A 58823-nucleotide genomic window follows, 5' to 3' on the forward strand; every position below is an offset into this window, starting at 1 on the left:
AAACCAAGAACGTTAATCATTCTCCGTTTTTCTGCACAGAGACAGCAACTCTGTTTCTCTTTGTTTTAATCTGCAATTCCTCTTCAACCTTCTCTAGCTACACTCAAGACTCAAGGCAGATAATGTACCATCCAAGATCAATGAAGAAACGTCAAATAAAGGACAAAAATGCTTTTAATGCTAAACCATTAAAAGTCAAAAAGCTATTTCAAAGAAGGATTATTTTTATTCTAAAATAATGTTTTAGTCAAAAAAGCATGGCCTCTCCAACAGCTATTTCGTACTTATCCAGTACATCTCCAGCCTATAAATAGAAGGCCATTATCTCAGTTCTAAGCAAGAAATTCAAGCGCTAAGTAATCAACAATATACAATCACACTTAAGCTTGAAATTCTGCAAAACAGAGGCAACATCATTTTCTGCAATTCGCGAAACAGCCACTGCTGCACATTCACATATCAGCTGCGAAATTGTCATTAGATACTCTGTAAAGAATCTATTCTCAAACAAGAGTTGAGTAATATCAGATTCTGTCAAATTCAATCATTTGTAAAAACTCAAACTATAAGAGTTTCTTTATAGTTTGTTTAAGATTGCTTCCTATCAAGGTTAGATAGGTGTTGTAATTGCTTTCTGGGTGGAAAGTAATTAAGGTGGAAATAGATCAAGGTTGATCTATTCTAGGTGTTGTAAGATTAAGAAGGCTCTTCGTTTTAAACACTTAGTGGAAAATCTCACAGTGTGAGGACTGGACGTAACCCACGTTGGGTGAACCAGGATAAATCTTTGTGTGGTATTCTCTTTCCTATCTCTTTCTTTATTATACTGCATTGATCAATTAAGATAAAATAGAAACTGATTTTCTGCTAATCTAAGAACGTTCTCTGTTTTATAACATAAACCAAGAACGTTCTCCGTTTTCATAACCAAGATCGGTCTTGAGTTATTTTCTTAAGTTTTAACAGGAATTTTTAAAAGACACATTTACAATTCAAAACCTCATTTCTTGTAAATCGACATTGTTACTTCATATATATATATATATATATATATAATTGGCAAGGATATATATATATATATATATATATATATATATATATATATATATATATATGTCAAATTCACTAAACTGAGATATTTTAAAATAATTGATAAATTAATAAGCAGGGTGAAATAGTGATTTTTTGTTTTTTTTTTTTTAAATTAATGAATCAACGGTCTGCGGACAGACACAGAGCATCTTTAGTAAAAACATTTCAACCACATATGCTATAGGAGGGTGAGAATATACTAATAATTAGGCCTGACGGATACTTTATTATATAATTAATTTCCCTGATTTTTTTATAAGTGATATATAAGTTAAAATTTAATTGATAAAAATTAATATATTTAATTTATACCATAAATCAAATTTATCAATTTTTATTAACTAAATTTTAACTAAATTATATTGAAAAAAAGGGTAGAGGGAATATTACAGTAGTATCCGTTTAAACTACAAAATAAAGCTAAAGCTTTGTCTAGCTCCATGTCCAAGTTGCAAAATGATCGACCCAATTCTCACGTATTAGTGCAGAAATGATTAGACCACAAAAAAAAAATTTGTTCAAGAAAATTTAAAATATTCTCAGTTATCATTGCTACTCTTTAATTAATTAAAAATGAGTGACTCTAAAATATCTAATTTTTATAATCCGGAAAATGATTGTGTCGACATTTTGAATTCAAGAATCCGAGAACTTACACACAACTAGACAAAGACACCACTAAGTGGACAACTATAAATTTTTTTAATGAAAATATAAGCTATTAAGTTTATTAATTAATAGATATGAAATCTTGACATGATTAGTTAAGTTTAATAACAAATCGGATTCTCTTTTCAGGGTTGTTTTGTTCATTTCATTTTCAATATTTCCCTCCATGATGAAGACCGGTCATGCTTTATAAATTTCAAGGGTAACTTGAAAAAAAATTGTTTTTTATTTTTATTTTTTAAAAAGTTATTTTCATGGATAAATTAAAAAATAATAATTAGTTGTATTTGAAAATATAAAATTCCAACTAAAATTTTAAAATTACTTTAATATTAACAGGGAGAGAGTGTTATTTTCATTTTTATATTATTTAATAGCAAAATACTTATATGTTCGTACAAAATCATGCGTCATTTGATAATCTTATTAAGATAAATATTACAGTATTTTATTTATTTATTAATGATAGATATTATAGTACTAAAATGTTAAAAATTTATCAAAGTTTATATATATTTTTTTAACAAATTATCAAAGTTTAAATGCGATCATTGAAAATAATATTTTTATTTACACTACCAAATAAAATATTAATACATATATGCTCTCCTTAATCAATTTATTTTGTATAAAACAATATCCAATTTTTTTTAGAATATTTTTTATTTGATTATTATTGTAATACCATAAGTTAATTATCTATAATATAACTTGAGCATTAACATAATTCGACAAAAGAGATGGTTAATACAAACCCCGAACAAAGTCATGCAAATGTATTAATACACATATTAATCCTTCATAGAAAGAGCAAAAATATGGAGTACATAACACTTCCATGGCTCAAAATAATTTTCTAGAAATTTTAAGCAAACTATAACATAAACTGCTATGCTTCATTTATCCAGCTCTTGATCTAATCTTTTTTACCTGTAAAACATTTAAATAACGTGGAATGAGATTACATCTCAGTGGGCCCCAAGAGATGAAACTAAATCAATTAACATTCTAATCTAAAGATATATTTATCTTCCGAGTTTCTCTTATATGTATAGTTTTGACGCTTTCTAAGCATTTAAGCCATTAGACGTAAGTAATCTAATGACTTAAACTCTACCAAACAATCATGTCATAAAGACTACATTAGTTTTACTAATGCACTCTTCTTGTTAGTAACTTTATTTTAGTAAGATTGGATATAATTACGTCCGTAAGTGGTGCACCACTTACACTCGCTTACCCCTCGCTTCATTCGTATATAGATGGAGAATTCATCTAGCTAGGATGAATCCTATACTTCTCATCTTAATCAAATATCTAGTAGTTATATATAACAATCCACACACACACACATATAATGCTACAAATTATGAATAAATAAACAATGAATACATCAAAACAACATCACAATGTCAATTTACTCAAAATAATTTATCACAATAGTGAAACTCAAGGTCTTTAATTTCAAACACATCAAAAGAGTATAATTTTATGTCATCAAGAAAACTCAATTCTACAATAATGTATTCTCAATTTCAGTCATAGAACTTTACATGATTAAATTATTTTAACCACCTATTTCAAAACCCCTAAATCTAACCAAAAATAAAATTAAAAATCCCTTTCTTCTTTTCAAACCCTTAAACCCCAAATCCCTAACCTATAGAAAACATTATCTCATACACGCATGAAAGGGAAATAGAAAAAGAGAAACTCACCTCTTGATTTCTAAAAGAATTGAGAAGATGATGATACTCTCAACTCTTTCTACATTGACTTTCAGAAAACTTGCACTTTTCCTTTCTCTTTTCTTGTTTTGTCAATGTTTTTTTTTCTCCTTCTCTTCTTCTCTTCTTCTTCTTCTTCTTCTCTCTCTCTCTCTCTCTCTCTCTCTCTTCTCTCTCTCTTCTCTCTCTTACCCTTCTTCCTCTGCCTCTCTTTGTTTCTTTATGTTTCTAGTTTATGTGTTCCTCCCTTCTTCTTTATTTTTTTGTTTTGTTTTTCTTTTTTTCTTTTTCTCCCCTAGTTTAGTAATTTCTTCCCTTTCTTTTCTTTTCTTTTCTTTCATTTGTTTTACCTATCTATTTATTATTATTATTATTATTATTATTATTATTATTATTATTATTATTATTATTATTATTATTTTTAGTATTTTTATTATTATTATTATTATTACTACTACTACTACTACTAATTATAATTATATACTAATAAGTAAAATAAAAAAAAAATTAATATCAATTATTTATGCTAAAGAGTGATGTGAGTACTGATTGAGGAAGAATCACAAGTCAATGAGTTCTCGTTGTTCGTCTTTCCACTTTGTGTCTCAAAGTTGTTGTTGGAATAACTTTCGCTATGGATCCAAATATTCCTAAATTTATATCTTTAATAAATTAAACATATTGTAAATCCTAATATATACATGCTCACAAGTTTATCCATTTTCGCACTAAAATATAATTGTAGTTATATTATATGAGAGCATGTCTTATGGTTAGATTCATTCCAAAAGATTTCATTGAATATATTTATTATAATAGTACAATTATATAATTTAATGCTTCAAATACAAACATTTTTCTTGAGTATATAGTTTATACAGTAGGTTATAATTAGTTTACTATAAATTTTCTCTTACTTTTATAGAATATATTCAAGACACTCACTAATAACCAAATTTACTTATTTTTTTTAACTATTTAATATGTGATGGATATAATTTTAACTAATTAATCAATAATAAACATGTATCTCATGCTTGATTGATAGAGTAAATTAAAATTTGCACGTTATAATTTTTTTTATAAATAATCAGAAGACATATTCAAAATACACATTACTAAGAAAATATATTAATTCGTGAAAAATTATCTTCGAACTATTTAACCATTGACAAACATATATCTTGTACATTGTTCATACAGTAAAATATAACCAGGTATATCTAAAAGATATTTTTAAGAGACCACTATTAATGAAATACACGTGTCTCTTTTATTTAATACATTAAAAAATGACAATCTTTTACTTAATACAAATTTATCTTTTAACTAATTAATTCGTAAAAAACCATCTTAAACTAATGTTTATCATGTCTATCGTTTATATAATATATTTTAATTAGTGTATTATATTTTCTTTAATTTTTTTTTTATCTAAAAGATATTTAAGAGATACACTATTAATGAAATGCATATATTTTTCTTTTAACTAATTGATTCTTACAATATCATTTTTTAACTAGTTGACTAGTGATAAATATTTATCCTATCTATGGTTTATACAATAAATTCTATTTAGTGAATTGCAATTTTGTTCAAATTTTTATCTAAAAAATATTTAAAAGACACAACTAATTAAATACATAATACTCTTTTGACTAGATAACAGACCAATCTTTCTATCTCTCTTGAATACTATTTATAAAGAAGTTTACGAGAAATTGCACCAACTTGGGCCTTGACTAAAGATACTAAATGTATGGGCCTTGAGTCTTGAAAAGATACGAGTGGTCCTTGAGCCAAGGACTGAAAAGAATTTTGAAGGGAAAATTGGATTGTGTATCTCTTTAATTAGACTTAGACTTGTACCCTTTAATATGTAAAAAAAATTCAATTTTACCCATTTTATTTGCATTCATTCCAAGGTAAAAAAAATTCTACAAAATCGTACCCCTCAAAAAACATTCCTCTACATTAATTTTACCTAAAAAAATCTGGTGTAAAAATTAATGTTACCAGAAATTTTATTTTCAAAAAATTCGATATACAAATTTGTTTTTAGATTGTCAAAAGATTCTGGAATTTTGAAAAATCCAAATTTTCGGTGGTGAAACTTGTGTGTCAGAAGTTTCATTGACGAAATTTTTGGAAGTGTAAATTGTATAGTGAAAATTTCGCCAATCAAATTTTCAATAGTTATTTACTTCTCGAAAAATTAAGTTTTGAAATTTTTGGTAGTTAATTTTATTCTACCAGAAATTTCAAACTTTTAAATTTTCAGTACATAATTTTTTTTTATTATGGATTTTTTTAAAACTTTTTATTTTTTTAAGTAGGGATAAAAAAACACCATTATGTATAGATTTGACTGAAACATTCACAACTGATCAAATTTTTGAGTTACAAAGCTGTTTTATCATGGGCAAGAGAGGTTGGTCGACAATATCGAATAGATGTTATCATTACTCGTTATGACATAAAGACCATAAAGAGATGATACAAGTCAAAGTTAATTATTGGTTGTGATAGAGGTGAAAAATATAAGTCAAATAAAAGTAACTCATGGACTTCAACTAAAAGTTATAGTTGTCTGTTTAAACTTAGATCGAGACTATTGAAAAATGGTAAGGGATGAATTATTAGTTTAATGTGTGGACTTCAACACCTTGAGTTAGTGGATACATTTTGAGAATAATGCATTTGTGGGAAGCTTGAAAGAGGAAGATATGAAACATGTTGACGAGCTGACAAAGTATCACGTTGCACCGAAGCACGTCTACTCATCTTTGAGAGACCGAGATAAGGATAACATGACTAATATCTCTCTAATTTATAAGCGACAAACCACATACCAAAATAATTTGAAAGGGTCCATAACTGATATGCAACATCTGTTGAAGTTACTTGAAGCTGAGAAGTATGCTTGTTGGAGTAGGACCCATGAAGACTCCAACGTTGTGAGGTACATGTTTTGGACACACCAAGACTCCATAACTTTGTTGAACATGATCTCTCTTGTATTCATAATGGATAACATCTATAAAACCAACAAGTATAAGTTATCATTATTTGAAATTGTTGGTGTAACTTCAACTAGGTTGACATTTAATGTTGTATTTGCTTACAAGGATGTGAGCGTCAAGAAAACTTTTGTTGGACATTGAAGAAGTTAAAAAAAGTTGTTTATTTCAAATAACTCATTTTCTCATGTGATTGTGACTGACATATAACTTGCTTTGATGAATGCAATTGAAGTTGTAATTTAATCTTCAACAAATTTACTTTGTCAACTTCATATCAATAAAATGATGGAGTCAGATGCAAACAATATATATTGAACAAGGACATGGAAGAATCTATTATAGATTTGTGGAGGAAAATTGTTTATTGTTATATAGAGAAGGAGTACGAAGAACTTTTGCAAAGGTTTGAGCAAGCATGTCTTTTTCTTTGAATACGAGAAACTTTTACATGGTTGACTCATCCCAAGGAAATATTTGTTAAGCATAAACCAATCGAGTGTTGCATCTAGGAAATACTATGACCAATAGGTATGTCATTAAAACTTTGCATTTGGTTTTATATTTATACATGTTTAGGATTAAACATGCATGTTTGATATATGTTTTATTGAAATAATACCATTTTTTTTTTATGTTTGAATATTAAGGTTGTGTTTGCTCATTGGTCATTAAAAAGATATTTGGAACACAACAAATGATATTTCTGTAAGATTTTGGATGGTATGAATGAGATGTTGAAGTTGAAAATTATTAATTTAAAAGGGTCATTTGAGACAAGTAATGGTCGTAAAGAGCATATACACAACAATGGATTCTATGAGAATTTGACTTGGGTTGTACTAGTAAAGTTTTAGCTCATATTGTTGATGAATACAAGAGAGTCAACTATGTCGATAACGACAAAGTTGTGCGCTGTTGTATACTTAGAAACTCTCATGGATTACCTTGTGCATGTGAGTTGGCATGATATAAGATAGAGGAAAAAAATTAGAAAATGATTTAGAGTTGAACACCACATTTGTGAAAACCTATCACATGATCGTATTATTGGTATTGGTTTTGTTAATAAAAGTCACTAGGTTTAGGTTAAATTGAAATCATGATGTCTATTGTCTCAACTTGCATGACATTGGAAGGACCACCGAGGTGATGAGTCTACATCATGAGCTATAGCTTATGTAGGACATCTACAACATTGTAGCTCATTAGATTTAAAACATACATTAGATTGTATGCCTTTGACAAATGCTTGACGCTTTTGATTTAGAACATGCATTTATAGTTTTATTTCATATCTTAGATTGTATGTCTTTTTCTCTGTGAGATATATATGAAATTTTCAATTAGTTAATTTGTTTCCTCTTCAGTTTATTTCCTCTGTTGTTTGTATCCTCTGTTGTTTATTTCCTTTGCACTGAACTTCTCTTTTTGTTAACATAGTTCATTCACATAATATGCAAAAGATGAAATCACACTTCTCTAGTTTTTTGCATTTTTGAAATGCTCGAACGAAAATGCAAAATAAGTCCAATGCAATAAAGTAGTAAAAATAAATAAAGTCTGAACAATAAGTCAAAATAAACAAGTATGAACAATAACATAATACAATAAAAAAATATAACTATAGTACTAGTGATAATCCCCTCATGTGGATATATGTAAGTCTCTATCTAAATAGGCATACATCTCATCTTCAGGATCTAGCCTTTGTAAATCTAAGTTGTGTTGTATAGGTTACCCATTATCTGACATCGTGTATAGTATTCATCATGACTAGGACCAAGACTAGGACTATGACCAACATCCTGACTAGGAACAAGAATAACACCATGAGGAACATCAAAAAGAGAGGTACTGCAACAACGTAAGGGATCATCTGAGGATGAGATATCCTATAGTACCATTGTAAACATCGACACAAACTGAAATCCTATTATGGTGTCTTCATTGTAATTTGGCGTCTAGATAACATCAATAGATCTCAAAAGCATCCAACTTCGATTTGTTGTATGCAACATCCCATTGAAACTTTTGTGCTTACTCATACTACGCTTACAAATGTCAGAGAAATGTTCATAAATCTATGGCTGTAAAATAATTAAAAAGTATAAATAATTAAATAAACATTTTATCAAATAACAATATAATACGTATAAAAAATAATATAAAAATACCTCGAATAGAGATAAATATCCTCTAAGACATGGTACCATATCAAAGATAGTCATATAAAAAAATAAGCGCAAGTGATCCCCATGTCCATTTACCACAAGTATTAAGGTCTTAAAATAGAAACAAACATTTTGCAATATAAGGGTTAAACTTTTGTTATCTAGAATGGTACACCCTACCAAATGAAGTAGGTATGTCCTTACTGCACAGTCGAATCATCCTTCACGATGTTTCTTTTAAAAATACAACTTTCAACTATTCCAAACTATATGCAACACCTCTATTGACCTTAGTTTCATTCACAAACTTTATCATCATCGCCTCCCAATAACTAAACGAAAGTAACAATGATCAAATCTTCATGCACGTTAGCGAGAGGTGTAAAAAACATTCTAAAATATGGTATGCCCAAAAGATCCCTAACATCGTCAAGAGTAACAGTCAGTTCACGAATGACAAGTGAAATGAGCTAGTCTATGTGTGTCATCTCTTAGCAAAAATAGATATGAGATTATCATCAATCATATGCAAATTACATCATTGCAGAGGACATAACTCATATGCAATAATCCATTGATCTATTTGAGTTGGTAATACATATATGATATCAACAAATTTATCGTGTTTTTTGCCATTTAGAATAGCTTTCTAGGCACACCTATCCCATTTAATTAAAATAACACACAATAAATGATACAATTAGATAGTTTACTATATATATATATATATATATATATATATATATATATATATATATATATATATATATATACTCAGATGTACTAATTCAGTGATCTATCTAAGTGGATAATACATATCTAATATCAATGAAATTATCTTGTTTTTTGACATTTGAAATAAATTTCAAGGCACATCTATCTTGTTTAATTAAAATAGCACATAATAAACTATACAATTAGTTAGTTTATTATATATATACTAAACAATATTATATTATACATATATTAAATTATACTATAAATATATTAAACTATACATACAATATATAATATACTATGCAATAAAATAAATTATTTACTAATATGTCAATTCTACACTCTAGCTACAGTGTGGTGCTCATAGTCCTTAAGGACGAAAAGATCGATAAGACTTCTAGGAAACAAAATGTTGGGCTGCTCAAACTCAGGCTGAACATAATAATCCTCCTCTTATTACATTTCTTCGTTCTTCTTTATCTTTGTTCCAATAACAGCTCTTCTATTAGATTGTGTAGGAGGTCGAACTCGAAAATGTTCCACAATATTTTTAGCTCCTCACTAAAAAAAATTAAATGAAAAATATATAAATTTGTTTTTTTGAAAAATGCAACAAAAAAAATTGAACTGCAAATTTCATTTTCCTGAAATTTCTAGAAGTTATATTTCAATACCGAAAATAAAATTCTCGGTAGTTATTTTCAACTAGAAATTTCGATTTTTGAAATTTTTGTTACACAATTTATCTACCTGAAATTTGGAAACACTGAAATTTTCGATTAAAAATAACTATAGAAAATTCATTTTTTAAATTTCTATTATTGAAATATAATTATCAGGAATTTAGTGTTTGAAATTTATGGTTAGAGAAGTTCAAGAGAAAAAATTACTTTTTCGAAAGTTTGGGAATGCGGAGGTATGCTCAAGATAACTGGATTTATTTTAATTTTTTACTATATACTTAGGAGTATTTTAGTTAGTTAAAGAGTAAAAATTATAAATAGGAGTAAAAGTCTAATTGGGAGATACAACATCTAATTTTCTTTTCATGGTTGCTCATCCGCTTCTCATATTTGCTAACTCGTTTCAAAATACACTCTTGAAATTTAAAATTTAATAGTTTATTTTACTCAAATTTTATGTTATTTTAAATTAAAATTTGATAAAAAGTAAAAAAAATAAATAAACACATGGGACCGAATGAATCACCTATAATTCTTTTTATCCATATAAAATGTCACACATGTATTTGAAAGTATGTTTTGAGCAGATAAAAAAATTATATTTTTGTCTAAAAATATACTTCTAAATAATATAAAAATTATTATTTTTTCTTCTTCTTTTTCTTAATAATATACTTCCGAAGTATATGTGAATAATGGTAAAAAAAATCAAATGCTGGGGAGACGTTTCTCAGCCAAATTGAATACATGGCATCAAAATAATATATTGAGAATTTTAAAGTGTACACCTACACCCATTCAATACCACCAACAATGCTTACAAAAAAGATCAAAGTTCGTTTTTTTGTTTAAAAATATTTATCTTTTTGAAAATTTTCCATTTTACGGGTCATATTATTGTGTAAAAGTCATCTTTGCAATTGCAATTGTAAAATTAATATTATAGTATAGAATTTTACAAAATAATGTACACCTTGAGAATCTTCTTTGTGGTTTATATGTTTTCTTGACGTTGCAAATCTTTTTTGGGGTTTCTTGTGAAAATAATATTATTTGATGCTTTCTTTTTTCTTAATTTACTAGAAACCAATACAACTCTTTATTCAAGTAGCTACTACCGTTTTATTGTCATCTTCCTTTTGAGGTTTTGTTCTTTCTTTTTTTAAATCATGTTAATTAATTCTCATATTTCTCAGTATATTTCTTCATTTTTTTGTTGTTGAAATTTTTAGAAATTCTTTTATATTTTTCTTTATAGTTGGTATAATTTCTTTAGAGCATGTATCCTTACATCTTACATATTGTGCAGTTGAAATCAGCCCATCAAATTTAACTTTGGCCTGGGAATAATACAATCTGTTACTCAAACAATGTCTGATAGAACTCACAAAATCCGATTGGGCTTGCCAAACATTCTCACAAAATCCGATTGGGCTTGCCAAACATTCTACTAATGTGATGATATTTTAGCAAAATTAGAAACAAATAATGTAGAATTCTTTGGTTGTTTTTCATGAACCTCTCTCTTATCTTTTTCTATGTTATGTAGTTGCAGATGTTTTGCCTTTTGGAGGGACTAGTTTGGTTTTTCATTTAGCATTTTTTATATATTTTTTCATACTCTCTCATGTAACAAAAAGAAATCTTGAAGACTCAAATTCTTCTCTATGCAAGCTTGTCAACTCGAGAACTAGAAAAATAATTTCGAAGTAGTACCTCAATTTTGTCATACCATTTAAAAATGATTTTTTTTAAATAATAATATGGAATAATATATATTATAATTATTATTATTAAATCTAAAAACCATCATATTACAAATCTGACCAAATTTTGAATCTATATTTCCATAAATGTTCTCATTACATTACCCAAAAAAAATAAAATTAAAGTAAAATATAAAAAAAAACAAAAAATAAAGAAAAGAGGTTTTTATGTTTTTCTTAACTATTTTTCTTAGTTGATTTCTTGTTTCTAGCAAGCAATGCCACAAATACTTCCTTCCACTTCAAATCCTTCCTTCCTCACGCAAGAGTCCCACTCCTTTATTTTATTTATTTATTTACTTTTTTTAACTTAGTAAAATTATAATTTTTACTATTTGAATACTCAATAAAAAAGATCAACCACATTATTCCATAGTTGTATGAGATTGCTTAATTTTTTGTGCAAATCAATGAAAAATTCAGAACTCAATTTTATCTCATAGACACTCAGATTCATCACATAAGGCTATAAATTGATGACGAAAATCACTAAAAAGGGGAAAGCTGAAAAAGAAAACAAAAAAGAAGATGAGAAAGAGATTGTCCTAAACAAAATTTAGAAACCCAATACGTTTTATTTTTTTCAATACATCTACAAATATCATCCACTATGAAAGCAAAAATCCAGAAAAGTAAAACATAAAAATCAAACTGATTCTTGTATCTCATCAGAAAAACTATTTCAATTAAAATATTCAACAAAAATCAAAGAAACCATAGAAAAAGAAAAGGGAGGAATTTTACTGCCGACGGTATAAGACCACTGCTTCTGTTTCTGGACCACATACCGCCGCCGCCACCGCCATCTCCGATTGACTGCATGCGCCTTCTTCAATCGATCACCACACCCCTCTGCAAGCCACTCCGGCAAGGTCATCCCTGTACAGGAAGTCTTCCGTCATCACTCTCCCTCTCACACATTTGTACTCTTTTTATCTAGCTTTCTCTTCTTTTTTTTTTTCCTTTTTTTTTTATCTGAACTTTTTGTTTTTCTCCTGTTGGAAATCGCCGCCATCACCACACTACTACATCTCCATTCTTGTGTTAGGTTTATCTCATAGACACTCAGATTCATCACATAAGGCGATAAATTGAAGACGAAAATCACTAAAAAGGGGGAAGCTGAAAAAGAAAACAAAAAAGAAGATCAGAAAGAGATTGTTCTGAACAAAATTTAGAAACTCAATACGTTTTATTTTTTTCAATATATCTACAAATATCATCCACCATGAAAGCAAAAATCCAGAAAAGTAAAACATAAAAATCAAACTCATTCTTGTATCTCATCAGAAAAACTATTTCAATCAGAATATTCAAGAAAAATCAAAGAAACCATAGAAAAAGAAAAGGGAGGAATTTTACTACCGACGGTATAAGACCACTGCTTCTGTTTCCGGACCACATACAGCCGCTGCCACCGCCATCTCTGATTGACTGCATGCGCCTTCGTCAATCGATCACCACACCCCTCTGCAAGCCACTCTGGCAAGGCCATCCATGTACAGGAAGTCTTCCGTCATCACTCTCCCTCTCACACATTTGTACTCTTTCTATCTAGCTTTCGCTTTTTATTTTTTCCCTTTTTTTTTACCTGAACTTTTTGTTTTTCTTGTGTTGGAAATCGCCGCCGTCACCACACTCCTACATCTCCATTCTTGTTTTAGGTTTAATATTTTAATGTTATATATATGCTTGTGATTTAGGTTTAATTTAGTTTTAATATTATATATACATATATATATATATATATATATATATATATATATATATATATATATATATATATATATATATGTGTATTTTTTTTTTCAGACAAAGTTTATTCGATTAATGTTCAAAATATATTTTTTAAAATAGTCCAATTGTATCTTCTTAGGTTTATTTAATTTTAATTCTATATATTTATTTGTATAGCAAAAATATATTTTTGGTGTGCTTTTTCAACTGAGGAGAACCCTTTATTTATAGAGTAAATCTACAACCAGATTAGAGAAAAAAATTAGGAGTCCAAAAATTAGGAGTTGACTGGGCATACCGATGTGCGAATTCAGGAAGGAAGACTGAACCAAATGTTGAATGTTGACTCGGTTGCGGGAAATTATGTAATCAAAGTATCAGTGAGGTAAAAACGCATGCATTTATTATTAAAATAAATAATATATATATATATATATATATATATGTTTATTTTTTTACTCAAGTATATGTAAACCATGAGTTGGACAACATTTGCTTACTATTTTATTTATTCTTTTACTAAAGATAATATTTTACTTTTTTTTAAATTTATTTTTTTAGGTTTATCTCTTTAATTTCTTCTAAAAATATAAAGTGAAATATTAACAACAAATATTGAAATTGAGTGAGATAAGACATCTTATTTATCTTAAATATTTATAACATTTGAGTTGTGACAACTTGATGATCTTAAGCTTTAAATTAATAATCTTTTAATAATATTGTATTGATCAAGATATGACATCTTGTAGGTCCTAGTTTAAAACGCATGAGTTTGTGACAACTCTGTGATCTTAAATATTTTCAGTCAATTTCAAACAAATAATCAAACATACTCATTATAATAAATTTCTCAAATTTGAGGTTTTTTTCCTTTATCAAATTAACAACCTCTTCTAACTAAATCTAAATTTCCGTAACAAAATGTCTTTCTTTAAAAGCAATCAACACATCCACATTTTTTATCCAAGAACTACATAGCTTTGATTTTTCCATCGCACTGGGAGATCCGTAGGAGCAAGATTACATTCTTGTCAAGTACATTTACAAAAAGTTTCTTTGTTTTTTTTCCTCTCTTTCTTAAACACGCATTTACTTCAAAATCATATTAAAAAAAAAACAATTGATACTCATTTTTAATAATAAGGAGAAATAAATATATTTAAGTTAATATTAATTTTGCACAATTAATTATAGGTAACCATATTTTAAGGATTTCGTAGGGTGTTTACACCTTCCCTACGCATAATGGACTTCTGAACTCAAAATTGGGTTCAAATACTTTTTTTTTTTTTGTTATTTTTAAGGATTTCTCAATATTTTCTCAATTTTAAAATAAGTTTTGGTGGTGACTCCATTGAATTCAGGGAAAACTCGAAATTTAGGTCGCGACACGATACACGAACAATTTGTGTTATGATAGTGATGGCTTTGCTAATGACAAAAATTTGTCCATATTTAAGGATGAAAATAGGTTGTATCTTTTTTCTTTCTCTTTCATCGAAGAAAAATTTATTTAAAATGTGCCGAAAAAGAAATGTGAATAAATTTATAAATCGTATCATTTAATAGAAATATATGACCTAAAAAATTTGATTGAAGTTATTTTGAAAAAGATTTTTGATACTTCAATCAAATATGACAAGGATCTTTAAACAAAGACACTATGAATCCCAATTAATAGGAACGCTAAAATATTATATTATGCAACTTGAATCAAGTCTTAGATGTTGAACTTAATCTTAACAATAGAGATTCATTAAACATATAAAATCAAGACAAAATTCTATACAAGTTCCTCTACTTCATTCTCGCTCGTAGAGTACATCATGTCCTCATTCAATCGAATGAGAGTTTTCTTCCTTTGATTATCGATTACAAGTGTTTACAAGATCCTTCAACAGATGTTACAAAGTCTTCCACATAAACCCTTCTTCCTAAACACTCTTCTACACATAATCTTGGAAAACCCTTCAAATTCTGAACGTATCTTCAAAATGAAGATCACACCTCACTCTTGCAAGATAGCCATATAAAAATACATATCTAGGAATTTTATAAAGAATACCTTCTTTAGCCCTTGATATACAACACATCTATGTCTCCTCGATGATTCATATTTAGAATTATAGACACTCCAACAATCGATATCCCCTCGTTGTTGTTTCTCGCTTCAAAACTAGATTGTGCAACCGATTTTATTAAGAAATAGTTTTCAATCTGTGATATGATCTTGAATCTTGAGTATGAGGAATATATGAAATTATTCTTGTGTTTAAAAATGAATGAAAAACCTTTTACATGATTCATGAATAGACTTGACAAATGAAAAGTAGTTTCTAAGAGAAATAATAACTTTGTAACTACAATAAAACATTTAAACTGTGAAACTGGTGAGTCGAGTCACATATCAAGTGATTTTACTCACACATTGAAAAAAAAAAGGATGTTACCTTTCATTTGGGTTACAATTTTAACTCATTTTGAGTCCAATTTGAGTGTTAATGTCTTCATGAAAATTGTAGTCGTAGATGTTATATTTTATTTACAACTAATTTGAATTCATTTGGATGTCTACAACTCCATATATGAATAAAGTGTTGCACATAAATTTTGTTGTTTTTTCACAAAAATTCAGCGATGTTCTAAATCAAAGAAACAATAAAAAAAGTACATAAAATAGTTAGTTATTCAAAAAATAAAATCATAAAATCTTTATTTAATCGAAGAACCATTTAGTCAAAATAAATCTAACATCAATTGTTTTCTTATTATTTTAATGTTATTCCTTCTTTACCTTTTTTGAATGTGCAACAATTTTGTATGAATTTTATTTTTAAATAGACAAAAATTCATTTTATAAGTCCACAACTTTCTGGAAGGAAACTTCATACTTATACCCAAATAACCCCATTTTATTATAAAGTTTTTATCCTTAATCTGTTTATTAGTATATCAAAGAACATATCTTTTTTCTATTAAATAAAATCAAACGAACTAATCTTTATAGGCTCTAAAAAAATATTGAGGAAAAAAAATAACATTGAGTTAATATATTTTTAAATATCAAACATATTTTTAAATTTAGAATATTTTAGTTTTTGATTGCTCATATTTTGTTAAATAAATTACATATTATCAGTATAAGAGTTTAAATTAAAATATATATTTGTTGACTTGGAGAGACTAAAACTGTTTTAACATTTCTGTAAAAAAAAAATAACAATGATTTTTTCACATCCATACATATACTAGCTCAATAACAAAAGTTTAATTTTGTAACCTTAACATACCAAAACTAAGACTAGTTTTTAACAAATGAAATCAATTAATCTAATATAATCAATAATAGATATTAGATGCGGTGCACTTGGATATCCCCACTTAAACTAACCGTAACTCATGCTAATAAAGCTCGCGCAGTTATAACAATCCTCACTTCTTGTCCTCGGTCTTTCTTGAACTATTAAAACAAATCTTCTAATCTCTTCTCATTGCACCACAAAAAACCGATCAAAGTGTTGGAGCGTTCTTTTATCCCTTCTCTCAAATCCGAATTCAACATCAAAAAATTCAAAAATGTATAAGACAACTCAACACGATTTCAACATCAAAATAATATTTCCCAAGGTAGATTATATCATAGAGAAACTGAAAAATTCAACTTGTTGATTATATCATAGAGAAACTGAAAAATAGAAATTGTAACAATTGATTAACAAATGATGTATTATATGAAAATACAATTTATTTTTGAATACTTATTCTCACGATCTCGTACAAATTTTCAAATTAAAAAAAATTTAACATACATGACAGGAAGCTGTAATAGCAATGCAATTTGTTAGTATTATCGAAAGGTATGGTAGAAATAATTGGAATGTTGAAAGTGATTAAAGACATAAATTTACTACTTTTGGTCTTTTATTTAGTTTAAAAATGATAATTTTGGTCTTTTATTTAGTTTTAAAATAATAAATGTGGATAGTTTTCTTTCAGAAATTTGATTTGGTGCATGGTATAGAGGATAAGTGTAATTAAGAGTACTTTAAATCCAATTTGGAATGATAGAGCTGATATGAATGAGTGTTGATAAAGTGATCATAAAACAAAGGTAGAACTACATGAATATAAAATTTGTTTTTATCTACATTGATTTGGTGGTATGAAGTGTAATGAAGAGTACTTTTAATCCAATTTGGGATGAGAGAGTTGATAAAGTGATCAAGAAACTATTAGGTTCCTTGATAGAACTCAATAGCGAAAGGGAATTATTCGTCCTTGATTTTTATTGATTGAAAGAAAAAGATACACAAGAGCGAATACGCTCCTACAATGGTATAAACTACTCAATTGCTAATATTGTCCAAAGATCCTTTCAAATGGGTGGGAGCCTTTATTTATAGGTTGATTATACAAGGGATATGATCCAACTAACACTAACCACCTAACTATAAAACAGTAACTACTAACAACCTAACCATAAAACAAAAACATCATTATTTTCTATTGTTTTTTCTGTAATAAACCAATAAAGGTTTACTCCTATTTACATCTTCATTATTCCTATCAATACCTTCCCCTTCAAGCTCAACCTTGTCCTCAAGGTTGAATTCTGGAAATTGATTTTGGATTGTATTAACATCTTCCCAGGTGGCCTCCTCTACAGACTTTTGCTGCCATTGAATTAGCACTTGTTGCACTTGTTCTCCCTGTTGTTGTATGGTTCTTCTGTCCAGTACCTGTGAATGTGTATATGCAGGGTCCTGCCCATGTAAATATGTAGGTAGGGTTGTTTCCACCTCATGTTTTTCCACAGCCAACTTTAATTGTGAAGCGTGGAAAACTGGATGAATGCGAGCCTATGTTGGAAGTTGGAGTTTAAAGGTTGTTGTCCCAATTTGTTTTAACACCAAATAAGGACCATTATACTTAGCTGCTAGTTTAGGATGAAGTCGTGTTGGCATAGTAACCTGCCTGTGAGGTCTGATTTTTAAGTAAGCTCAATCTCCTTCTTTAATTTTGGTGGGTTTCCAGTGACGGTTCGCAAATTTGATCATTTGTTGTTGTGCTCTTCCCAAATGATATTTCAATTGTCTCAACGCTTCGTCTTTGGTCATCAGGTCTGGTGCCACTGTTTCTACTATAGTTTCCCCTGGTACAAATCGTGTTAGCGATGGTGGTGGTCTGCCGTAAATTGTTTCAAAAGGAGTACACTTGGCTTCCCATTGAAAACTAGTATTATACCAATATTCTGCCCATGGTACCATGTCTTCCCATTTTTTTGGTTGTTCCGAACTAAAGCAACGCAAGTATGTTTCCAAGGTTCGGTTAAGTACCTTCGTTTGTCCATTTGATTCAGGATGATAAGATGTACTCATTTTCAGCGTAGTTCCTTGAAACCTGAAGAAATCCCTCCAGAGTTGACTCAAGAAGGTCGGATCTCTATCGCTTACTATAGAAGCTGGTATACCATGAAGCCTCACCACTTCCTTCACGAATATTTTAGCAATGGAGCGAGCCGAGTAAGGGTGCTTGATGAGAATAAAATGACCATATTTGCTGAGTCGATCCACTACCACTAACAGCGCGTCAAATCCCTTGGCCTTAGGCAAACTCACAATGAAGTCCATACTAATGTCTTCCCAAATTGCATTCGGAATCGGTAATGGTTGGAGCAGCCCCTCCGGAGATGATGCTTGATGCTTACTTCGTTGGCAAATGTGGCATGCAGAAACGTAGTCGTTGACTGTTGTTTTCATGCCAATCCAAAATAACGATTGAGCTAGTTGTTTGTACGTGCGAAAGACCCCATAATGACCTCCTATCAGAGAGGTATGGAACTCATGCAACAACTTGGGTATCCAACTAGACTTTGGTGGCAGAACCAATCTCCCCTTGTAATACAACCTTCCATTTTCCAAAGTATAGTTTCCATGTGACTCTGGCTTCTCCTTCAAGTCTTCACATATTTGTAACCTCTTCATCTATGAGGTTTATATCCTGCCAAAGGGGTCTAGTCACCACTTTTAACTCTAACTCTTCAAATTTTCTTGACAAGGCATCGGCAACTCTATTGGTGCTTCCCTTTTTGTGGATAATATCAAACTCATAACCCAATAATTTGGCTAACCAATTTTGTTGATTTTGTATGGTGATTCTTTGTTCAAGGAGGTGTCGTAGACTTTTCTGATCTGAGTAGACTATAAACTTCCTCCCAATCAGGTATGGCCTCCAATGGTGAATCGATAAGACCAATGCCATCAACTCTTTTTCATAGACAGATTTGTTAAGGGAGGAATCTGCCAGTGCTTTGCTGAAGAAAGCAATTGGTCTCTTGTTTTGAGTAAGCACAGCGCCAATCCCTCGCCCAGACACATCGCACTCAATGCTGGAAGCTTGATCAAAATCAGGCATAGCCAACACTGGAGCTGTTGTGACCGCCTCTTTAAGTTTCGTGAAGGCTGTCGTACTGTCTGAATTCCACTAAAAATTCCCTTTTTTTAACAAATCAGTCAAGGGACACGCTATCTTCCCATAGTTGCATATGAATATCCGATAATACCTAGTCAATCCCAAAAAACCCCGCAAATCTTTGATTGTCTTAGGGATAGGCCAATCTACAACTGCTTCCACCTTTTTGGGATCCATAGACACTCCTTTTTTCAGAAATGAGGTGCCCCAAGTATCCTATTGTGGTTTGCGCAAATTCACAGTTCTTTAAATTGACATAGAATTGTTGTTGCTGCAAAATGTATAATATGCACTTCAGGTGGCTCAAATGTTCCTTCCAAGACTTACTATAAATGAGAATGTCGTCAAAGAAAACTAATACAAACTTTCGGAGATATGGCTGGAAAGTATCGTTCATGGCGCATTGAAAGGTGGCTGGGGCGTTGGTTAAACCAAACGGCATCACTAAAAATTCATAGTGACATTGGTGGGTTCAGAAGGTTGTTTTGTGGACCTCAAATCTTTATTTGGTGATATCCCGACCTCAAATCTATTTTTGAAAAATACCTTGCCCCATTCAATTCATCCAACAGCTCTTCGATAACCGGAATGAGAAACTTATTCGACACAGTAGACTTGTTTAAAGCGCGATAATCTACACAAAATCTCCAACTGTTGTCTTTCTTTTTAACCAAGATAATTGGGCTTGAGTAAGGACTGTTACTTGGTCTAATTATTCCCGACTTAAGCATATCACCAACCTGTTTTTCGATCTCGTTCTTCTGTAAATGAGGGTACCGATAAGACCTAACATTAACTGGATCAACACCCGTTCGGATTGGTATTTTATGATCTGCGTCACGGTTAGGAGGCAGCCATGTAGGTTCAGCATAGACACCCTGAAACTCATCCAGAATCTGTTGTAATTCCTTCTTCTGCGATTCTGGAAGTTGCACTTTAACCTCCTGACATGTCTTTTTTGTTTCCAAACCCCATAATAATGAAACTGCTTCAATTTCGGTCATTTTCATGAGGGCTTGAGGTGAAACCAGCTCCTTGTGCCATAAACTTCATAGTGAGGGTTCTCCAATTTACCTTGACCTCCCCCAAGGTTGCCAACCAAGCCACACCCAATATTAAATCCACTCCTCCTAATTCAAACAAAAAGAAGTCTTCAATAGTCGTGTAGTTTCCCATCTGAATCTAAATTCCTTTGCAACATCCTTGGGTATCCTTTCCTTGTCCATCTCCCAATCTGACGGTGTATACGACTGTCGGTTCGACGGACAATCCCAAACCTTTCACCAATTTAGTTGATATGAAGTTATGACTTACCCTGTTGTCTATCAATATCAGCATTGTCGTTCCTTGAACAACCCCTTGCAACTTCATAGTGTGAGGTTGTGTCATACCCCGTGCAGAACATCTAGACATGTCCATAACTTTGCATTCTGGTCCCTCCTTTAATTCCTCCTCTTCTTCAGAGTCCTCCTCCATCTCAACATGGACCAACTCCCCCTCTTCATTGATCTCCTCATTTTCTGTTAGCATAGTTACACGCAAACTACGCTCTGTGCAGCGATGACCAGACCCAAATGATTGATTGCAGTGAAAACACTTTCCTTCCTCAAGTCTCTTCAAATATTCTGGATAAGGAAGGTGTTTAACGCCTCTATTTCGACTCTGCATGGTACCTCCAACCTGATTTGAGCCACTGTGTGATGCCCCATAACCATTCCTACCAAATTTCGTGGGTGCAACATTTATTCTAGCCACTGGGTTGGCCCGAACCACACTCGACCCGATTCCTTGGTAGCGCGACCCAATTTTCTTGATGTGATTCCCATCGTACTCCATAGGGCGCAATTCCCTGTGCTACTTTTCCACGTCTCTTGCCATCTCCATCGCTCGAACTAGAGTTCTCGGGTGATGGGGTCGAACAAGGCCGCGAAGCTCTTTGCGCAACCCATTCATGAAATAACCCATCAGTTGTACTTCGGGAACCAATTTCACTCGCGCTATGAGTAACTCAAACTCGTAAATGAATTCATCCATACTTCCACGCTGTTTCAAACCCGCAAGATATTCGAAGACAGACCTGCGATGCTCCCCTCCAAAACGACGTAAAATTGCCTCGGAGAATCCTTTCCAAGCCGCGTTCTTGTTTTTGTCTAACCAGAACTGGAACCAATGCAAGGCGTCACCCTCCATGCTAATATGCGCAAGATTTAATCTTTCTTCGGTTTTTATTTTCTGAATCGTAAAGAACTTTCCAGCTCTATTCAACCAACCAAAGGGATCGATTCCTTCAAAAGTGGGTAATTCCACTTTCTTTAACCACCAACGTGAGGCTGGATTTTCTTCCTCTTCTGATTCTTGCTCGGAATTCTTCACACTCTTATCCGATTCTGAGCTCTCGGACGATTCTTGGGTCTTTCTTTTTGTTGCTATGATCAATTCTTGCATTGCACTTCTCAATTCTGCCATGTCATCCTTCAATTGTTCCATATCTGTTTGCATTCCAAGAAAGACTGTTTCATGCTCCCTGGTCCACTTTTCCATTGTTGTCATACGTGATTCCATGGTGCTTCCCATGGTTGTTGATGATCTAGCAGGTCGGACCAATTGTTAGGTCCCTTGATAGAACTCAATAGCGAAAAGGAATTATTCGTCCCTGATTTTTATTGATTGAAAGAAAAAGATACACAAGAGCGAATACGCTCCTACAATGGTATAAACCACTCAATTGCTAATATTGTCCAAAGATCCTTTCAAATGGGTGGGAGCCTTTATTTATAGGCTGATTATACAAGGGATATGATCCAACTAACACTAACCACCTAACTATAAAACAGTAACTACTAACAGTCTAACCATAAAACAAAAACATCATTATTTTATATTGTTTTTCCTGTAATAAACCAATAAAGGTTTATTCCTATTTACATCTTCATTATTCCTATAAGAAACAAAGGTAGAATGCCGTAAATATAAAATTTGTTTTTATCTACAATCTATTATATATATTTAAAACACTTCATATATGCAAACATTTCTCACCTCAGTCAAAAAATTGACATGTACGTCTTCATAGAGAGTTTCCTTTCTAAATAGATTTTCCACAAATTCTATACATCACCCACTATCTTATATTATATCTTCTATTTAAATATTATTATTATTTCATAACGTCTACTCAAAATTTTCTAAATTAATCCCACATTATTATTAAATAACGTTTGCCCAATATCTTTCACATTAATTCCACTTTACTACTCAATACGTTTTTTTTGTCGGCATTAATCAACTTCACATTTTCGCATCTACCTGCCATTTTGCTAGCAATTGTATACATCTTTTCATAATATATAATATTGAACTTAATAACATGAGAAGTTTCTTCAACTTCTTCTGAATTGAGAGTACATATGTCTCTCTTGCTTACCCTAAAATATATTTCGACTATTTATATGTATCTTTTATTGTTGGGTACTTCTCATCTATAAATTACATTAATAAAATTGAATATATATTATTGATATAACTACTATATCACTATATCAATAATCATTTAACAATTGAGACATAAAACTTCATATTGATTTTTTTTTTTAAAATCCACTTAAATTAAATCAATTAAAATATATCAACGCAACACGCGAGTTAGCATCTAGTTTTTATTTAATTCATAAGTTATTTAATACAAAAGATACTCTTGTGAGTTAGTGCAAATCATACCAATATTTTTTAAAGTACCTGAAGGGGATTCCCTATTCATCCCATTTGCATCTGATTCATGGGGCGAATCGAACCTAAAGACTAGTGCACGCTTTGGAATTTGCTACATATAATCTTCATCAACAACTTCATTATTAAAGTCTTGCAGCAATTGTCACAAACATATCCAACATTTTCTATTCTCTCCCAAACATCGCCAGACATAACAGACCTCTCTTCTCTCTATCTTTAATGTTAACCAAATCATGAAAAAAAATTCACACCAAGAAACATCAAAACCAAAGAATGAACACTCATGGAAATAGCCTTAAAAAAACAGCCATGGAATGAGCACCTAGATATTAGTGGATTGAGAAAAATGAGATAGGAAGTTATTTTGGCATGGAACAGCAACATGTTGATTTTAATTACCTTAGTATTCCATTACCTTACCATACACTTATTTGAGGTGTCATACGAGTGTCAGACATGGCAATATGCTCATTTTTAGTGGTGTCCGTGCTTCATAATCGTTTTTGTTTGTTTAAATATTTTAACTTTACGATAGCATGTTATTTTTATTATAAAAATCATCTTTTTTTTTTTTTCCTTTCTTGAGGTATTGGCATCACAAAAACGGATGGAAAATAAATACAAGGCTGCACAACAAGCATCTGAAGAGTGGTAAACTATAAATACTATTTGAAATTTGGAAGAGAAACACGAGTAACATACAAATATTATATAGTAATATGAAATAAATCGAAACTAAACCATAGTTATATTAAATTATATTAAAAGAACATCGATGTAGTAGAAAGAGAGAAAAAAAAAACTAATTTGAATTGTATTTTCAAAATGTATCATTTATTATAATATAATATAAGTCACGTTAATAAGACATAAATCTTTATTTGAAAAAATATCTACCTAATTTAATTAGCCCTTTCAATGAATTGTTCTTTATATATATTTACTATTACTATTATATGATATAAGAAGCAGGTTCTCATAAAATACAATAATACTAGCTCGTCTAGAGGATTTCTACATTTTGAGTTTTTCTTCATTCATAAAATCATATTTCTTTGAAATCCAGAATTTTTAATTATGATTTAATCTTAAAAAATAAGAAATTCAAAAAGACACAGATAAGACATTATTTTTGGGAAACTTAGTCATTAGTTGTCAGAGTATCATAAAATTACAGATAAAACTCAAATTTTAACATGTAAAAAATATATCAAATCTAAACAATTTAAGACACTTTGCTAAATTACAACACACAAAGTCTTCCATGTTCATGTGACATTCTTAAAAGTAGGCCATAAACTTGAACTCCCTTAATCAATATAGAGAAGTATTTACCAAGATGGTTGAGACTTTGACATGCCATTATTAGTAATTCTATCATGAAAATTCCTCAGTTCAGTCAATTCAATTTGTTGCATCACATTTTGTTATCTTGATAGGTATAACCTTTGTGACAAATTATTTTTCTTTATGACCAAGAAAAGCTTTAACATTCCTTAACCTATAACCTCAGTTGTATCAGCTTCATTGTCACTGTAATCTCCCCAGCATTTGCTTGGCTTTCCCTCATCTACTGTGTCGTCGTTGGCTACTTCATCCACTGGACTAGAATCAATTTTGTGGCTAAGGTCTGTATCCTGTTCTTGTAGTTTAGGAAAACTATTTTCATTGTTGGCAGATGGGTCTTGTTCAGGATTTTGCTCAATTGGCTTCTTTTCACAGCTAAATTCTGTAACTTGCTCATCAAGAAATGTTTCATTTTGATTCACTGGGGTGTCATTTAGTGAATCAAGAATAGCATTGGGAGAGAGTGGAGGGAAAGTAGTAGGATAGCCATTAGGAACCCAAGTTTGTGAAGGTACAAACTCTGTGGCATGTGGATTCATTATTGTAGGAAGGTTGGAATCAGTGGAGTGAAATACAGTTTTATTTCGTGGAATGCGATTACCATATCTATTATTATAGCCACCAGAAATACGTGGACCATATGGAACTCTAGCTGTTGCTGATTGATGAAGAGATCTTCGTGGATTGATGACTGCAAGCAAAGGAGAAATGTTTACTGGTGGAGGCAAAATACCAACATGATCATTGAAACTTGGAACTGGAACTGGAACTGGAACAGAACCAAAAACTGGAACTGTGGATGGATTAAATGGTGGTGCAGCTGCTGAAAGTTTCTTGATTGGTTCCTTTCCAATTTCTATTTCATCTTGCTTTTCTTCTTCAGATGGTTGTGGATTTTCTCCTTCTTTTGATGTTGAGTCGTCATTGCAATCATGTAACTGTATTTTATTTTCAATTAAAATGGTCAAGGGATTTACATTGTGGAATGTTTCTAACTCTGATGTACCATTGGAGTTTAAACAATCAGATTTCTCAACCTCCATGGTTGTGATGTTTCCAACTTCAACTTTCTTTTCTATCACAACATCCTTGTTTTCTACTTCAACATTACTTTTTAATGTTTCTGTCACTACAACAACTTCCTTTACTTTGTTTTCTCTATGGGAAGATTCTTGCTGTTTTTCATGAATTGGGGTTGTCACATTACTATGAATCTCTTTTGTTGCAATTATCATGGGGCTTGTGTTGGAATTTTGTTCAACAATGGGATGTTCTTTCAGTGGCTGTTCAGCCACAGCCTTGACAATTGTTCCAGGTGGGGCTAAGGCAACTTCTTTGTAAGAAAATAGTTTACTTGTAGACTGAAAACTGATGCCCCTACTAACAGGACCACTTGGAGCTGGACTGACTGGAGCTGACTTTGAGTCTTCTAACTTCTCAACTCCAGCAGCTGGGGTGTTAGAGCTATTCAGCTTAGGACTGAAGCTTGAGCTCTTGACAAACTTTTTTTGAACAGGAAGGGAAGGCCCTTTCATAGTCTCATTGAAATTTGATCTTGGAGAAGAAATGTTTGTGGGCTTTCTTCGATATCTTGATGATTGGGAAACATTGATGAAGTTAGTATTCAATTTTTCTAGGGTAGGTCTCTTTGATGAAGATGACTTTCGACCGACGAGTGAACGACCTTTCGGAACAGCCTCCTGCCATCCTTCAACTGAGTTGTCATCCTGTTCCAGTTTATTACTTTCATTTAGTGTTGTTTGGTGTAAGTTGGTGGACTCAGCTTTATCAATCATTTGTTCTTGAAATTCAACCTCAGATTTGTTTTCTTTATCACTTGAAGTTTCTGTAATTGAAAAATCTTGAGACATGTCTTCCTCCTTGTGATTTTCATATGAAGCTGCATCCCAATTTTGGCCTGATTTTCCATTTAACTGTAATATAAATTATAATTGTGATTCTTTTAGTAAAATATGGGAAAATAATGTTAGAAGTTATAAGGAAATGTGATCATTAAAAGGTATATCATGGATAAAATAAGTTATGTATTACCTTGGCATGAGCCTTCTTTTGTGCTTCTCTTGTTTTCAAATCAGCATTTGGTGTTATATAATCCAAGAGGTCTGACACGCTGATATAAGGCATTTTGATTGTCATAAAATTTAAAAGGAAAACACATTCCATTTAGTGTTCTTGAAGGGAAATATGGTTAATAGAGGGCTAACCAAGGTCAGAATCAATATATAGATATGATTAATGAAAGTGCATTTTTTAGAACATGAATGCGTTCACATGAGCAAAAGGGCATATCAATTGTACTAGATGGAATGATTTAAGCATAACTTGTTTTGATTGTTATGACTACCTTAAATGACCCTTGCTAGAGATTGAGGCATCTGGCTTAGGTGTACCGTTCCGTGCAGCCTCCTGTTGTTCGAGAGCCTTTGACTCAAAATATTCAAGCCAAGCAAGTGCATCCTGTAACAGATTCACATTTATGTGCCTTAGGAACTAGGATTCTGCTTATATATATATATATATATATATATATATATATACATATCTACCCTGAAAGAGCATATGCATGAATACCTGAGTCCTTAGATCATCAGAACCAAGTTTGGCCTGCAATATTTGGAGGGTGGTTTGTTCATGTTGAACACTTAGAGAGTATGCTTCCATCAAAGAAAGAGCAATGGCTATTGCATGATAGCTGGCAGCCGTCTGAACAAGCCAAAAGTTTGAAAATAAGTTACAAGTTCCTACTAATTGCAACCAATAGATGCATGTTTAGGAAGACATTGAACAACGCTGAATGAAATTGAATTTCTTAACATTTGAAAATTTTGCACTCTTTTAATGCTACCCTTATTAATGAAACTAACTGATATGGTCATTTAATTTTTACAAATCTTGTAAAAGGGTCCAATGTTTATGGAAATTTTGAAACATGTCCTAGTTGAGTAAAATGTTATTGAGTCCTTATATTTTCAAAATCTCATTGGATCTTTATAATGCTCTAATGACATATTTAGGTTAACTTGTATTTTTTTTAAACTAAAAAGGCTATCAATTTTAACCTATTTAGGGAATGTTTTGAAATATTTCAAGTAATACAGACACTTACTAGTTGATTACTTAAATATAGAGGTAGTGAAGCATTTATGCCTGAAAATGATGGTAACTTTTATTTTTCGCAAATCGATAGTTTCAACCAAACAAACCAATTTAAATTAAAACATTTTATGTGCAATTCACTTCAAGAATAACCAACGCACACGCTTTGATCACCCAAGTCCAACCAAATGAATTATTGATTCAAAAAGCATAAACATCTCTTTGAATTTTGGATTGAAAATGTCAGATAGTAGAGAAGGATGGCATGTCATAAGTTTTAACATGCTAATTGTGTGAGAATCCAAATTTAGTAACCAAATTATTTATGATTTTTTTTTCCCCATCTATTATGCAGTTAGAAGTCATTTAAAATAGAAGGTCCAAATTAATTATTGTGTAGAACTCATACTCACAATGTTGTTCAGGATCACAAATCTCAGTTTCAATGTGTAATGCATTTCAGTAGATCAACATATGGCTATAAGTCTCATCAAATTGCAACATGTAAATTTCTTTTTCATGTTAAGAATGAGAGAGACCTGTATATGATCAGCTCCAAGTAATCTTTTGTTACATTTCAAAGCCTCATGAAGATATCTCAGGGCAACATGAACATTCCCTAATCCTTCTTCCATCATTGCTACGTTGATGTAGGTGGCAGCAGTGTTTGGATGTGAAGGTCCACAAGTTAAGTGCAAAAGATACAATGCACGATTAACGTACCTAAATACATATAAGAAAAATTGAATGGTGAAATTGTTAACAAGATATAACTATGATATAATAATAAAAATAGCATAACATGATAAAACAATTAACTATTAAGAGTAGGATATTGAAAGCATACTTTAAAGCCAACTCTGTATGTTGGAGTCTATAATAGAAAACAGCAAGATCACCATAACTTTTCATGGTATCAGGATGGTCCAATCCAAGCTCTCTTTCATTAATATCTAATGCTTTTTGTTGATAGATAGTGGCCTGATTGAAATCACCAGTATGGTATAGCACAACAGCCAAGAGACTATAAGCTCCTGCTGTCATTCTATGGTAAGGTCCACAAACTGATACTAACTTTGAAAGTGCCTTCAAGATTCAATTAACAAAATGTTGGTATTTTAGTTATTGGCAACATGAACAAACCTTGGCATGTTGTAAGATGGAATAATTTATTCATACCTTTGTGCCATAGTTGACAGAATCCTCCAATTTACCTTTATCCAAGGAAGTCTTTGACAATTCCAACAGTGTTCGACCATCAGCAGATGAGCAAGCAACATGCTATGAAAATAATGAAAATTGCAATTGAATTGATATGTCATGAGATAATTATAATCAACTTTCCACATAAAATTAATTTGTCATGTATTTCACCTTGTATATGGGGACCATGCTTACAATATCTGACTTTCTAAAAGGATATGTTGTATTCATATCATAGTCCCTTGGAATCAGCTCAAGTCCAACCTTTTAATTAAATGATTCTCAAAGTTAATATATCAATAGAAATAGTGAGTATTGCTAGTACTTTTCATTATAATATTTTACCTTATGGCACAGTCCACGAAGAATGGAAAATTTTCTTAAATCTTTACTATTTTCACACTTCCATTTCCATCCAAACCTCTTCAAGAGGAAGACTTCTACCCATTTCCATTTTAGTTTATCACAACTAGTAGTATCATCATCATCATTAGTTTCAGATGATGGCACTCCCAACAATATATTTAAGCAAGATGCTATAGATGAAGCCAATTCTGAATCATTATCAACGGCTGCAACAACAGCTTGCAAAATGTGCTTGTAGGCTCGAACAACCATCTCATGTATACAAAGTGATTGCACATGAGGAAGTTTATCAGAAAGTTCAACCTGGAAGACACAACTTGAATAAAATATATTAGTGATGAAGTTGTCTATATACTTATAGAAACATTTTAATATTAGTGATGAAGTTTAAAACACATTGCACATAAATCAATGTTAAAGAGCAAGATATCATAAATGGATAAAGATTATAACATTACCACTCTTCCTAAAGAAGACATCTGCAAGCCCCTAGTGTGCAGGAAATCAGTCAATGTTCTTCCATCAACTGGTGAAAGTTCAAGAGATCCAAAATCTGCCACCTATGAATTTGAAGTCATACTAACTAAACACATTCCAGAATAACAATTCAAAAAATTATGCTCAAAATAATGAAACTAACCAGCTTTGGAAGTGCAATATCATCATAATATTTATGTGCCATCTCCATCAATTCATCAGGTGACTGCAACAAGAGATTAGGTCAATTATCATATTATGACAATACTAGTTTAAATTACAAAATTAGTGTTAGAAAGAAGAAGGCATGGTTTTAAATTGCAGTTCACAACTGCAATTCCGGCCACAATATTGCAGATTTTAAAGTCTCTGCAATGGAATTGCAACTGCAATTTCGGCTACATCGATCACATTTTCCCGCAATGTAAAAGTTTACACTGCAACTATAATTTAAAACCATGGCAGCAGGTATCAACCTTGAGATGAAAATCTGTTTTAGATTCTTTAAGGCGTGAATATGCAGCATCAGGAAGCAGTTTTCTCCATATAGTTTCCATTTCTTCACATTGTCTATCTAATTCCTGTTGAGTAGCATCATGTTTGTTTAAGTCATTATCCTTCTCCTGTTCGACTTTCAAGCTCACAATGTCAATCTTTTTCTTCTTCAGCAATCCACCATGCTTGCCAAGACCTTTTACATATGGTTCAAGTTTATCTTCTTCAGCCTTTTTCGGCTCTTGATTTTGCAAATGTTGTACCCAACATGCCCCAAGCTCCCATCTGATAAACTTCCTATGTCTAGTGGCCTCATCCTTCAATTTTAGAAAACTTTCCTCAAGAACTTTCTTTACCAAAGACTGAGCAGAATGACAATTCTCAATATTTGTGCTCTGGATTTGTTGGATTGCATTAGATGATTGAGGAGTGATTGAGTTATGGAGTACCATCCTCAAGCTGAAGATAAGTTGACAAGAAAATTGTATCAGAAAAGTTGGTGTATCTTGTAAAGCAAGGACTTTGCATCTTTTTCTATAACCAACTATAAATACGGTAAAAACAGTATCAATTGTTAACAAATTTGATAATACTATCATTTTCTTAATTCCGATTTAATAAGAGAATCCAATATATAAGGATGGAGTAACAAACAAATGCACTATAAACTAAACTACCTGTTAACATTTAATGCATTTGCACCTCCTTCAGGCTGATCTTCGATATCGATTTCATAGGAATCAAGACTCCCCTCCCAATCTATCTTAGGTGAAACCTTTACCACAGCTGTGTAGCCACAATGTCGTATAACTACTGCACCTAAAGTAGGCGTGTCCTTGAAGAACAAATGAAAGAGAATCAAAAATGAGATCATCATCATTATTGAAGAATAAACTATGATTTTGGCGAGATTTTTGCTTGCGAGTTAGAAAGTTCGAAGAATATTACGACTGACGTTAGACAATTTGACTGAACAACTTGATATTTCGTAAATTTAAGGTCCAAAATTGACTAACGCTTATAATTTCATGATAATAAAGGGTCAGTTCAAAAATCACACTTACATGAACAGCTACACTCTCATCAGCAGTTATGCCTTTAAGCAAGTTTCTCTGAGCAAGTTCTTCCTCTGATAAACCAAGAACCAAAGTCCCATCATTTTTGCAATCCAACTTAACACTTGCATCAGATACATCTCTTATCACCTTAATAATTAAATCACCACTTCTTTCTTCATAACTAAAACAACCTTCTTTTCTATCTTTGAAATGCTTTATTGCAGAAACTGCTTTGAAGACTGATACATCTACAAATAAACTATGAAGTAGAAAAGCTTTCCTATCTCGAATTTGTCTCTCTTCAGAATTTTGACAAGGCATTGTAGCTAGAATTGCAAAATCTTTGGCCCATTGTCTCTTTTCATGTTTAGAATCTCTTCCTTGACCACCTCCATTTCCTCCCCAAGTTTCATCTTCCATAGGTAGTGAAGGAAACAATGATGGATTGTTGGAAACAATTGGAGGGACAAGCCATGTGTTTGCACGAAAACCATAAGGAAGATTGCCAAACTGAAATGGTACCAAAGTATATCATTGTAAATTCTTCAAAAAAAAGTATATCAATGTAAAAACAAAACAACAGGTACAATGAAGGTTTTAAATAGCAGTCGTGGATGCATTCGCGGCAGCGAATTAATCACATCATTGCATAAATCTTATTAAAATTATTTGTACTATCATATACTATTTTTGTCGGTAAATATAAGTCTCTCTTGAGATTTTTCTTTCCTTTTATTAAAAATATCTCGTAATTTAATTAAGAGAGTCTTATATATAAGGACAGAAGTACTAATATATATTACTCATTGAGAGATGAGAGAAGATTATAACTAAAGAAGAAGGGTAAGGTAATGTCTTATATATTTCTTTAAATATTTTTTTTATATCCATTGAGTTTCATAAAAACTATATTTCGTTGCAGGTGTTGCAGTCATTTTCTGCGATTTTTCTTCGCATCCTTAAAACGAAAAATAATAGTATCAACGGCTACTTTTACTTTTTTATCGTAGTCGTTTTTGTGATCTTGTGATCGCATATCTTTTTTAAAACCTTTGCTACAACTACCAGAACAAAGGTAAAATTACATGATGTCAAATATATACCTTATTATGTTCTGTAAAGGCCTTCATAAGAGCTCTATAGGCCTGCAAGAAAGATAATAATATGTTTAACTTTTATAGAAGAAAATATTATATTTTGTAAGCTATTAATATGTAATGTATTAAAACATAAAGTATAACTTAGTAATCGTCCTTAAATAGTTAATAAACTTCAGTTAAAGACGAATCGTTCGAGAGAAACTGAGTTCAAATCTTAATTAGAACAATTTAAATCCTACTTTACTTTCCTCTCGATCGAACTTTAAATTACTATAACCTCATTCTCCAAAGAAACTATAAGAATTTAAAAGGAATTTAAACTTACAGCTTCGAACACTCTGCTTATCTGTTGTAAGAGAGCCACCAATGCATGGCTCACAAGAATATGTTTTCCGGCAGGATAAAATCCTTTCCGGGAGGCAATAATTCTAGTTGGTTTTCCACTGCAAACTCGAACCTGGACTTGCCAAATGCAGATGTCATATATCAGTGATGTGATAGAAAGAGAAATAGAAAAAACTATCTGTTGAATTGATGCAGAAAAATTATAGGTATTTAAATATAACAAACTCATAGATAAATAACTAGATTATTATGCAAAAAGTAACTCACTCGTGGGAAATATCAAAATACTTCGTCTGATATTGAATATAAGAAATAGCTTGATCAATCAAAGTTGATCTAATCAGTTCAAAATTTATATTGATTAATCAAAGTTGATTTATTCAGTTCAAAATTTATATGAATACATTCATTTTTTTTTCTTTTATATTTGAAACTAGAAAAGAGTATTACTCCGTTATCAAATATAAGCAACTTAAAAATTGATGTTTCTAATTTAAATTTTGAATCAAATGCTATGTCCTAATAAAATCATAAGCCTTGTTCTACAAGCAAAATATTACACAATGAATAACCCTCACATCAATCTGAAAGAAATCATCCTCTGTCTTATCCTCAAGGAATGGACGGTTTGATCTTCGTATGTCTGCCATAAAACCAAAATTACACTAATCAAAAATAGGATTCTAGGTTCAATTTACTATTAATCTATACCATATGTAATTCTCTTTAGCTATTGTACAATTTGTATAATCTTCAAAAATACTGAAATCCATCATACAATACATATGTGTGTATATATATATATACTCTTTTTAAAAAAAACTAACTCATATACTCCATATAAAAATATATATATATATATATATATATATATATATATATATATATAGAATGAAAATACACCAACCTAATTAATATTATACCACTTAATAACGTTCTACTTAATATATATTTTTCAAATTTGACCATTGAATTTATAGATTATTTTATATTGATCATTTATAAGAATTTTTATATAAATTTAAAACTATTTAATATGACAATTTGATATATTATTAATGTATGTCACAATTAATATTATATAATAAAACTATTTACGATATTAATTTTGACGTATATTAATCACATATCGATCAGTTTTATAATTTTGTAAAAACTTGTATAGATGATCTATATGATTTAATATTTCAATTCAATTGTCAAATTTAAAAAGTGTTTATCAAGAAAAATATTATTGAACAATATAATATTTATGTAATATTACATTGTAATTTGATCCCTCAACAAATTAATCATTTAATTATGATTTTAGAGACATTTTAGTCCTATGAGACACTAATTTGATAAACATTTAAGATTTTGAGAACTAAATTGATATTTATTTATTTATTTATTTATTTTTAAGTAACAAATAAGTCTCTAGGTTTTTTGTGGGGTACCATTGTGAGAATCATTCCCAAGGATTTTCAAAGAAGTACATGAATTTCACATATGAAAGAAAAGACAAAGAAAAACACAATTAATGGATTAATTTTGATAATATAAAGTTCACGTTCACAATATCACTCATGCAAATTTTTTTAATTATATCACCTTTTTAAAAAAATAATTTTAAAATATTCTATTTTAAAACTATATATTAAAATGCTTTATTATTTTAGATTTTCATGAAATCGCATGGCGGAGATGGACCTTGTATTGGGTTGAAAATTTCATTCATTGGTGATGTCACAAGAATAATAAATAAAATAAAATTTCTCTCATTTATGATGTCACAAGGTTAATAAATAAAGTAAAATATGTGACCTCAAAAATAATAAAAAAAATTTATGATATTATATCTCCGTCCTAAAATCTCTTCATGGTTAAAAAACTAAAATATTTTAACACATAAATTTTAAAATAAAATAAGATAATTTTAAATTTAAATTTAAAATAAAATATAATTAAAAAAATCTCACTCATGCATTCCTATAAGAAAGAGAAAAAAAAGTAGAAAAACTCACATTGAAACGGAGGCGTAAGGTTCGAAAAGGAAAAGAAGTGATAGAAGTGTCCAAGTCTAGGTGGTGGACACATGGAGACATCACCCGAGTCCAAATTATGATCATCGGGTTTGGTTTTCGGGTTTTTTTCCGACCCATTTTTTATTTCGCTCTGAACCGAACAAGCCGGTTCTTTTGTGTCGGATTTCCCGAAAACCGTGGTGCATGCTGTTATGTCCAAAAGTCGTCGAATATGCGCAACGGCCAACTCTTCCGTATATTCCTCTAAAAAATAAAAATAAAAATAAAATCAATAATTATTATCTTTTATAAAAAAAAAATGTTTGTTACTAGGCACTATGGTAGTTCACAATATAGTAACTTAGTTACCTTGCACGATTGAGAGATAACATGGTTTCAGTGACACGATTTCCACGATGTCTTTTAACCTCTCACCTCGCACCTGTTGTATGCATCATTGTCTCAATTATATGCAATTTATTTTATTTTATTGGTAAAAAATATGCAATTTTTTAATAAAAGATGCTACAATTTTAATTAATTTTTTTACATTAAATGTATAATTTAAAAAATAAAAAGAAATTGTGTGAGAAGAAATTTAATAAATAATAAAAGATTAAATTCAAACTATTTAATTTAAAAACTTAAAGAAATTATGAGAGAACAAAATTAAATAAATGAAGAGAATTCAATTATTTTACTCTTAGATTTAAGTGTGAATTTTATATCGACTAAAATCTAATAAATATTTAATATATAAGAGCAGTGATTAATATATTTAATGTTTTAAATTTTTCCTCGCCAAATAAACCTTAGGAAGATATTGAAAAGTACAAGAAAAGCATACCTCGTGAGATAGGGAGAAGTTAGTGAAGTGACAAGTCTCAACATGTACCGATAAAAGCTTTCTCAAATCAAGGATCGTGTCTGTAGAGATGCTCTGCCTCACAACAATAAATCAAATTATTTGCTATTAGAAATTAATGATTACAAGTTAAATCAAGAAGTTAAAAATAAATTAGGAAATCTTCTAACTTTCTTTGGAAGTTTAAGAGGAGAGTGAAAGGGAAGACTTTGAAAACAAAAAGGAAAAAATTGAAGGAGAAAATATGGAAGTACTGTAAGAAAGAAGAGCTTCCTAAAATCTTTTTTTTTTTATTATACAAAATTATTTTAATTTAGAGATTAAAAAATCTAAAACATGTGCACAGTGCTGTACGTAATTGTTTCACTTGTCATAAAATGTTTAGAAACTTAAAACATATAATTTGAACTATAAAATCCTTAAATCTACTGTAAAAAAAATCCCTAAAATAACTATACAAAGTAAAATACCACACACGTCTAAGAAAAAAATATACAAAGAAGAATATGAAAACTACCAAAAATATTCTCCCTGTGTATTTTTAACCATGTGGATAAATTTTTATTACAAATTTTTTAGAGAAAGATACATTTATTTATAATATTATAAATAAAATTGGTGTAAGGAATAAAATACACGACGATATCGATTACTCGATTATTGTTCGAATGATACCGATAACTCTACTAAATCTCTATAATTTTTTTATTAATTTTAATTAATTTTATATTATTATTAATTAATAATTTACATTTTTAATTATTATTTATTATTATTTTTGTTTAATATTTTTAATTATTTGCTTCGCATTGTTGCATTCTCAAGATGTGATATCTTGAAGTCTAAAAAAATAAGACTTTTTGGTACATTATTTTTAAAGTAGGGTATTTTAGAAGAAGAAAATTTTTTAAGTGGGATATATTTGAAAAAAAAAAAAGCTATATGTGTCTAAATATTTTTAGAAAATCAAAAAATATTGATCAATTATTATATTTGAATAATGTTTTTTGATTTATTGTATAAAAGACATAATGTTGTAGTATTGATAAAAAATTTAATTGATCAATTGCATTCATCGTATTTAAAAGTGAGATAAAAGACTAATTTTGCAAACAAAATACAACTTAAAGAAAGAACAAAATCAAGAAAATAAAAACTTAAAAAGATCTAAACAAAAATTTAGTTAAACTTTAAAAACAATATATTTTTTCCTAAATTTTTTAATAAATAATTATAATTAGATAAATATATAATATATAAGAATAATAAAATTTATATTGACTAAGATCCACCCTTATATATTCCTAACAATTTAAATTGAAATAGTGGATGTTTGCAGTCAATGTACCAAGACAAGAAAAGAAGAAAAAAAAGAGAAAATATAAAGCGAAAAGTGAAAACTGCAAGAAAATATAAAAGAGAAGATGTAAAATATAACTCTATCAAATTTATCTCTAATTATAACTATTTTACACAATCAATATGATCATTGGTCTCTATGCTTCAACAAAATTATCGGGGAGATTAAGTTTTTAAAATTTTAATAAATAAATAAAAAATATAATATAATATTGTATATACAAATTTTAAATTGTAAATTTATAAAAATATATTGAAGATCAAACTCTTAACCTTATAAGATAGAGTTAATAAATCAAATTTTGGCTAACAATTTTTATAATTAAAAATTAGATTCTAAAAATCTATTTTTTTGAAACACTAAAATTTTATAATTTAATTGTTATATTTTGTCAATGTAAAAAGTTTTACACTGTCAGTACAACATAATAATCCATAAATTCATAAGTGTGACTTTAAAAGTAATTATAATAAAAGTCAAATTATTTTATTAATCTGACGGTTATGATTAATTAACAATATGTAAAATATCTTTATATTATCGATGCATACAAATTAAATCCAAATGTTTACACTATTAATATAATTTTCTTAACTACAAGGACAAAAACAATATTATATATATATAAGGCTAAATACCACTTGTGATCCCTTAACTTAATTTCAGTTAACGTTTTAGTTCTTTATATTATTTTTTTCTCGATTTAGTCATTTATTTTAATTTTAAATGATAATTTGATCTTTTATGTTTTAAAACGTTAACAATGTTATCATTTTTTTTTACAAAAATTCATCAAAATTTTCAAACAAAATCCATAAAATTAATTATATTTTGTAATATAAAACAAATTTAATCAAACTCGTAACTCAAATCTTCAAATAAACTCATATTTGTCATTCTTTATTTGATGTTGTTGGAGATGAAAATATGAGTCTATTTAAAGGTTAAGTTATGAATTTGATGAAATTACATTATATTGAGGATGATAATTAGTTTTATAAGTTTTGTTTGAAATTTTTTATGAATTTTTGCAAAAAATAAGGATAATATTGTTGATATTTTAAAACATAAAATATCAAATTGTCACTTAAAATTAAAATAAAGGACCAAATCGGGAGAAAAAAAAAAGATAAAGAACTAAAACGTTAATTGAAATTAAGTTAAGGGACCACAAGTAGTATTTAGCCTATATTTAAATAATTATTAAAATACATTTAAATACAACATATTATTTAAGATATCAATATTGACATAATGTTAATAAAAAATAAGAATTTGGTTTGACTATTATGCAATCTATTTTAAAATTAAGTGAAATTATATGAATCTAATTGATTTAGTTCAACTTAGACTCAAACTCATAAAAAAATATGAATCTAATTTAATTAGTTTTGGTTAAATTTTTGGAATCATATGATCATTGATTTGATTTTTATACCTCTATATAAAATTCACAATTATATATCTAGATAAAATTCACAACTCACATAATTGGAATTTAGATTGAAATGGAATTTAAGTTGAAAATTTTAGTTTATTTTATAATTATAGTAGTTATTTTTGTATAAACAATTTTCTCTGATTTTTTTTTATAATAGATATTTGAGTTATAATTTGGTCAATAAAAATTGATGTATTTGATCCATATCATCAATTTTTGTTGATCAAATTATAACTTAAATGTATCTTATAAAATAAAAGTAATGTTATTGGAACACAAAACTTAATACAAAATATTGACACAAATACCATACTATGTAAAATAAAAAAGATCACGTTTTGTATTTATATTCCAATACACATTACTGTATTTGTGTCTCATTTTATGTTAAAATGTGTTTCAATAAGATTATTTAAAAAATAAAATAAAAATAATAATATTTTTTAAAAAATTATTGGAGAATTTAGGGTGGCGGTGGCCATCCTATGTCTCTATGAAGATCCATCATTGGTCTCTATGTACACACATATTATGAGTTTATAGTTATATTTAAATAATTATATGATATTCATTTGTTATTTTTTATTTATTGATGAGATTGTATAATTACTATTAAAAATATGATATTTAATATAATAATTCAGACATTTATCAATTGAATTATGGCGCAGTGCATTTCTATTAAAAGGATAAATTAACTTAATTACCTTAAAGTTTAAAACATGATAAAGATGAAAGACAAATATTTCACTAAACAAAAAGATAAAGAAGTTGGAATTAATTCATACTGTCCATACCTTAAGGGTAACTCGCGAGCCTTCTGGTGTTTCTACAGTAATTTCAATAACTGTTGGCAAAACTGTAATGAATCATGTAATTATGATTATCATGTGCAATTTGAAAAGATATAACGTTGGAAATTTTCATAACCCAACCAAATTGAAGACACTTAGCTCAAATTATAAACAATAGACATTTTTAAAACAAATAAAAACAAAGACATATTTTTACATTTATTAAGAATAATAATTCAGTGTATTTAACTTTTCTTGATTTCATGAAATATATATATATATATATATTAAACTAGTCATCTATACCTATAATAAAAGAAAATAAAAAATTTTGTGTTGCCTATTTTCAATAAGGTCGAAATTGTCCTCAACAATTTTTCAAACAGAAAAAGTACAAACTATATATGGTTAGAAAAAATTGTACTAAATATATGGTTAGTAATTAACATTTTTTAGCACAATAGAATAATGAATATATCGATATTATCTGAATATTTATAATTATAGATTTTATTCATCTAGATTGAATAACACACTTTAAAGAATAAAATGAATAATATCAACCATGAATGATTATAATATTAATTATTGATTTTGACTTTACCATCTTCTTACTTTAAATAAATCAAATTTAATAATTATAAGAGTATTTTTAAAATTATTTAATATAGATATATTAATTGATATTTATTTATATTTGAATTAAATGCAGAGATTTTTTTATGTATATTTGAGGCAGGGGACTATAAAGATAAATAAAATGCTCTCTTTCTCTAGTTCTACAACCGCTTTGAACGAATGCATATATGGACTTTGGATAAGTGATATTAAAAAGCTATGAAAAGAAGTATAGTTAGTATATGAACCTTTCTCTTCTTTTTTCTTTTTCTCTCCCTTAGTTTTGTGAGATTTTGTTTTTCCCATCTTTGGCGCCATTGCACAACAGGAAATTGATGTTGCTTTCAAACTTAATTTATAGTTCGAATGCGGTTTCTTCTAAGATGCAATACTTGAATTCTTCTAATAAAAGGAAGTGGATTGAATATATGTGTTAGAAATGTAGGGGTTTAACTAATTAATTTAGAACCAAGTGAGAAATGAGAAAAATGTAGATTAGGGGACAAGGAAAAAGGGAGGGAGAGAGATAGTGAGAGATATATAGAAAAAGGGGGAAAATAAAAAATATAGATAGGATAAGGTAAGACAAGGGCCTTATGCACACGAACAATGTAATAACTAATGAGGTAAGGCTTTAATCATTTCAAGCCTCACATTTGTGAGTTTGTGGGTGTGGCCCCATTTTATATTCCAAATTTCGATTAAGTCGTAAATTTTTATAGTGTATAGAAACGTGGATAAATATAGTTAATGTAGTGTTAAATTATAGTTGTGATGCTATTGCAGCTAATTTTTTTTAAAAATTACACAATAGTCTCTCAAATCTTTTTTCATCTATATACTTGGTCCTCTCAGTTAGACTAATGTAAGAGTTGTATATCTGACATTTTTTAACTAATATGGATTAAAAAATAATTAATTATTATTTAAAATGTAAAAAATCAGTTACTTTTGGAAGGGATTCATTTAAGTACTCTTTTTTTTTTGTCTTTGATATTTGATCTTTTAAATGTTTTATTTTTATTTTAAAAATTATGGTTCTTTTAAAAAATTAAGATATAATTAATGATTTGTTTTTATACTCTTAAAATCCAAAAATTTATACGAATAGAATACAAATTTATAGTAATTAAGAATATAATAAAATAAATTTAAAGAGAAAGAAATTTAATTGATGAATATATCGTTATTTAAGACACAATCTTTATTCTCAAAACGTTGGTACCATACTAAAATGAGTTTTGAGATATCTTTAAAGAACACATATTTTTTTAGGGATATTAATCGGTCTATCTACCGATTCATTATTCAAAGTGCTGATTGGGGTTAGAACAGAGTTGAAGTAGTATTTGGATATAACATTAATATAAATAGTTTTTATAGTGTCAATCAATCATAATCTTTACATCATTAATAATCTATGAGTTTTGCAATAATTAATATTAAGTCGGTAAATAATTCATCATGATGTGTCGACTATATAAAATATTTTACATCAAGCGGTGCATGGAAATTAAACTCTAAAAAGTAATGTAATAATTAGTTTTTAAATTGAGTTATCTAAATAATTAAATTGAATAAAAGTTGTCAACCATTCAATAAGATTTTTTCCCCTCAAAATAAGAAAAAATGAGCAGGAAAATGTTTCACATGTAAAAGTTGTTGTCAATGACAATGGGAAGCAACACTCTCCCGCTCAATTTAGCGGCATCGTGGTATCTTATAATCTTTTAATATAATCTCTACAAATAAAGGGGATACAAGTATAATTGGTGTGGCTTTTCAATTTTCACTTTTACCTTTCCATATCAATTTTTTTCTTCAAAAACTTATTGTTTAGAAATGCAACATCTAATTTCCTCAAAAAGTAACCTCCACATACAAAACTACTTGGCATTCAAAATATGATCCCTTTTACCCATGAAAAATATATTATATATCATGAAAAATTTCTATAAATAATAATTATCTTTTGAAAAAAAATGAAATATAAAGTTTTCAAAAAATAAAAATGCACAATTTTCAATATAAAATTTATATATTTAATATTCTAACATGTGTCATATATATATATATATATATATATACTAATATATTAAAACTTCAAATTTTATTTACCGACACTTTAACACACTTATGTGTTACATCACTTATATTTCTAGGTGGCATTATTTACAAGTCTCTACAGTTCATTTTACATTTTTCATACCGCCTTTTACATTTCACACATCATATCACATCTCTATTGAAAATCCACAAACTTATATTCCTATATGGCATCCTTTATAAGTCTCTACAATTCATTTCACATTTTTCATACCTCTTAGCTTTGGCATTTCGCAAACCACATCATATCTCTGTTGAAAATCAACAAACAATAATTACTAATGAAAATAATTTTACTATTCTCCCACTTTCATCACTTTCACAACTCCTCAATTTCTTCTTTGTACTTTATGTAAGACTATTCCCCCAATTCTAACTATACTTATCCCTATAAATCAATTGTAAATATAGATTCATTTTCATGAAGTCACACCTCGTCTACTCATTGCATGGAAAAGTTGTCTCTCCATTAGTATGATCAAACCTCTCTACAACTAAGAAACTTTTCTATCTATAAATTATCAACACAGATTAGGCATACATGTTATGTTCTATCTTGAGTCATTTTATAGGCACTAGAGAGAAACAATGGGGAATCTATGCCCATTTCAATACTTGATTAATACATAAGAAAAAAAATCCAAGCAGTCATTTGCAATCATCCTTCATTCTTTCACACTTTCATCACATCTTTGCTATTAATGTATCATTCTACCTTGAGTCTTCGATTATAAAGAATGTCTATATATATCTATAAATTTGATATGATAAGATCTAAATCCATTTCATACTATCAATCAACGATGGTCAAATATTAAAGTTAAAAATAATGTGAACTTAATTTTTGTAGCTATTTTATTAATGAAAAATTTGACCAATGATATTATATTTTTCAACACTAAACATTAAAATTTTGACAATTATTGAATATTTTATCATCAATTTAAATTTTATAAAATAACTCAAAATAAACAAATTAATATTGCATTTCATCAAATAAATACATATATAACACTAATTATATACATAATTTGAAAAATTGATTACTTTTAATGCTATTTTTTTTATTTGATAAAACTTAAGGTTGTTATGTTACTTTTAATCTTCCGTCACAAAATAATTAGAATATAACTCATACGTTGCGCGGATGTAATCTGTAAAATATTATTTCAGTATAAATTTTTTAAAAAGTTTGAAGGTGATGATACTTATGATGTATAAATGTATCAATCTGATCAAAAAAAATGTTTCAAATTTGTAAGTTTCTTAATTTATAATAATAGTGGTTGTATAACAAAAGAATAAATGGAATAGAAACAATTGAAAAGTTTCTAATAAAGTGAGTGATTTTTACTCTAAAAAATATGATTAAAAAAATATGAGTTAGTGTTTGTATACTCATTTAAAAAGATTTAAGTAAACTGAGTGATTTTCGCTCTAAAAATATTGTTAAAAAAGATGAGTGATTGTTTGTATATATTTTGTTTTGTTTTAAACATTCAATCATTATAGGATATTTTTTCCTATAAAAAATATAATATATATTTTTGCAATCATTGATTTGAGACATATTTGTAAGCATTGGTTTTTATATGATCATTATTTTTATTTTTGTTTTACTTTTTATCTTGAGTACTATTATTTCTTTATTCTTTTTTTGTCTAATTGAATGAACTATTATTTCTTATATTTTATGTTTCATATCTCATTCGCACTCAAACTTTCGGTAACTGATTCTTAATTAGAGGTGTTATGTTACGTGTTTCTTTCAAAAATATTTTGATTTAATTATTCTTTTTGGAGACTGTATATAACGAATAAACTCAAAGTATTATTTTTTTACAACAAAAATATGAAATAATATTGGGAATGATAAGAAATCACTACTTGATTTTGATTATTTTTGTCGTCAATTGAAATTATGCTGTGATTTATGCTTTATTCAATCTATAAGTTTAATATTTTGAAATTAGTGTTTTTATTTTCATGAACAATTTATTTAGACAAATACTTTATTTGTATTAAAGGAATATAATATGTATCTGAACACTAATAAAATAAAAATGAACATAAATTATATATTAATTTGAAAATACTTAATGTATAATTTAACATTTTTATTTTAAAAAAAATATTATGTTGGTTTTTTTTTTGTACAAAGGTTTGCTAATTTTATTGTTAGTGTTTTAACTTTTTTATATTTTTTTTAATTTAAACTTCATTGAATTGTTTGTGCATAAGCTTGATTATTGATTTTCTATGTGATTATTATGTTTTTATATACTTTGTGGTAATTTATGGTTGTTATATTTTAATTAATAAAATATAATTAAAATATTGTGATGTATTTTATATGCAATGAATTAAAAAAGTAATTAACAATTAAATCAAGTTTGTAATGAGAGTTATATTTTTATTGTTTTTTATTAAATTATAGAGATATAGACAAAGAATCAGTAGAATGTGAAATACAAATAAATGAATGCTAAAGGTGTCACATCATACTATTGAACGATCTGACAAAATTAGTGTTATATGGCATATAAGGATGTGATGTGTCAACATATTATTTTTGGGATTTGGGTGTTGATATATTTTTATATGTGTATATATAAGTTTTTCATTAAAATATACACTCAAAAGCACATGTTAAATCAACACATAATATAGAATCATAATTAGAGTCTTTAATTAACGTTTATTTGTAAATATCAAAATATTAATTTGGGGTTGTACCTCAACATTGTATCCAGAAAAGCTTTAGCTGATACTTTACGTGAATATAAGAGAGTCAGCTATCGATAACGACAAAGTTGTGTGTTGTTGTATACTTAGAAACAATCATGAATTACCTTGTGCATGTGACATGACATGATACAAATTGAAAGGTGTTCCAATCTGATTGGATAATGTTCATATTCATTGGAGGAAATTAATCATGAATAATGATCTAGAGGAAGAAAAATTGAAAAATGATTCATAGTTGGAAAATAATTATCTGATTGGAAAAATGATTCATAATTTAGAAAACATGGAAAATAGTTAATATTTTTCGAAATAGGGAATTGAAAAGCAAGTTGCGTGAAATAGCATATCTAGAGACAATATCAATGTGTACGCCATTAGATAAGATCAAAACAAAAGGTGGTGTGAAGAGGAAAAAAGACAAAAAGCTGAAGGGATTCAAAACACACATTAGATTATATGTCTTTGACAAATGATTGACACTTTTGATTTAAAAATTTTATTTCATATATATGCAGTTTTCAATTACTTAGTTTGTCTCCTCTGTAATTCACATTCCTTTTTGCAACAAAATCCATTCACATAATATACAAAACGAGATAATTCTAAAGCAACAAAGCAAAGTATGAATAATAAATCAAACGAGATAAGTCTAAATAAATAAGTTTAAATAAATAAGTGTTGGTGGAATGACCTCTATCCTTAGGAAGTTGTATACAATATTATTTACTAGATTATCTAATTCCTTCCTAAGTGATGCACTTAATATTAAAACCAACTTGTTTAATATTAATTTCAATTTAACAATAATAGATTCAAAAATTTATTCAAAACTGAGATTCAAGAACACATGTATTATCAAGATAAAGAGTATAGAGATAGAGAAGTGTGCACCATGGATTTTTATACTGGTTCAACTATCAATTCGATAGTCTACATCCAGTCCTGAAATCACTTACCAGTTTCAGCCTTTACTAGAAATGATTTGAGTACGTTTACAGACTTTCCAGCACTTCAATGTCTATACATCTAACTTAACATCAATCTACAACAACAACCAATCTATCCTTAAGAACTAATCACCAAGCTCTAGCAAGATCAGATTGAGATCTCTTTTAGATGATCACACACGCTCTAAAGATGACCACCAGTTTCACAATACTGGATTTCCACACACTTTCTTTTACAAAGATGGTTCTTTCAAAAAGACTAAAGTACTTGATTCAATCACAATGAATTCTCACACTAAGTATTTGCCAATGATGTTTGTGAGTTATAATAGTTTTTCTCAAAGTGTATTTTTCGAACAGTCAATGAGATTCTTTCAGTTCTTTCTATGTATTTCTATATTTTATAAAAATTGTGATTGATTCAGTTTATATAGTTTCAGAAAAACTTCAGACAAATTGATTTCCCAGTCGATTTTATTAATGCGTATTACCAACTCAATCGATTTCCTAATCGATTTCGTGTTTCTTGTTTTTCTTGAAATTCTTGAAATAGATGAACTAATCGATTTGCTAATCGATGTTTTTAATGCATATATCAGAAACTGATACTAAGTTTATATCATAGTCGATTGAATAATCGATTATAATTGTTTTGTTCAAAATGTGAGATCAAACAATCGATTACTCAGTCGATTCACTTTTACTAACATAATCGATTTGGCAATGGGCTAATTTCTCCCTGTAACTCAGACACTCAATCAAATCGATTTTCCAATCGATTGATTTCTCCATGTAACTTAGACACTTAATCAAATCGATTTGCCAATCGACTGATTTGTCCCTGTAACTCAGATATTTAATTACAATCGATGTGTCAATCGATTATGCAGTATGCTTCTGATAAATGATGAACTGATTCGTTTATGCAATCGATTATCCAATCGATTTCTTTTAATCATAGAACACAGGTCTGATAAAACCATTTAAGTAATCGATTTTCTAATCGATTAACTCAGTGAAAACTTTGTTCTGTGAATCAGAAAATCGATTAACCAATTGATTAGTAGAAAACTTGTAACTTAAGAAAAGTATATCAATCGATTGTCCAATCGATTTCCTTTAATCATAGAACACATGTCTGATAAAAATATTTAAGTAATCGATTTGCTAATCGATTAACTTAGTGAAAATTTGGTTCTATGACTCAGAAAATCAATTAACCAATTGATTGATTAACATACTTATTTTATGATTTCAGTTTTAATTGGCAAATATTAGATGTGTGAAATCATAATGATGAATCTAACTAATAAACACTATGGACACTAGACACATTTACACATAATCTTCAAGCTTTGTATGATATGATCAATCTTTGCTTGACTGCTTGAGATCCAAGATTTGTCCAAGTGTAGTGTTTGATTCTTTCCTGAAATGTATCTCAACTCAAACTATTAGATTAATCAGATAATGCATATACATTGTATGTTTGGAAGTTATATCAAAATCATAGTCAAGGAGGCATATATCTTACAATAAGTCTGAATAATAAAACAAGACAATAAAAATACAACTATAGTACTAATGATAATCTCCTCCTCTAGGTATGTGTAAAGCTTTCTCTAATAAGGCATGCATCTCATCTTCAGGATCTAGTCTATGTGAATCTAAACTATGTTGTATAAGACCACCCATTAGCTGATACCAAGTATACTATTCACCGTGAGTAGTATCGGGACCAACATCATGACTAGGACTAGCACCAACATTATAACTAGGACCAGCACCAGCATCATAACTAAGATCAGCACCAACATCATAACTAGGACCAACACTAGCAAGGAACATCAAAGCATGGAGGTTCTGCAACAACATAAGTGGTCATTCAAGGATGAGATATCCTATAGTACCACTAAATATATCCCTCAACAGACTCGTGTGAATATGCAACTGGATGCAATTTAGTACGAAGAGATCATACATAGTTCCTATACATACTCTATTCAACATCAACATCACGTACGACGAGCATCGATGGTGTAGGAGGAATGTGCTAAGTATATCCAAACTATTGCATCCACCATTATGGTAAATACGGTACCATCGTGGAACACCAACGAATGTACTCTGTAAACATCGACACTGACTGAAATTCTATTGTGGAGTCCTCATCGTAATTTGGCGTCCAAATAATATCAGTATCTCCCAAATCATCCAACTTTGCTATGTAGTATGCAACGTCCCCAAATGTTTTTTTTTTTTTTTTTGCAGTCCATCGAAATATTGTGACATTGAAGATATAGGCTCAGTCATGTCCCGCTTACAAATGTTAGGGAAATGTTCATAAATCCATGTCTGTAAATAATAATAAAAAATACAAATAATTAAATAAGCATCTTATCAAATAACAATATTATAAGTATAAAAAATAATATAATAGTATCTGAAATAGAGATAAATATCCTCAAATATGCTTCGTTGCAGGTAATGTACCATATCTAAGATAGTCATATAAAACAACAAGAGCAATTGGTCCCCATGTCCATTTACCACAAGTATCAAGGTCTTGAAAAAGAAACAAATATTTTGCAGATACAAGGGTAAAACTTTTATCAGCTAGTATGGTACACCCTACCAAATGAAGTAGGTATGCCCTCGATGTACAATCGAATCTTCCTTCACAAAGTTTCTTAAAGAATATAATTTTTAACTATTCAAAACTATATGAAGCACTCCTAATAACTAAACGGCAGCCACAATGACCAAATCTTTATTCACATTAGTGGGAGGTGTGAAAAACTATTCATAACATGGTATGTCCAAAAGACCCTTGACATCGTCAAGAGTAATAGTCATTTCACCAAATGGCAGGTGAAATAAGCTAGTCTCTGTGTGCCATCTATCAGCAAAAGCATACATGAGATTATTGTCAATCATGTGCAAATTATATCGTTGCAAATGACATAACTCGTATATAGTAATCTATTGATCTATCTGAGCAGGTAATACATATCTAATATCAATGAATTTATCTTATCTTTTTTCATTTGAAACAACTTTCAAGACATATCTATTCTGTTTAATTAAAATAATACACAATAAATTATACTATAAATATACGGTTAATTCATTAAACTCTAATGAGTTATACTGTATATATGTATATATAAACTATACTATAGTCAACTTTGTAATAAATTATACTATAATCAGCTTTGTATAAACTAAACTATACATTTCATGCGTTTGAGTTCCTAAAATCAAATTTGTAATAAATCATACTATAAATATATCAAACTATACATATTATATTATATTATATTATATTATATTATATTATATTATATTATATTATATTATATTATATTATATTATATTATACTATGTAATAAAATAAATTATTTATTAATCTGTCCATTTCACATGTTAACTGCGATGTGATGCTCATAGTCTTTAAGGAAGGAAAGATCGTAAGGAACTCCAGGAAGTAGAGGTTGTTCAGGCTGTTGATGGCGATGCATGTTATCTTGGTGTTGTTGATGCTTCTCTTGATCATCAAACGCAAGATCTAGTTGCTCAAACTCAAGTAGAATATTATAATCCTCCTATTGTATTTATCTATTCCTCTTTCTCATTTTCTCAACGACAGTTCTCCTATTAGATTGTGTAGGAGGTCGAACTCGATAATGCACAACGGTGTGATAATCTTTTAGTTTAAGACACCTGAATTGTGATAGCTTGGTTATCTAATGCTATAAAATAATAATTATTTTTTAATAAAATATGATATGATTACTTTTTATTAAATCATTAAATTTTATAAAAAGTTCTTGCCAAAAATAAAATCAAATAAAATCTTGTTTCAGATTATGTGTGGACATAAATTGTTATATCATAATATTTCTAAAACTCTTTTTTATTTTTAATAAATTAATAATTATATAAAAATTATTTTAAAGTGATCAATTAGATGTAACTTCTTCTTAATCTTTGAGTGGTTATAACACAAGTAGTACAACTTGTAGTTTTAAAACTTATTTTCATAACTAAAATAATAAAATTATTCTTAAACACACTAATTAGATGAGACATCTTTTTAATCCTTGCATTTTCGAGACACGAGTTATACAACTGATAGTCTTAAAATTTGTATTATAAAATAATTATTCAAATTAAATAGACTTATTTTCTTTCATCCAAATAACCTTATTTATAAACAACAAAACAAATTTTCTTTAAAAAATAATCAATACATCCGCATTTTCTATCCAAGAACTACGTAGCTTTGATTTGTCAATCGCACCAGAAGATAAGTAGGAGCAATATCGCACTCTTGTCAAACATAATCATAATTTTTTTATAAATATTTTAAATACACTTTTATCTCTAGATTATTTTTAAAAACGAGATTATATTTTCATTTAAAAAATGAGAAATAAATTTATATAAGTTTATATTTACAATTAATTTTAGGTAACCGTATTTTAACAGATGTTGTAGGATGCTAATATATTTCATACACATAATAGACTCTCGAACTCAAATTTTGGTTTTAAACGTCATTTATTTTTTATTTTTAAGGGTTTCTCAATATTTTTCCTATTTTAAATAAATTTTGGTGGCGACTTCATTGAATTCGAAAAACACTTAAAATTTTAAGTTGCGACAACTTATCTTTAAATAAATCACTCAAAAATACAAGTTAAATAACAACACAATCATAATTAGTTATTTCTTTATCTTCACCGGATACTAAGTTCTATGGAAGTAGTAGTTCTGCTTTGTTTCGACCATTTTCCTCCTTGGAGACTCTTCGATTTACTAGTATGCAAGAGTGGGGGAGCGAAAGTTGATTGAAGATCCGTTTGTAGAGTTTCCTAGAAAGCACTGCAGAATTTGCATCCTAGCTACTTACTTCTAAATATAGCTTTTTTTTTGCTAATTTTCTTTCATTGTTCTTTGACTAGCTATTTCAAACAATGCAATTGATTGGGCATCCAGACCACCAAATGTATGCACTACTAAATATTATGTCATTATAAATCATGGAGGAGACTTTGTTGTTAAGACATGGATAGTGTAACACTTGTTGAGACAAACTCTCTATTTTAAAGTTTTGATGAAAATAAACAAAGGTTAATTAAGAATGTTAATTATGATTCTAAATGTTATGTTAATTTAACTTGTGTTTTTGAGTGGATTTAATTAAGAGCAGAATCAAGCAAATACAAGAAAAGACAACAACAAGATCATTCTGCATCATAACAGAGAATGATCTTCAGCTTCAACAAATTATCCATCACAGCAAGTTGGTCAAATCTTTTCTATCCCTGTGATAAAAAATCTGCTCTGGAAATCATTCATATCTAACAAGTACATAGCAAGGAACAAGTACAAATAATCCATACTCAAAAAGGATATTTGATCGCAAAGATCAAAGAGGTCAAAGATGGACAAAAGTCATGACGGCTTAAGAACTCCAAAATTCAAATGTCAAGAAAACTTGATCAAACTGGGTATATGACAAGACAAGAACAAAGGAAATACATAACGTTTAAAACGGGAACTCCAGAATGATCATTGAAGCTCAAGAAAGTTCAAACTGATAAAACCAAGAACGTTAATCATTCTCCGTTTTTCTGCACATCAACAGCAGCCTTGCATTCTCTCTGTTTCAGTCTGCAATTCGTTTCTAATCTTCTCCAACCTTCTCTAGCTACACTCAAGACTCAAGGCAGATAATGTACCATCCAAGATCAATGAAGAAACGTCAAAGAAAGGACTGAGATGCTTTAAATGCTAAACCATTAAAAGTCAAAAAAGCTATTTCAAAGAAGGATTATTTTTATTCTAAAAATAATGGTTCAGTCAAAAAAGCATAGTCTCTCCAACAGCTCTTGTACCTTCATTCAAGTACATCTACAGCCTATAAATAGAAGGTCATTATCCCAGTTCTCAGCAAGAAATTCAAGTGCTAAGTAATCAACAATATACAATCACACTTAAGCTTGAAATTCTGTAAAACAGAGGCAACATCATTTTCTGCAATTCGCGAAACAGCCACTGCTGCACATTCACATATCAGCTGCGAAATTGTCATTAGATACTCTGTAAAGAATTTATTCTCAAACAAGAGTTGAGCAATATAATATTCTGTCAAATTCAATCATTTGCAAAAACTCAAATTATAAGAGTTTCTTTATAGTTTGTTTAAGATTGCTTCCTATCAAGGTTAGATAGGTGTTGTAATTGCTTTCTGGGTGGAAAGTAATTAAGGTGGAAATAGATCAAGGTTGATCTATTCTAGGTGTTGTAAGATTAAGAAGGCTCTTCGTTTTAAACACTTAGTGGAAAATCTCACAGTGTGAGGACTGGACGTAACCCACGTTGGGTGAACTAGGATCAATCTTTGTGTGGTATTCTCTTTCCTATATTTTTCTTTATTATACTGCATTGATCAATTAAGATAAAATAGAAACTGATTTTATGTTAATCTAAGAACGTTCTCTGTTTTATAACATAAACCAAGAACGTTCTCCGTTTTCTGTTTTCATAACCAAGATCATTCTTGAGTTATTTTCTTAAGTTTTAACAGGAATTTTTAAAAGGCGCAATTACAATTCACACCCCCCTTTCTTGTAAATTGACATTGTTACTTCAACACTGACATCGATAATATTTTGAAAAAAAAATGATTTAATTAAATGTTATCGAGATGGTATCGTATTCGTGTCTGATACTGACACGTGTCAGACACCGAAAACTTTAATATATCATCTTGGTTAGATTGGAGTTTACTTAGATCTTCATTTCATAAAAAAAAAAAAATGAGCTCTTCCTATATGCATTTCAACCTCCTACAAAATTTGAAAATGATGGTTAAAAGTCCAAGATGAATTCAAAGCCTCCAACTTCTATGCTGAAGAAAAAACTATGACCCTAAGATATTGTTGAAGTTTGTTGTGGATTGTTCTATGTTTCTTTACTCTAATTTTGTAGTATATGTGTTTTTCTTTCAAATTACATTTAAGTGTTTTTTTTAGCAAAGTGAATGGTAAAGATCAACATAAATTTATCTATATTTACAAAATTCTGAATTCAAAATTCTGACAAGATATATAATATAACAATATCGAATATTTGTCAGTTGAGTTAGAGCTTAATAACTACATTAAAATATAAAAATATATCAACACATGCGTGCGTTACATGCATAACGCGTGTGTCACAATCTAATTTTGATTAATTAGACTATAGCAACACCATTAATTAAGAAAGTCATCGAGGAGAGAGAAAAAATCATAACTAAAAAATTTGTAAACAACTAAAGTTTATAAAGACAAATGCATAGTGTATAACGGTGAAAGTTATCAACAAAAAATAAAAAAATAAGTCTAAATGATTATATCATCTTGTCAATTTGACGAAGACAGGGACTTAGGTGTAGATTGTCTACTGCACAATTGTTTCCTCAAACATTTGTAAAATTTTAGTATTAAGAATTAAAAAGCATAGCATTATGGATAAATAAATTTTAAATCTAACTCTTAGATTAAATCCAATAAAATTTATATGATTAAATCCCTTTTATTTAGTTCTTTTGAATTAGACAAAAAATTATGCTAATTTAAGGGAAAAAGTTTGAATCCAGTCATACATTGAAGTTCAATAGACAAGTAGTTTATAATCTAGAGGGCCTTATTGTACAATCTATATGACTTAGAAATTATCTATTTTCTTAGTTGACTTAGATAGTCCCTTTTTAGTGTTTGAGAAGCCACTAAACAATTCTCTAATCCATTCATGTTAAGTTAAAGGTATGCTAAATTCATTCATATTATTTATTTCAATTTTATTTTGTAATTAATTTTGGTTGAGAAAAGAACATGATATAATACCAGTATTCTTTCTCTAATAAGGAATGTAACACAAATATCAAACAGATTATCATCCTCTATAATACAATGCACGGGAATGTATGAATATGTTAATTTATGTTAGAGAATGACTAACTTGAAGTAATACTATTTTAATTGAATGCATACGAAATAAGCTACAAGCTTTGAATAAGGCAATAGAAAGTGGAATATGATATGTGCAATAATTGACACTTTGCTAAGATTAAACAAAATCATAATTACACAAGTATATTTCATCACATTTTACTTTTTTTGTTCCAATTCTTGTTTCAATTGAAATGAAAAATCGAGTTAGTCTAAATATGCAAGTTTCCAAACACCAACATAATTAGTTGTGGTTGAGAAAAGAATATGATATAATAATAGTATTCTTTCTCTAATAAGGAATATTAACACAAACATCAAATAGAGTATCATCATCTATAATACAATGTAGGGGAATGTATGAATATATTAACTTATGATAGAGAATGGCTAACTTGAAATAATACTATTTTGATTGAATGCATACGAACTAAGCTACAAGCATTGAATAAGGCAATAGAAAATGGAATATAACATGTGCAACAATTGACACTTTGCTAAGATTAAACAAAATCATAATTACACTAAGTATATTTCATCACATTTTACTTTTGTTGTCCTAATTCTTGTTTCAATTGAAGTGTAAAATCGAGTTAGTCTAAATATGCAAGTTTCCAAACACCAACATAATTAATTGTGGTTGAGAAAAGAACATGATATAATGATAGTATTCTTTCTCTAATAAGGAATGTTAACACAAATATCAAATAGAGTATCATCCTCTATAATACAATGCATAGGAATGTATGAATATATTAACTTATGGTAGAGAATGGGTAACTTGAAGTAATACCATTTTAATTGAATGCATACGAAATAAGCTACAAGCTTTGAATAAGGCAATAGAAAGTGAAATATGACATGTGCAACAATTGACACTTTGCTAAGATTAAACAAAATCATAATTACATTAAGTATATTTCATCACATTTTACTTTTTTTGTCCTAATTCTTGTTTCAATTGAACTGTAAAATCGAGTTAGTCTAAATATGCAAGTTTCCAAACACCAACATAATTAATGGTGGTTGAGAAAAGAATATGATATAATAATAGTATTCTTTCTCTAATAAGGAATGAAAACACAAATATCAAATAGAGTATCATCCTCTATAATACAATGCAAGGAAATGTATGAATATATTAACTTATGATAGAGAATGGCTAACTTGAAGTAATACTATTTTGATTGAATGCATACGAAAAAACCTATAAGCTTTGAATAACGCAATAGAAAGTGGAATATGACATGTGCAACAATTGACACTTTGCTAAGATGAAACAAAATCATAATTACACTGAGTATATTTCATCACATTTTACTTTTTTTGTCCTAATTCTTGTTTCAATTAAAGTGTAAAATCGAGTTAGTCTAAATATGCAAGTTTTCAAAAACCAACATAATTAATTGTGGTTGAGAAAAGAACATGATATAATAATAGTATTCTTCCTCTAATAAGAAATGATAACACAAATATCAAATAGAGTGTCATCCTATATAATACAATGCAGGGGAGCGTATGAATATTTTAACTTATGATAGAGAATGACTAACTTGAAGTAATACTATTTTGATTGAATGCATACGAAATAAGCTACAAACTTTGAATAAGGCAATAGAAAGTGGAATATGACATGTGCAACAATAGACATTTTGCTAAGATTAAACAAAATCATAATTACACTATGTATATTTCATCACATTTTACTTTTTTTGTTCTAATTCTTGTTTCTATTGAAATGTAAAATCGAGTTAGTCTAAATATGCAAGTTTCCAAACACCAATATAATTAGTTGTGGTTGAGATAATAATAGTATTGTTCTCAAATAAGGAATATTAACTCAAACATCAAATAGAGTATCATTGTCTATAATACAATACAAGGGAATGTATGAATATATTAACTTATGATAGAGAATGACTAACTAGAAGTAAAATTATTTTGATTGAATGCATACAAAATTAGCTACAAGCTTGGAAAAAAAGGCAATAGAAAGTGGAATATGACATGTGCAATAATTGACACTTTGCTAAGATTCAACAAAATCATAATTACACAAAGTATATTTCATCACATTTTACTTTTTTTTTCTCATTCTTGTTTCTAATGAAGTGTAAAATCGAGTTAGTCTAAATATGCAAGTTTCCAAACACCAACATAATTAATTGTGGTTGAGAAAAGAATATGATATAATAATAATATTCTTTCTCTAATAAAAAATGTTAACACAAACATCAAATAGAATATCATCCTCTATAATACAATGCAGAGGAATGTATGAATATATTAACTTATGATAGAGAATTGCTAACTTGAATTAATACTATTTTAATTGAATGCATATGAAATAAGCTACAAGTTTTGAATAAGGCAATAGAAAGTGGAATATGACATGTGCAACAATTGACACATTGCTAAGATTAAATAAAACCATAATCACACTAAGTATATTTCATCACATTTTACTTTTTTGGTGTCATAATTATTGTTTCAATTGAAGTGTAAAATCTAGTTAGTCTAAATATGCAAGTTTCCAAACACCAACATAACTAATTGTGGTTGAAAAAAGAACATGATATAATGATAGTATTCTTTCTCTAATAAGGAATGATACCACAAATATCAAATACAATATCATCCTCTATAATACAATGCAGGGGAATGTATGAATATATTAACTTATGATAGAGAATGGCTAACTTGAAGTAATACTATTATGATTGTATGCATACGAAATAAGCTACATGCTTTGAATTAGGCAATAGAAAGTGGAATATGACATGTGCAACAATTGACACTTTGCTAAGATTAAACAAAATCATAATTACGTTAAGTATATTTCATCACATTTTATTTTTTTTGTCATAATTCTTATTTCAATTAAACTGTAAAATCGAGTTAGTCTAAATATGCAAGTTTGCAAACACCAACATAATTAATTGTGGTTGAGAAAAGAATATGATATAATAACAATGTTCTTTCTTAAATAAGGAATTAAAACACAAATATCAAATAGAGTATCATCCTCTATAATACAATGCAAGGGAATACATGAATATATTAACTTATGATAGAGAATGGCTAACTTGAAGTAATACTATTTTGTTTAAATGCATAGGAAATAAGCTACAAGCTTTGAATATTGCTATAGAAAGTGGAATATGACATGTGCTACAATTGGCACTTTGCTAAGATGAAACAAAATCATAATTACACTATGTATATTTCATCACATTTTACTTTTTTTCCTATTTATTGTTTTAATTAAAATGTAAAATCCAGTTAGTCTAAATATGCAAGTTTCCAAAAATCAACATAATTAATTGTGGTTGAGAAAAGAACATGATATAATAATAGTATTCTTCCTTTAATAAGAAATGATAACACAAATATCAAATAGAGTATCATCCTATATAATACAATGCAGGGGAGCGTATGAATATTTTAACTTATGATAGAGAATGGCTAACTTGAAGTAATACTATTTTGATTGAATGCATACGAAATAAGCTACAAACTTTGAATAAGGCAATAGAAAGTGGAATATGACATGTGCAACAATTGACACTTTGCTAAGATTAAACCAAATCATAATTACACTAAGTATATTTCATCATATTTTACTTTCTTTGTCCTAATTCTTGTTTCAATTGAAGTGTAAAATCGAGTTAGTCTAAATATGCAAGTTTCCAAACACCATCATAATTAATTGTGGTTGAGAAAAGAACATGATATAATAATAGTATTCTTTCTTTAATAAAGAATGATAATACAAATATCAAATAGAGTATCATCCTCTATAATACAATGCAGGGGAATGTATGAATATACTAACTTATGATAGAGAATGGATATCTTGAAGTAATACTATTTTGATTGAATGCATACGAAATAAATTACAAGCTTTGAATAAGGCAATAGAAAGTGAAAGATGACATGTGCAACAATTGACACTTTGCTAAGATTAAACAAAATTATAATTACACTATGTATATTTCATCATATTTTACTTTTTTTGTCCTAATTCTTGTTTCAATTGAAGTGTAAAATCGAGTTAGTCTAAATATGCAAATTTCCAAACACCATCATAATTAATTGTGGTTGAGAAAAGAACATGATATAATAATAGTATTCTTTCTTTAATAAGGAATGATAACACAAATATCAAATAGAGTATCATCCTCTAGAATACAATGCAGGGGAATGTATGAATATATTAACTTATGATAGAGTATGACTAACTTGAAATAATTCTATTTTGATTGAATGCATACGAAATAATCTACAAGCTTTGAATAAGGCAATAGAAATTGGAATATGAGATGTGTAACAATTGACACTTTACTAAGATTAAATAAAACCATAATCACATTAAGTATATTTCATCACACTTTACTTTTTTGGGGTCATAATTCTTGTTTCAATTGAAGTGTAAAATCGAATTATTCTAAATATGCAAGTTCCCAAATACCAACATAGTTCACGAGGTTAATACCTTCAAGAGACACTACCTACAAAATTATACTTTCTTAAATGGAAATTTACATTATTTGTAATTATACTTTATCATTCACTACTAGTTGCTTGAGATATTTTTTGAGTCTTTATATATATATATATATATATATATATATATATA

The 58823-nt window shown here is 28.9% G+C and overlaps 1 protein-coding gene and 1 long non-coding RNA gene across 2 annotated transcripts; both read right to left on the reverse strand.

The window, feature by feature from the left end:
* Positions 1-12388: 12388 nt before the first annotated feature.
* On the reverse strand, positions 12389-13537 carry LOC113786196 (uncharacterized). The gene is made up of 2 exons (XR_003472352.2): positions 13214-13537; positions 12389-12970 (listed from the first exon to the last, which is right to left on the reverse strand). It is a non-coding gene; the product is annotated as an uncharacterized lncRNA (long non-coding RNA).
* An 11370-nt stretch (positions 13538-24907) lies between these two features.
* Positions 24908-40960, reverse strand: LOC101491450 (protein REDUCED CHLOROPLAST COVERAGE 2). Its single transcript, XM_004498635.4, has 22 exons — positions 40629-40960; positions 39766-39827; positions 36150-36242; positions 35672-35744; positions 35303-35566; positions 33875-33939; positions 33277-33408; positions 32955-32996; positions 31858-32361; positions 31471-31628; positions 30775-31252; positions 30462-30524; positions 30280-30381; positions 29801-30124; positions 29627-29719; positions 29432-29533; positions 29100-29338; positions 28792-28975; positions 27728-27859; positions 27501-27613; positions 27188-27266; positions 24908-27069 (listed from the first exon to the last, which is right to left on the reverse strand). Exons 1-22 carry the CDS (start codon positions 40696-40698, stop codon positions 25285-25287), a joined length of 5157 nt encoding a protein of 1718 aa, XP_004498692.1. The 5' UTR covers positions 40699-40960; the 3' UTR covers positions 24908-25284.
* Positions 40961-58823: the final 17863 nt, after the last annotated feature.

Source organism: Cicer arietinum, chromosome 5, assembly GCF_000331145.2.
Source record: "Cicer arietinum cultivar CDC Frontier isolate Library 1 chromosome 5, Cicar.CDCFrontier_v2.0, whole genome shotgun sequence".
Classification (NCBI taxonomy): domain Eukaryota; kingdom Viridiplantae; phylum Streptophyta; class Magnoliopsida; order Fabales; family Fabaceae; genus Cicer; species Cicer arietinum.

What these genes read in the sequence shown, in the direction of transcription:
- LOC101491450 (XM_004498635.4), bottom strand. Translation starts at nt 40,698, where the DNA reads ATGGCGCCAAAGATGGGAAAAACAAAATCTCACAAAACTAAGGGAGAG. An exon ending in CCTTACGCCTCCGTTTCAAT is followed by an intron (nt 33,940 to 35,302) that starts GTGAGTTTTTCT and finishes GTTTTATGGCAG; the next exon opens with ACATACGAAGATCAAACCGT. An exon ending in TTGGAGCTGATCATATACAG is followed by an intron (nt 27,860 to 28,791) that starts GTCTCTCTCATT and finishes TGGCTTGTTCAG; the next exon opens with ACGGCTGCCAGCTATCATGC.